This window comes from Natator depressus, chromosome 26, assembly GCF_965152275.1.
Source record: "Natator depressus isolate rNatDep1 chromosome 26, rNatDep2.hap1, whole genome shotgun sequence".
NCBI lineage: Eukaryota > Metazoa > Chordata > Testudines > Cheloniidae > Natator > Natator depressus.
Genome location: NC_134259.1, coordinates 5,449,918 through 5,518,945, shown reverse-complemented (window position 1 = coordinate 5,518,945; position 69,028 = coordinate 5,449,918). Strand labels below are relative to the sequence as shown.

The 69,028-nt window shown below is 55.0% G+C and overlaps 2 protein-coding genes across 5 annotated transcripts in view; both read left to right on the top strand.

Annotated features, from left to right (window-relative positions):
- The window catches only part of REEP4 (receptor accessory protein 4), a 14,923-nt gene extending 1,051 nt beyond the window's left edge, over positions 1-13,872 (top strand). For 2 of the 4 annotated variants that reach the window (XM_074940025.1, XM_074940026.1), the window contains exons 2-8: positions 6,056-6,128; positions 6,807-6,883; positions 7,595-7,715; positions 9,300-9,413; positions 10,397-10,529; positions 11,955-12,139; positions 12,441-13,872. In XM_074940025.1, coding sequence (XP_074796126.1) covers positions 6,056-6,128; positions 6,807-6,883; positions 7,595-7,715; positions 9,300-9,413; positions 10,397-10,529; positions 11,955-12,139; positions 12,441-12,506 — 769 coding nt within the window. In that variant the 3' untranslated portion in view covers positions 12,507-13,872. Of the gene's footprint in view, positions 1-2,096; positions 2,195-3,745; positions 3,839-5,266; positions 5,286-6,055; positions 6,129-6,806; positions 6,884-7,594; positions 7,716-9,299; positions 9,414-10,396; positions 10,530-11,954; positions 12,140-12,440 lie in introns of those variants that run through there. The other 2 variants (XM_074940024.1, XM_074940027.1) reach the window with 2 other exon arrangements.
- An 11,767-nt stretch (positions 13,873-25,639) lies between these two features.
- On the top strand, positions 25,640-68,481 carry HR (HR lysine demethylase and nuclear receptor corepressor). Its single transcript, XM_074940070.1, is given in 21 exon segments — positions 25,640-26,130; positions 27,514-27,690; positions 45,085-46,116; positions 48,991-50,074; positions 52,224-52,419; positions 54,651-54,880; positions 56,544-56,693; positions 57,828-57,923; positions 58,373-58,494; positions 59,032-59,113; positions 59,657-59,817; positions 60,183-60,398; positions 60,784-60,820; positions 60,823-61,005; positions 61,724-61,799; positions 64,538-64,668; positions 65,229-65,348; positions 65,427-65,566; positions 65,817-65,993; positions 66,507-66,635; positions 67,612-68,481. Coding segments are annotated over 20 exon segments (4,491 nt in total). The 5' UTR covers positions 25,640-26,130; positions 27,514-27,624; the 3' UTR covers positions 67,675-68,481.
- Positions 68,482-69,028: the final 547 nt, after the last annotated feature.

Below are 69,028 nucleotides of genomic sequence, written 5' to 3'. Positions count from 1 at the left end.
GGTCTCCTGGTTGTTTTCCTCTAGAACAGCGTTCCTCAACTGTTTTGATACCTGCCTTCCTAAACTGTGTCAGGGAGATCTCAGGGACCGGTGCCAGTCCATGGACCGGTTGTTGGAAAACACTGCTCTAGGAGACCCACCTGGAGTAGACGGTATGTACAGGTGCCTTGGAAGGAAGATGGGCTGAGTTGAACCTGCTGGGACTTGAATCTGTGACCTCTGGCTGACTGAGTGTTTCAGATCTGAGGGTCAGACCTCCATAAGAGAATCCTAGAAATGTAGCACTGAAAGGCATCTCGAGAGGTCATCTAGTCTAGTCCATCCTCCTGTGCTGAGGTTGGACCGAGAAAACCTAAGACAGTCCCTGACAGGTGTGATCCTACCCTGCTTGTCACCTTTGACTTTTATCTGACCCAGTTTGAGATGTTTCACTTACCTTTCCTTTACCTCTAGGGCTGGCTTGAAATAAACTATATTACAGGGAAAGCATTTTGGTTTGAGGGCTACGCACAGAGTATCCCGTATGCTTTAGCCAGCATGTGGGAAAGCCAGACATCGGCTTTCCTGCATTCCTAATAGGCTCAATCTCTCTCTGTCACTCTGCTAATGGACATCTGTGCCTGTTGGGTTCCCGAGACCCCCTTTGAAATGGCTTCTGAGTTGTCAGTTCTTGGGACTCAGACCTGGGTTCTATTCCTGCCTCTGCTATTGAGCTGCTGGGTGACCTTTGGCAAGTCACTTTGCTTGTCTTTACCTCAGTTTCCCCTCCCACCCTGTGTCCATCTATGTAGATGGTACACTGTCACTGTGTGTGTGCAGCCCCTTGCCCAATGGGGCTCCAGTCTCTGCTGGGACCTCTGCAGGCTATGGGCATACAAATAACTGATGCAAAGTGGGACCTGGAAGCACAGACTCTGCTGTTGGAAATCCATTTCAAGGCTGGTGCAAAGGTAGTTCTAGAATTCTTTGTTGAAAAGAATGCTTGTTTAACAGCTGGTGTAACAGTCAAAACACCTGTTCAACACAATGTCTATTCGGGTGGCGGGGGCAGAGCCGAACTTGTCTCAAATTCTAATAGCAAATCTAATTCTTTCATTGCCACTTAATATGTAGCACCCCAAGGAAGGGGTCAGAGGTTGAAACAGGGACAGAGTATTTCCAAACACTGGCCTTTTTATTTGTGGTCTCTGTTCTGACTTACTAAATATTTAGCTCCTGGAGCTACAGCCAGTTAGTGGAGTCTGCCTTCAACTTGGCACCTTTCATCTCTACCCAGCCCCTGGTCTCCCTCCCGTAGCCCAGTCAGACAGCAGCCACCCAAAAGTAATGGCTATTTCAGACAGGCACCCCTCTCTAAAATAAGGGCAAGTATCCTTCCTTGCTGTGGCATTCCACATAGCGCCCATCAGGGGCTCCTGGCATTTGGGCAGATGTGCCAGCTAATCTGGTAGGAATCTCGTTAGTAATGGAGTGTTCTTTAGCAGCCACTCATTATGTAGCATTACCCCGTAATCTTCCTGGCTAGCGAAAGCCCTACGTGCTTGTGTCTGTGTGTGGCAGGATGTCCCAGACAAGTCAGTTAATTTCCCATCTGGTAAGTGATTTTGCGTCAGACTGCACAAGCTGGGTCACGTGCCAGCTTCCCATCAGGGCTTCAAAGGCCAAAGGTTAGGGCTTCAGTGTGCTAGGGATGCACCCACATGCTGGTGTGTCTGAGAATTAAACTGGAGGTGGGCGGGGGGGAGCTGCCAAAACACAAACTGTTGGGCCACTCGCTAGGGTAGGGTTTGGAAAATGCAGCTAGGACCTTGTCTGCACTAGGGATTTTAGCCACCAGTATAGCTCTGCCAGGGCAAACTCCCAGTGGAGACGTGCTGTACTGGGGGGGAACCGGGGCAGCTACATCCGTGACTGTGAACCCCTGCGTAGGAGACAGCAGGGTGGATTTGATTTAAATCAAATTGATTTAAAATCACTAGTAGGGAAGACTCGATTTAATCATGGATTTCTACATAAAAGTGCATTCTTGTTGGTTGTTACCAGCCTGCGTGTTCAGACGTGTTCCTTTCACCATCTTCAACGCAGCTTCCTCCTGAGAAGGAACATGTCTCATGATGTTTCATTCGGACAACCAGGCCTTGCATTTCTTTGTTGCGCTGTTTGCATTTTGCACGCATGCCTGTCTTACCCACAGGTAAAGTAACTTCATTAAAATATTCCCAAACTGGGTCTCTCTTACGGCCTGCTGCCACTATAGGTTTACCCTTCTAGTGAGAGAATGGTATAGTAGATCTCAAATCAATGAAGGCTACACTCACAAAGACCTCAAGACTTCTGGAATTTGCTGCTCAAACAGGTTCACTTTTGTTTCTACTGCCTGTCCCTCACTTCTCATGTTTATCTCCAGAATACTTCTCCTTGTCCAGATCTATTCCTCCCCCAACAATCTTCTCTATTCATTGAACTTTTTGAAACTTTGCACTTTTAGAGAGAGGTAAGGGATTGACTCTGTGTCCACAAATTTGCAGAGGGACAATAGGGTTGAGGTCTGTTATTTCTCACCTCTCTATATTTGTTTATTTAAAAACATTTTTGCTGTTAACAAGCATGTTATCTCTGGAGACACAAATCCACAGTTTGAGAACTGCAAAACTAAGCATCTCTGATGGTATCTTCTAGACTGAACAACGAGTCCCATTGGGTAGATAGAAAGATTAACCTCAATCTATACAGAACTCATTGGATCCCCATAAGATTGGGCCCCTTATCCATGAACTATTGGAACTCATTTACAAAACTTTTCTTAAACATTATATACATATATTGTCTCATATTATAGAATTATAATGCATAATCCCTATTCCATGATGAGATACATTATAGCTCAAAGATATCTTAATTAAAACTATCTTTAGATAGGGTTTTTCCTCAAAACGCATTTTATCAAAAAATCCGATTTAAATAATTTTTTTTTTTTAATTTTTTTTTTAAATCATTGATTTTTTTTATCCACCCTGGGAGACAGTAATAGTGACCCTGGGAAGAACTTGTGCACCCCTGCAGCAAGTGGTGCATTGGCTCTTGGGCATATAGAGGAGGCTGTCTTGTGTTTAGAGTGGCCTGGGCTCCACCAAGACCCGGGGCATGGAGCTGCAGTTTCCTGAGCGGTGGGGGAAGCCGCTTGGCTACTACCACGCTGCGTGGTTTTGCTCTCCTGCTCACAGCCTTGTGACGGTTGCGTGTTAATGTATAACCCGGGCACTGTGGACTGGGACCCTTCAAGGACAGACAACAGAGGGCCCGGTAGCTCTGAGTTTGCCCTTTAAGGTGAGGGAGGCCGTAGTGTTTGCAGAACACTATGTTCAGGGCAGGTGGGGATAGAGGAGAGCGTGTCACCGCCCTGAAGAGCCATTGCTGGTGGGTTTGGGCCCTCCCTGTTAATGACCTGCCTCATTGTGCATCAAAGCTGGGGTTGACTCTGAGTGGGGAGTGCTGGGCCCGGCTGTATATAGTATCGCTTGCCCCCAGGGGGAGGTAGCCTGTGCAGTGACTTCCCAAAGCAGGGCTGGGGGACGGTTTTACTGTGGCCTCCCCATCTCTCTGCCATAGGTGATGTGATGGCAGTCCGATCCAGAGCACAGGCATGTGCGGACTGGCTGGTCTGCAGCTCTGGATAGGCTGCAGGAGTAAATGTGTTTAAGTAGGGCTGTGGCTGACCTGTGTAACATGTTTTTTTTCTTGCCAGCGTGGGCCACCTCCTGGCCTCCACTTCTACCAGGGCTAAAGCCAGGTTCTCAGACGTGGTTGTGTGGGGCCAGCGTAGGAGAGCAAAGCTGCGGTACAGCCTGTATTTATATTTGGTTACCTGGGTGGTGTAGGCAAGGGGCCCTCTCTGGCTAGGAGCTAGAAGAGGCTGGTAGCCGAGCTTTCAGAGCTAAGCATATCCATCCTGGTGGGTTGCCATGGAGAAGCCAGTGCATTCTGGCTGGACTAGCAAAATGGGGTGCGTGCAAAGCAGTTTGGGCTGGGGCTCATATGCCCTTATGCTAGCAGACAGAGCTTTGGACTATGACTCGGGAGACTTGGGCTCTGTTCTCTGCTCTGCCACTGGCCTGCTGGATGACCTTGGGCAAATCACTTCACCTCCCCCGTGCCTCAGTTTCCGCATCTATAAAATTGGGGGGCGGGGTCAATGTTACAAACCTGGTTTGTTTAAAGTACTGGGGGATCTAGAGATGAATGGCTGGTGCCTGCCCAATAAGGCAGTATTGGCAGTATACTGCAGACCAGACTCCCGATAGCCCATTACACCTGGAATCCCAGTCACCCAAACGCATGCCAACAATCCGCGTTTATGGCACTTTAAATCTTCGGAGCTCCATGGCAACCCAGCACGCTTCCAGCCCTTCTGTTGCTCTCTCTGGCTCTCCTGACAGAAGAGTCAGGCTAAGTTCAGCCACCCCACCCTGCAGTTCCAGCGCCATCTGGGTGAAGTTGAGGCCAGATATACCCGTGGAATTCCCCAAGAGGAGCTGTGGTGGGCCGCACAGGTGGGATGGGGGTGCCCATGCAGCTGCCTCTCAGCTGTTGGGCTGACCAGGGGGGCTGCATGTGCCTGGACTCCTGCTGATCATATGGAGGAATCTCTGGCCTTCAGGTTGGCTCGGAAGAGAGTGCAAGGGGTTCGGTTGGTGGCGCCAGGAACGCGATGCAGCGGGGGCTGGGTTCGAGATGACATCTTCTGTGTGTTTTTAAAATAAATTTCATCTGAACGAGACATGCGGGAATAACTGCTCAGACTCTACCGTTGCTCGCTGCTGCCGCATTACAGGAGCCCTCCATCTCCCTGCTCCCCATCTTTCCCTGTGCCCTGCTCCCCCATGTCCCTCTCCACTTCAGCACTTCTGGCAGCATGCAGCCTGGAAGGCTGAGTACCCTCTGCAGGGCCAGGTTCCCTAGGGGCCATGCCCTGCCCCATGGGCTGGCTCTAGCAGTGTGTCCTGTCCCCCATCCCCCCCAGTGTGCTGGAACCTGTTGGGAACCAGTTCCGGTGAGGAAGTGCAGCCTGACGCCATCCTGTGATTTAGCAACAGCCTGTCGGACTGGCTTGGCTTGTGTAACCAGGGGCCGGTGTGGCAGCCCCAGGCACGTTAACTAGCCATGCTCCAGGTGTGTGCTCACAGGTGCCGTCAGTCAGACTGGTAGCAGGGAGGAGAATGCAGTCCAGAGGGACGACCTGATGGATGAGACTGAGACACTTCCTGCTCCAGCTTCCAAACTCTAGGGTATGTCAGGGAAATAGGACCTGAAATCAGACTCCCTGTTAAAGGGTGTTTGGAGGGGGGCAGGACATGACCCAGGGAGAAGGGTGGCAGAGGTAGCACCATGCTACAGAACAACCTGCCAGCAGCTCAGAACAGGGCTTAAATCCTGAACACACTGCAGCCCCGGTCAGGGCAGTTGCCTGACACGCTGGATTTACCTGAGCTCTCCTGTCTGCTTGGTGCTTTGGCACCACTGCCGTGACGTGTCTGTGAAATGGGGTGACCTGGGGAGGGCTGGTGTGCGTGGGCCAGGTGAGCGTGGGCAGGATGTGGAGTATCCTGACCTGTCAGTGCTAATAGCTGTTCCCCGCTGGGAAGTGGGTGTAGCCCTCAGGATCGCCCGCAGGCTCTGTGGTGGTTGTGCTGCTCTGGCTAATTACTGGCTCGGCTGGTATCTGTCACGGGGTTCAGGCACTCTGCCTGCCTGCGATGCTTGGGAGGGTGTCACGGGGAGCTGGCCTGGATACAGGCTCTACCTTCCCTCCCGGTACCACCACCGAGTCCTTCCCCCTTCATCTCTCTCGCTGCCAGTCGGCTGCCGCCCCGTCTCCTCTCATTGCCACTCCAGAGGGAGAGGAGTGAACGTTCCCTGGGCAGAGGCGCTGGGGCAGCATGGTGCTGGAGGCCGTGAAGTCAAAGCTGCGGAGCAGAGCCAGGCAATGCTGCTTCTCGCTGCTGGCCCTGCTGTATGTGTGGTGGCCGGCCTTTCTCACACCCTCTCTCTGTTACAGGCTGGTGTTCGGGATGCTCTATCCAGCCTATGCCTCCTACAAGGCCGTGAAAACCAAGAACATCCGGGAATACGTGAGTATGAAGAGCGGGGAGTCCGCGCTGGGGAGGCCTCTGTGAGTTATTGTGTCCAGGCATAGGGGACCTAGTGGGGAGGTGATGCTAGGGAAGAGACCAGGGAGGCAGGTTACCTGGGGGGCGTTGAGCCCGACGTGGAAGCAGCAGGGCTGATTTCCCTGCCCGCCTGAGGCTGGGCACAGGAGGGCAGTGGTGGGCGTGCAGGGTTGTGTGTGGAGAGGCTGAGTGCCTGGGCTCTGATCCCCGCTCTGTGTGCCTGTCTTCCACCTCTGCTGTGGGGACAGTGACCCGAGCTGATCCTGTGGGGCGGCGAGGATGAACTCGTGTGTGTAAAGCACAGGGCATGTTCTTTCCAAAGGGATTAAATGCCCATGGTCCTAAACTCAAGGGCTGGTATGTGATTCTGCTGTAAAAGCCGTGCCCCCTCCAGCAGCGGAGTGGCCCTCTGACTGCTGCAGGGGTGGGGAAATGTGTCTGGGGGCTTGGACCCGAGGGCTAATAGCAGGCAAAGGGCCCTACCCCCTTTGTGAAGGGCAGGTAGGGCTACCCCAGGGCTTGGGTGGCAGCCTGTCCCTCCCCTCAGCTGGCTCTGAGCCCTGCAGGCTGGCGTGGATATGTGCAAGGGGAAGGCTGTCACGGTCCATGCTGGATAACTTGCTCCCCCTGTCCCTGCAGGTCCGCTGGATGATGTACTGGATTGTGTTTGCACTCTTCATGGCTATGGAGACCCTCACGGATATGTTCGTTTCCTGGTAAGGCACCAGCCTTGAGGGCCCTCTCCTGGTGGGCGCGGGTGGCTTCCCTTCAGGAGGCCCTCTGGACCGCATAGAGCCCACTGCAGGGCCATATCCTGGTCAAGGGACTGATGCTTCAGAGTGATGTCACTTGGAGCATGCGTGAGCCTAGCTATCCACTGTAGGGAGGTGGGCTGGGTTTATGGCTCGTCTCTTACCCACAGCTGCTTGTCTGCCCACCCATATCCTAGTTGCTGTCCTGGGACGTGACCTCACAGGGTCTGCATGAGCTCTCTGATCCACTGCCCCACACCCAGGGGAAGGGAAGGAACGACCTCCTACATGCCATCCCAGTTGTCCGTCCGTCCATTTGGGTCTCCTGCATGTTTGCCACCACCTTGTGGGCTGCTGAGCCCCTATCCTCCTTTAGCAAGGTGGAATTGATTGACCCTCTTCCTTCACGCCCACTCCATGTGATTGGGGGTGGGGGGGACTCGCTGGGCCTGAGTGCAGACTGGGGGTGGGGAGCAGCTATCCTTACAGTTCAGAAGCAGAAAGCTCCCTGAAATTCCCCACTCCCCCTCTTGGTGGACAGGAGCAATGGGGGTTGCAGCTGTGCAGTTGCTCTGCATTGAGCCATCTCGCCATGAGGGTGAAGGGCAGAGGTATGAGGTGTTGGGCTCTGGGGGCCCCGGGGACCCCCTCACTGCTGCATTCTCCATCTGGCAGGTTTCCCTTCTACTATGAGATCAAGATGGCGTTTGTCGTGTGGCTGCTTTCCCCCTACACCAAGGGAGCCAGCCTGCTCTACCGGAAGTTCGTGCACCCCACGCTGTCCCGCAGAGAGAAGGTAACAGGTCTCCACGCTCTCGCCTCACTTCTGGAGCTCAGCAAAGCTGCCGTCCCTCCCTAGGGTAGCTGCATTGTAAGCACTTAAAGTGAGGGGCTGGCTGGCCGTGCTGATCAGAAGGGAGGCAGGCTGCGAAGCCTTTCTGCACCCTGTTCTCTCAACACCCCTCAATCCTGACCCGCGTCCCCCTCACTATTACAATTCAGAGCCCCCGCCAAGTCAGAGAGTTGTTGTTTTTAAAAGCCAGCAGCGGTCATTCTGGCCATCTACTCTGACCTCCTGCATAGTACAGGCCAGTGAACCTCCCACAGGACTTCCTGCATCCAGCACATACCTTGTGGTTGAGCTAGAACTCTTTAAATATAAAGTCATCTGGTCTTTATCTAAAATCTCTGCCGTAGCACTGCCTGTTGTTCCAGTCCTGGGCTTCCCACACATAGCTCTGCCAATACTCCTCCGCCTGACCTGCTGAACCCCCTTTAAATCCATTTAAAGGTCGGTTCCTTGGTGGGGGCCATTGCATTAACCCTGAACTCCCCAGCCCTATCATAGAATATCAGGGTTGGAAGGGACCTCAGGAGGTCATCTAGTCCAACCCCCTGCTCAAAGCAGGACCGATCCCCAATTAAATCATCCCAGCCAGGGCTTTGTCAAGCCTGACCTTAAAAACTTCTAAGGAAGGAGATTCCACCACCTCCCTAGGTAACGCATTCCAGTGCTTCACCACCCTCCTAGTGAAAAAGTTTTTCCTAATATCCAACCTAAATCTCCCCCACTGCAACTTGAGACCATTACTCCTTGTTCTGTCATCTGCTACCACTGAGAACGGTCTAGAGCCGTCCTCTTTGGAACCCCCTTTCAGGTAATTGAAAGCTGTAGTTGAAAGCAGCTATCAAATCCCCCCTCATTCTTCTCTTCCGTAGACTAAACATCCCCAGTTCCTTCAGCCTCTCCTCATAACTCGTGTGTTCCAGTCCCCTAATCATTTTTGTTGCCCTCCGCTGGACTCTGTCCAATTTTTCCACATCCGTCTTGTGGTGTGGGGCCCAAAACTGGACACAGTACTCCAGATGAGGCCTCACCAGTGTCGAAGAGAGGGGAACGATCACGTCCCTTGATCTGCTGGCAATGCCCCTACTTAGCGAGGGGGTGGGTGGGAAAGCAGGAGCAGGGCTGTGTGCAGGATTCCTGCAGGGTTCTCGGTGTAGGGGTCTAGTTGCATGGACTCTGTATCTCTGTCACCTGCTTCGGAGGGAGCCAGCTCCACATGAACGGAAGACATGGCCCCGCTGGGCTCATAGCTCAGTCTGTTGATCAGTAACTCCTCCCAAACAAAGAAATGTCCAGGGTAGGTTGGCGAGGTGAGACCCTGGCTGGAACAGTTGAGCTCTGCAGTTGAGTTTAAGGGGTACAGAGCTCCCAAGGCCAGGCGGGCATTGGCTCAGGCCTCTCCGCTGGCACAGCTGTGTGGGGTTCCTGGTGCCCTTGTGTCTTGGAGCAGGTCGATTCCTCCTCTTCCTTCCCAAGGTGGGACTCGGGGCTGGGCCTGGGCCTGGCAATGCTCACTATCACATGTCTCTGCAGGAAATCGACCTGTACATCACCCAGGCCAAGGAGCGCGGCTACGAAACCATGGTGAACTTCGGCAAGAAGAGCCTCAACATCGCAGCCACAGCTGCCGTCCAAGCTGCGGCCAAGGTACCTGATCTCCCTGGGTGATTTGGGAGGCTTTTGTGGCCGTGGAACATCCCAGTAGAAACCAGCAGAGCTGGCAGATGCCAGTGGGAGAGACTGTGCCAGGGTGTGGACCAGGTGCTCAGGGCTGCTCTGTGGCACCCATGCATCCTGGCAGCTCACAGCCCTAGCATTCTAGATGGATACTCGGGTTACTGTTAGTTCACTGTGGCTTTGAGGTTAGCTTTAATCCCACAGTCTAGCCAGAAACTCACTGCTCCTGTCCCTCTAGAGTAATGCAGCCGCTCTCCTTGGACCTGTGTGCTGCCCCTTCTCTGTACCTCTCACGCAGATGCAGCTCTGCCTGTTTTTCCTGTTTACCCAGGTGCTTATTAAGCTGGATTACACTGTGCTCTCCCATAACCGTCCCCACCCCCAGTGTCAGAGGCAAGTAACATCCTGCTTAGGTGCCTCCTACCAAGCGGAAAAATCAGAAGAAATAATCAGACTTGGCTGCCCAGGAGCCAGGTGTTTCAAAGCAAGCCATGCTGCCAAGGGGCTAGCACCCAGGCCTGGGTTCTGTTCCTGACTTGCTGCAAGTCCCCTCTCTTCTGTGCCCAGGTCCCTATCTACCCAGCGGGCACCCGCCTGGTAGAGCAGTTTGAGATCTCTAGGTGAGACGTGTCACTTAAGTGCCTGTGATTTACATGGTAAATGCCAACCTGACCCCTATTCAGCGGCCCCACACATCAACCCACTGGGGCTATGGACTTTCCCAGCTGTGTTAACCCCCACAGGGCAGTCCTTTGCATGAAGCTTCCCTCGAGGCTCCATTCTCGGTAGGAGTGGCCTGGCCACAGTGTGACTAACCCTTTGCCCCTCTTCACCTGGGTGTTGAGTTGCAGCAGCTGATCTAGGTGCTCTGAGCTGCCACTGCAGCCCGGGGTGTGTGCTTGGCGCAAGGCGTCGCTGACCTGGTCTCTCACCACCTCCCATTTGCTTGGCAGAGCCAGGGAGCCCTGGCCGGGCGTCTGCGCAGCTTCAGCATGCAGGACCTGCGCGCCATCCCTGATGACGCCCCCGTGCACTACGAAGACCCCTTGTACCTGGAGGAGCAGGAGATGAGGAGGCGGCCGATAGGTGAGGGGCGAGAGCCTGGCGGGGAGGGGACTAAGTCCTGGGGATCTAGGGTTTGTAAAAGCTCTAACAGAAGTGCATCTCCGTTCTCTCTGGAACCCACTGGGTGCTGGCTAGCTCCTTCAGATCTGGGGCTGGGCCAGGGAGACTTCCCTGGCCCCTGAGAGATGGGGATGGGGCCAGGACTTTCCTGAGGAACTTGGCCCAAGTCCTGTCCGAGGCTTCACCTCCAAAGGGGCAGAGGGGTCAGGCTGGCGAGGGGAGGGGCAGCGTGTCTGGGCAGGAGGGGAACTGCTCCACACTTGGAGGAGGAGGCAGGATGGGTTTGTGACCAAACTCCCCTCCTGCAGTAACGCTGCTAATGTCGGGGCTCAGGCTGGATCTCCTGAACTGGAGAGAGGGAAGGTGCAACACAGAAAGCCTTGTGGGAGGGGGACCCTGGGTACAGGATTTGGGCTGAGCAGGATTTGAGAGCTGGTCAGAATGGTGTGGCTGGCTGGAAGGGGGCATACCAGCTCCTGTGCAGAATGTGCTTGCTGCATGTATGGGGCATGGGCGTAGCTCTGGTGGGCAGAGGAAGGGCAGATGGCTCCGGGCGAGGCCTGGGACTGAGCCGGGAAAACAGGGTTTTATTCCTGGCATGGCGGTGCTGGATGAGTCACTCCTGGTGTCTGCCAGCCTCAGTTTCCCCACCTGGAGCATGGTTTGCCAGGTTAACTGGTGTCGGTAAAGCACTCGGTGGCGCTCTGCGGGAAGGTGCTAGAGAAGAGCAAAACCTGAAGCCTATAAGGGAGACAGCATTGCCCTGATTGCAAAGCCATTGCCTCATTGCTGGAAGGTAGCGTGGTCTAGTGGATAAAGCACCGCACTGGGACCCCCGGAGACTTGGTTTCTGCTGGCCTGCTGTGTGACCTGGGGCAATTCACTGCACCTCTGTGCCTCCGTTTCCCATCTGTAAAATGGGGATAATGGTAATGTCCTCCTTTTGTAAAGTGCTTTGAGATCTAGGGATGAGACGTGCTAGATAACTCTCAGCTCTTAACAACATCACATTGGCACAGACTGAAGGTTGAGGGAGGAAAGGGGGAATCTCTCTGAAAGGCTCCTCCTGCCCAGTGCTCAGCGTAGCAACCAGAGCTCTCTGCCTGTTGGCTTTCCAAAGCCCCAATTACACATCTGTGCTCATGGCAGGCAGAGGGACTTAGAGCGAGCCAGGTTCAGAAGCAGCCTCTGATAGTTAGCAGCTGTGGCTAGAGAACATTGCGAAGGAGGTGGAGGGTTCAAAGCCTGCCCTCTTGCCAGCGTGGCACTTGGCTTCTAAAGAGATGGGCATGTGCCAAGGGCCGCAGCAGGAATCCACTCCCACTCCTGTGCCATGCACTGATCCAGCACTGGGCTTTCTTCCCCCACCCCACCCCCAAAAAAAAGGTTACAGAACTGCCTCGGCCGGCCGGCAGCCAGGGCGCGAGAGCGACACGGAGGAAGAGGAGTGTTGGTCGGACTCTCAGATCTCTCCCAAGGCTCTGCCCCGCAGCCGGGACTTTGCGCTGTCCAAACCACTCTCCAGGAGCCAGAGCCTGCGTGTCGTGAAGAAGAGACCCCAAGTCAAAGAGGTGAAGATTCAGGCAGGCTGTGTCCTGCCTTGCTGCACCAGCCCTGCTGTCCTGGAGACCCATGGGCTGGGGAGCTGTGCCAGTGTCTGCCCCTAAGTTTCAGTGCTGGGGAGGGCTGTGCCCTCAGGCGGGGGGAAGGTGGGAGCCTCTGTTTCCACCAATAAGGCTTCTGAAGGGCACCATGGCCGCTTGGGGGGCGGCTCCGCACATGGCGCCACCTTGGGAGAGGGGAGCTTAATGGAGCGACGTTGGTGGGGCAGGTGCAGCGAAGGAGGCCTGACTCGCTTCTTCTCCCTTGCAGGGCTCTTCCAGGCTGGTGCGGGGCCGGGCGAGGAAGAAGACAGTGCAGCCGGATCAGGACAGTTAGTTAACCCACAAGAGCTGGGCTTCACTGGGAGTCTTAACCTGATGTGATTTGGCTGTCACACCAGGGGCGGCACCTGTCTCCGTGGGGCCACGTGCCACTTCCTGCTACATACCTGGCAGAGGAGATTGCTGTTTCTAATGGGGCTGGGGGTCCCTGTACACCCCACTGTAAATATCTTGTCCCCCCTCTCCTCCCCGAGAGGTCCCAGTACCTTCCTGTCGACACCCTGCTGCTCTCTCTGCCCCAGGAGCTGCCTCTACACAACGCTCCCCGTTCCCCTGGGAGTAAATAGCCCAGCACCAGGCCTGCTGCATTCTGTGCACGTGGGCTTCTGTCTTGACCCCCCTGCTGTTCTGCTGGGCCCCAGCCTGGCTCCTCCGCGGCTGGGTTAGCAGCACTTTAGACCATGGAGCTACTGCACGTGCCCTGTGACTGTCCCAAGGGGAAAGGCCCCCCCGTCCATGCCTCCACCGATCTGCTGCAGGTCAGCTCCCGTGCCTCCGACCCCTCCTCCTGCCGTCCGCCCTCTGACCCATGCAGTTGTGCCCGCCCTGGAGTGTGTCTTGCATCCTGGCACTGTTCCCATAGGGCGAAGGCTCTTGTTTCACTCAGGTTCCTCTGCTGTCCACCACTGCCCAGTGTGCCTGAGCGCCCTGGGTGGGTGCAATGAACTGCTTTCTCTCCTGCTTGTGGGTGAGGAGCTGTGGTGAGTAGCAGCCTGGACCATGCCCAGGAGGGTCACAGGCGCACTGTGTCCTGGGCGTTACATCCTCCTGCTCTTCAGTCTCTGATGGACAGGTTTGGGGGGATATTTATTTGTAGAGTAACTAGCAGTTGCCTTATGGAATCTGAGTGACCCTCTCCGGTCCCTCTATTCTTGGGGGTCAACCACAGCACGTTTGTGGCTGAAATGGCTGATGCTTTAAGCCAAGCTGTGCGCTTCTGTGAGCGGTCAGCTCTCCAGAGATCTGTTTTGGATCAAATGATCCACCTCTGAATGGAACGTACACAGCAGCCCAGAGCCTCCCTTAGTTACTTGGTGACCTCTTCTAAACATCCCAGCGGTATCGAAAGGCAGAGGTGTGGTGCGGTGAGAACTTCCTCTTCTAAGTTACACAAAACTAAAGACCTCAAGTGCCAAAGATCCATGCGCTTTAGACCCAGAACACAGCACTGGGAGCCAGTCACCTCTCTGCCCCCCTATGGATTTCTGTAGCCACCCCCGTCTCCCCTGACTGCACCTCAAGGATCAGACCCTCCACAGCCTTGCCTCAAATCCTTGTTACTTGAAAACAGACTGATTTCTCAGTAGCCCCACTTCTGTGTCCTTTACCCTCAGCTGACTTTTATGTTAGACTGTCATGTATAGAGCTTTTGTATATTTAAATACATGAACTTGTGAAATGAGCTGGTCTGGGAGTTTCTTTTGAGTCAAAAATTGTCCCCTCTCAAGAACAAAGCACAGCAGTGTGGCCTGCAGGCTCAGGGTCTTGGAGTTGGGGTCTGTTAGCAACCCCAGCCGCCGTGTCTGTACACACCCAGGATAGGGGGACTCCAGAGTGAAGTATTTTTAATGCAGCCGTACTCTTCCCATATGCCTTCTAGTAGAGGGTCTGAAATGCTTTAAAGGCACCTGCTTTCTCCCAACTCCATAAGGTGGGTATTCCCCTTGTATAGATTTTTTTTTTTTTGGTGACTCAGTTTCCCCATGATAAAGCCATACAAGGAGTGGGCATTCCACTCCCCCTTTCTAATCACAAGTGAGCACCCTGCATGGGATTGAAATGCTGCTGGCTGTTTAGACAGGGTGCTATGCTGGGGAATGAAATGTTAGTCTAAAAAGTCATCCAAGCAAATCCACTGTCATGGGCAAAGGCAGGGTGGGTGGAAAACTGTACGTGGGGCAGCAAATGCTCCTGTTCCAGCTGAGATGAATCTCAGAACAGTGCCTTGTCCCTGGGGTAGAACCGTCTGTATCCCAGGGCCAGCAACTGTTGTAGTTATCTTTAAAGAGTTGTTGAGGCCAATGCTGGGAATTACGCTGGTGATCCTTACTGCAGCTGGGATGAGATGACTATAAAACTCCTAGGTGGATGGGATAGCTACAAGACAGCACAGCTTCTAGATAGGAAAATGTACTACGGGTAGTCTTTATAACATGTCCACAAAGGAGTGGGTGAAGGAGTACCAGATGAAATTGCTTCTTTGGACTTCCAAAGGGCCTTAGGCAAAGTCCTTCAAAAGAGCTGGCTAAGGAACCGAAGTAGTCCTGGAGTTGAGAGGCAAAGTACTGTCCTACACGAGAAATTGGCTAATGATAGAAAAGAGAGTAGGCAGAAATGCTTAACTGTTAGTATAATAGAAGGCAACGGGGGGGGGGGCACAGCGTTCCCCTCTAGCACTGGTGTCTAAAGCATGTGTAAGATCTTTTGGATGAGAACTCTCTCTTTGTTCTGTTTGTACAGTGCCTAGCGCATAGGGCCCTGGTTTGTGACTGGGGCTCTTAGGTGCTACTATAAAACAAGTACTAATGGTGATCTGGAAAAGAGGATGAACCAGGAGGAGGCAAAATGTGAAAATGACACAATTATTTAGGCGAATCAAGAGTGGGGAACTTCAGAGCCCCTCCCCCCAAGTTAGGTGAATGGGCAGCCTGCTGCTGGATTAAATTGTACACATTGGAGGGAATAACTTCGTTAGGTTCTAAATGAACTCTGCCTGCGTGCTTGCTTCCTGTGTTACTGTGAACCGCTCAATGAAGACTCTAGTGCAGAATGCAGCAATGGCTGGAAGGCAACCAAAACGCTAGGCTGCATGAGGAATAGCCTAGAAAATAATACCTCCTATCATGAGAGATTTTCAGTAACGGTACACCCTCATCTGGAGTAGTCCTGTCTGCCTCCAAAAGAACACTGCAGGAATTGGGGGCCGGGGGGGGGGGGAAGTGCACACAAAATAAACTTCCAACACCCTAGAAAAATGGAGAAAGAATGGAAAGACCAGGACTGTTTCCTTTAGAGAGCGTACGAATGAGAGGGACTGGGTGGCTAGAGGTATGTAAGATAATGAATGAAATGGGGAAGGTAGACCAGCTGTTCCTCTTTATTCTTTCATAACACAAGATGAAGGGGAAATTTAATAAAACTGAAAGGTAACACATTTAAAACTGATAAAAGACTTTTTTTTTTTTTTTGCACAATTAGCATGTGGAACTCACAGCCCCATGCTATGTTGCTCCAGGCCATCTTAGCAGTCAAAAGATAGGACACTTATGTAATCAATGAGAACGCCCTCAGCTATGGTAGACAGGTTACAGAAATAGGAAGAACAAAAACTTTCCTGCTTCAGGGCACAAGCTGATCACTGACTTTCTTCCTGACCGGAGTCACTTTCTGGGCAGTTGATTTTATAATTGTCCCACCGAGGGTTTCTTGCACCTTCTCTTGAAGGCTGCAAGCGGGACCGGGCTGAATGGAGCACAGGGTTGATCAGAGCTGGAGAATCTCCTTCCTGTGCCACACGGGAGCCTGAGGTTGTGAGCTTTCTTGTTCCTAAATCTGTGGCAGACCATGGATAGGGGCAAGGGAGGGAGCAGCCCCGGGCTGAGGGCCTAGTCTCGGTGGCTGCTGGGGCCTGCACAGGGAGGAGAGGAAAGGGCGTTCAGCTGTCGTGTGTGACTTTCGGTTTGAGTACAGCAAATCAGATGCTCTAGGTGCAGCCTCAGAACCACTGCTCTGCACTGAGGCGGGTGAGGGATGGCGGGCTGTTCACCTTTGCCCCTGCCAGGAGCCATGCCAGGGGGATGGAGGAGCATCGCTGGGGAGATACAGCTGGGCTCCTCAGCGCTGATGGCATTTGGTGATGCTGAGTCTGAGCCTGGCTTCCAGGCACAGGAGGGTTTCAGATCCTGGCATGTTTCAAGGTAGCGACTGGGCTGTGCCGTGTGATGCCAGTCCTGGCTGGGCAGAAGTTGCTTTGCCCAGGAGTGGCAGGAGGTGGTTGAAAAGCAGGGCAGTGCAGCTGGAGCACAAGGTAGGCGCCGGCTCTGCCTTGTCCTTACTCATCTCTTGGACATAAACACACGTTTAACTTTTCCAAATCCCTGCAAAGACCCCTTGGAGAGTTGCACCCCAGAGGAATCTGATCAGGAGGTCAAGGAGGAAGAGCACCCCTTGCTGCAGTAGGCGTGAGATCCCACGGTGTGGCAGTAGCAGTCTCCTCGCAGTGCCGCCAGCTGGCCTGTCTCTCTGCAAAGAGCTCCTGCTTTGCATGTTTGAAGGCCAGCTGGGGGAAAGGGGAGGAAGGGAAGGTTTGGAGGAGGAGCAGGGAGCCTTGCAGCCTAGCTGCCTTGGGCCGTGACCTCATTCCAAGCTGGCTGTAGATGCAGAGGTCAGGGTTATGGTGGCCAGCTTCCCCCCTGCAGCTCTTGGCTGTGTGGACCTGGGGCGATGCCTGGCTTGGGGAGGCTGGGCATGCCTAGCAATGGCTAAGGGTGCCCGGTGCCTCTGGCTGGGGCTTGGCATGGTGGGTGCTGCTGGAAAGGCTGCCAGGGAGGGTTTGGTAAGTACAAGGGTTTGTTGGGCCCTGTACAGAGGTCTGGGAGGGGGCCATCTCCTTACCCCACCAGCAAGTCCTGGAGCTCCCCAGGACCTCTCTGCCCATCCTGGACCAATGGGCGTGACCGGGGCCGTAGGAAATGCAATCAGCGTGTGAGTGCTTCCGGGTCACCGACAAGGTGGAGCTGAGGCCGGGTGTGGTAGGGATTGTGGGACACTGCATGTGGGGCTGGATGGGACCCCAGGGATTCTGGGTAACACAGAAAGCGGTGCTGAGGTTGGGTGGGGCTCCTGGGGACTTCTGGGTAACAGCAGGGCTGGGCGCTGGGCCCCCGAGCGCCCAGGGTTTGCTATCCTCTGTAAGTAAATTAGTGCAGATGTGGGGTCTGTGGTGCTGCCCCTCAGCCCCTAGTGCATGTGGGTAACTTACTGGGGGCCTTGCCTCCTGGGGGGCCAGGTTTGCTGGGCCCTCTGGTTCTGAGACGCCTAATCGTCTATGCTGGACTCGGCCCTGTCACCGCACGCTTCATGTCTCTCCATGAGGCCTGGATGCTGGGTACATGTGCTCAGCCTAGTCTAAGCCTCCAGCTTCCCCCTCGCGTTAACCCCTGGATCTGCAGCTGAACACGGAGCCAGGGGTGTTCCGGGAAGGGCTGTGGGCCCAGTCTCCCCTCCTGCCCTGGGCTGGCGGTGCTGCCTTGGCCCTGTAGCAAGCAGAGAGCGAGAGGGCCATCTCTCCTTCCTTCTGTGCCCCAAGCCAAGGCAGGGTTGTTCCCTGCACGCTGGGGCTTTGTCCAGTGTCTCCGAAGCCTCCACCCGCAGGTTTCTCACCGTTCTCTGGGCAAAGTGCTTCCTCAGGCTGCAGAGCTCACTGCTGGGGCATCCTATTCAGCCTGCCCTCTGCTCAGTTTCATCCCCTTGCTCCTTGGACCCTCTCTCCTCCTTCCTTGGCCTTTGCCCCCTTCTGGGCCCTCCAGTCTGTTCCATCCACCCATCCCCTTCTACGCCAAGCCCTGCAGACAAGGGGCCAGGCTCTCCGTGGTCCTCCACCACAGGTAGCTGCTTACATCAATGCTCGTGGGTGTAGTGCTGGGGAGGGGCAGGGTACTAGACAGCCAGGTCCCTGCCCTGAGGAGCCAACAGTCTGATGAGAGGAGGGCTAGGCCGCAAACTGACCGTGCAGTCACTCTGTTTGCTTTGTGAGTCACAGCAGCCAGCGGGGAGCCCGGTGGGCATCTGCAGGAGGGAGCTGAAGGGGGAGAGGGTTGGAGCTGGCCCCACTGTCCCCCGGAGGAGGGTGCGGCCATGGAGATGTGGGCGGGAAGAGGAGGCCTCCCATGGCTGGTACTTTTCCCCATCGCTGGCCGAGGGTTGGTGCTGGCAGAGTGCGGAGGGAGTGGAGCTGTGCAGACCCCCAAAGGGCAGGTTCAGGTGGGTGGAGGCAGGGAGCCAGCTGGGTGGGAATGGGTGTCAGAGAGATGATTCTGGTTCTCTCCCCGTCAGCCACTCTCCCCCCAAATCTCCCCGTGCCCTGGTGAGCCCTCTGTGCTGCTTCCTCCCCTAAGCGGCGCCCTGAAGAGCCCTCTCTGGCTCAGCCTCAGCAGCGTCCTCGCTTGCACGAACTGCATGTCCTAACCTTCCAGGCGGAGAGCCCAATCCTGGCTCGCGAGGAGCTTTGGACAACCTTATTTTTAAACCGTGGCTCCTCACTGCCTCTCCAGCTGGGATGTCTGTGGTCGCTCTGCCCCGGGGCCGGAGGTGAGCAGGGCTTGCGTGCGTGCTAAGCAGTGGAACCCGGCAGGAAGGGGGTGACCCCACCGGCTGTATGGAGGGAAGGCACAGCCGGGCCGCCGTTATGTGGGGCAGGGCTTTGGGTGCTCTGCAGGGGGCCACGCAGCAGACAGTGGGCATTGGAGCAGATTAGATGGAGGTGGCTGGATTAGCTGTGTAAAACCGTCTTGGAGACTATTACTTAAAGCAGCGGAGGAGGAAGGCTGGGGGGCAGGGAGGAAACGGGCCAGAGGTTGCCTGTAATCCTGCTCAATCTGCTTAGGCAGAGCGGTTCCTCCAAGGATACGGCTCGGGGAGGAGGATGCTGAAACAGGACTCTGTGATTTCCATGGTCATTTCATCATCCCAGTGTGCTTGCAAGCCTCTGGCTCCTAAAGGGTTAAGGTCGCCCTGGTGTTTCTGGCTGCTGGAAGACTCAGCTCCCTTTGCTTGTGTAACTCTGCTGCTGGCGAGGGCTTGATCCTGAGAGGTGCTGGGCACCTATCGCTGAGCACCTACAGCTCCGTGTGCCACTGCTATTAGGACTCAGCCCCCTCCCTGACTTTGGGCCTGATTCCGAGCACATCTTGCTCCCATCTCTGCAGGAGAAACCGCAGTGTAACCACAGACTCCCTGGGCTGGGGGAAAGCCACAGCCGCTGGCTGGTTTGGGCCTTGGGCTGCAGTGAACAGAGCAATGGGACCACGGGGTGTTTCTGAGGCTGTTTACATAGTAAGTCTCAGGAAGAAAAGTGGCATCCTTATCCCCATTTTACAGATGGGGAAACAGAGGCAGGGAGAGGTTAGGACCCCAAGGTCACAGAGCAACTTAATGGCAGAACTGAGAATAGAACCCAGGAGTCCTAACTCCCACTCCCTGCTGCTCTAAGTGCTTGAGAACATCTGGCTCCCATCTTAAGAGGAGAAACCTCCTGGCAGAGTCCTGCCTAGGATGCGGACCCCAAGGAGGGGCATGGAGAAGGTTCCTTTCCCAGGAAGGGCTGGCCAAAGTCTGCCCATTGCTCCTCACATCCCCTACCGGAGGAGCTGCTTGCGGGGCATCTCACCAGCAGGTGCTGCTGAGGACAGAGGCAGTGGGACCCCTCCCCCGCCCCTCGTCCAGTGCCAGACATTGATACCAGCTGTGTCAGCTCCCTGGCCTGTGCCAGTTCGCAGTCAGCAAAGCCATAATCTCCCCTTTGGCATGAGGCCAGCGGAGCAATTATCAGGCTGACCTGAGCTCGCCCAGCCGTGGAGAAGTTTCTTTCCAGTCACCAAACCTGCTGCCAGGGTCCTATCTGTCCTCGGGTAACTGAGCGGGGCCTGCACTCCACATCATCGCAGAGGCAATAGCAGAAGGGAGATGTGACCACCCCCCTCCCCTCCTGCCAGGTTTCCCCTCCTTTTAAAGTTTCTAGGAGAATTTTGACAGAGGCTGGTTAGACCCAAGCATTGTGGGGGCAGGTAATGTGCAAAGTTCCCCTCTGTGTGCTGCCAACACCCCTCTGTCCCAACCCATAGCCCTCTCCCCGCAGCTCTCTGACCTCTCAGTCGTGACCTGCAGTCATGCTCTGGTCTGTCTGAGCGGACGCTGGCGCTTACCCCAAGCCATGCAGTGGTAGTGCCCAAACAGCCATTTTTGATTAGACTGAAAACCACCAAACTCATTTCACTTATTAGTCACAGATTCCAAGGCCAGACATGAGCTAGCTTCTCCTGCATAGCCCCGGTCATTAGTCAGATCCAAACTCAGGGGCTCTGCTGTATCCACTCTCCCTTTGCTATCTCACCAAGAGCCAGCCCCTCTGTTCCCTTTGTAAAACCCCCCTGCCCAGGTGAGGCCACGAACAGCTGAGCACTTGATGTTCCCTTTGCGGGGGTTACAGGAGGCCACTAATCTTTGAGCCCAGGGCTGCTCACGTCTCTCTAATCAGCTTCCCCAGCGCTCGGTCTCTGAGTGAATGTACTAGAGCAGGGGTTTTCAACCTCTTTTGATTTGCAGACCACTAAAAAATTTCAAAGGGAGCTGCAGACCCCTTTGCAAATCTTGGACATAGTCTGCAGGGGTCCATGAAAACCACTGTATTGCAGACAGAAGTGAGGGCCAGGTTGCTGACCTGCGTCGACATCTTCCTGCTACTCCCCATCTCTGACCAGCCAGGCTTCCCTGCCAGCATCTGCATGCAGCACGGGGAGCCATTCTCCATGGACTATCCCATGGCAAAGCCAGGAATAGAACCCAGGAGTCCTAGCTAGAGGGGATGTGTGGACCCTCTGCATTAGCTTGGGTTCCATGCACAGACAGTGCCTGGCCTTCGGCACGAAAAGGTTTTAGGCCAGATTTCTCAATCGTTCCCCCATCTCCTGTGACCTTTCCAGAAGAGGTATTTGGCCGGGTTTTCCTTGTCCTGTTAACGCTTCATGGACGGAAATACAGGGACAATGTCCGTGCAGTGCTCTGCAGGGAGTATATTCCAGAGGCAGGAGACTCCAGCCAGGATTCCTCTGAGCCCTGTGGCCATGCCAGATGAAAAGTGATCGCTAATAAAGCCAGTGTCAGACAGGGAGGGGGCTCTCTCAGGCTGGGGCGGGGGGGGGGGGGAGCCGGTAATGGGGTCTGTACCAGTGTCAGACAGGGAGGAGCCCACTTGGGCTGGGGTGGTAGTTGAATCTGTGCTGGGGTCTCCCCTAGTCCCTTTGTTAAAGCGTGCGGGGTCTCTGGGGCCGGGGTACTTTTACTGATGAACCGCCGAACAGGACTGTTGTTAGTGGCCTCTGCTGATTCTGTTTGAATTGCAAGGGCTGTCTGGGCTCTCTGAATTCTCTACCAAGCAGGGTCATACTCTTAATGGTTGGGCTTTTTAAACAATATAAAATCTAACTGACCTTTTTTTGAGGGAAGCGGGTTCTTTCATCCCCTCCTGCCTCCCCACTTGCCTGCCATGACCTGAGAGGGAGTAGCTCCGTTTTTCAGAAGAACTCGTGACTCTGAGTTTATGGTGGGCACGGGGCTCTGTTGAAAATCTGGCCTCAGTGGTGGGTGCGGAGCACTTGGCAGCCTGGATGAAAAGAGAAAGCCCCGCTGCTCAAGTGCACTGGTTATTAGGGGTATTCCAGGAGCAGCCAGAGGCCTCCAATGATAATGGGGCCCCGCTACGCTAGATGCTGTACACACTTGGAGAGAGAGTCCCCACCTCAAAGAGCTCATGGTCTGAATAGACAAAGCCAAAGGGTGAGAGAAAGGAGGGGTTATTCTCCCCATGTTACAGGTGGAAAATTGAGGCACAGACAGATGATTTGACTTGCCCAAGATCACCCAGGGAACCTGTGGCAGAGTCAAGCATAGAACCCAGATCTCCTGATTCCCAGTCTAGTGGATCATCTAGAAGATCATGCCTCTTCCTTGCTCATTGGATGGATGTCCCTTTATCCACCACCAGTGCTTTGGAAATCCTCTTCAAGCATGTTTTCCCCACAACAAGGGGTCTTGGGGACGATGTAAAGCAGCCCTTGGGCTGCCTATTCTTCGTTCCTGCTCCTCACACAGCTTGGTCAGATAGGTCCCACAACCCTCCTCATGATGCTTCCTAAGAGGGTGGAGACAGGGCAGCTTCTGGTATACCAGGAGGACGTGGCTAAGCATGAGCTGGTGTCCGGAGCGCCTCATGTGGGATCTCCCCCACACATAGACACACAGACAATCTCAGCCAGCCTCCGTGGGTTGGATGTGGGGGAGGGGGAGGGTTCAGTGTCCCACAGGCCAATGACTGCTGCATCATGCTGATCAAATAGGCCAAATTCTTCTGGGAGGGAGGGATGCACCGTTCCCTGGGGAGCAGGAACATGGTGCTCGCCTGGGGGCAGCCCCATATTGCCCCGGCTGGTTACTGACAGTCCTTGGCTGTTATGCCAGTTAAGCGCGTGTGCAGGTGGTGGGAGGGCGAAGTTGGGAAGGACAAGAGCCAGAGGAACGGAACGCTCTGTACTCTTGGCCCTGCCAAAGGTAAAAGGGTTTAGCTGGGTGTCGATTTGGTGGGCGAGGTTCTGTGGCCCGCCAGGTGCAGGTCAGCGATGGTCCTGTCTGCCCTTACAGTCTACAATGGCTGAGTAGGGAGGGGACGAGTTGCGTAGGTCCCTCACCTGCCCTGCTAGGCACTGGGAGAGCTACTCAAAGGATGGAAGAAGGGGGGGTTGTGCCAGGAACAGGGCCTTTAAGAAGAGCCACTAGCTAGCACCTGAGTTCTCACCTGGCAGAGAATGGCCATCCTGGGTCCTGCCTTCCCCCCATCTCAGCAAGGTCACTCGTTATGAAGACCATGGCATCTCCCAGCAGGTGGGACCAAGGTCATGCTAACGCCTGCCTCCCTGGATACAGGGGCCTTACCAGCCACCAGCAGACAAAGACCCTGCTTCCCAAGGGGGTCTCTGAACTGGCGATAGATTCTCTTAACAAACTGGGCCAAACTAGCCCTAAACAGAGCCAGCTATTGCTCAGATCGGACTGCACGTGAACCCGCTTTCCCCAGGGATGAACATTCACCTGCAGCTCGTCGGGCAGCCACGTTTCAGGTCAGACAATCTCAATGCATCTGGGCTGGCACCTGCCCCTGCTTGACGCTAGAGGTCAATAACTGGGGGGGGGGGGGGGGGATAAGATGGGTTGTTTATTCCTTAACAGGCTGCTAAGACCAAATCTCTGCTGGACTCTTAGTCCTTGGGGAGGTCCTGGCCGTGCACCCAAAGGAAGTTACCAACCAGGACTGTCTGATGCCTCCCCCAGCCGGCATGCCACACAGCATTTGGCAAACACCTCCCTTAATACTGTTGCTGCTGGTCCCTCTGGGCTGCGTCAGTCTGTGTAATCAACGAGCTGCTGGGGCTTACTCCAGACAGCAGGTGACCATTCACACCTGTATCTTTGTGCTTTTTACCATGCACAGAGGGAGAGGTGGGCCCTGCCCCCGACAGTTCCCTGTGTACTGTTCTGCCCGCCCGCCCCTGGCACAGCAGAGGTGCTCTGCCAAGGTATACCTGGTGTGCTCTAAATGCAGCTACTGGGAATGGCTGGCAACATTCAAGGAGTTAACCTGACAGCCCTGCTACTTGCACTGCCAGCCTGTGGATAGGAATGGAGGGAACAGGCCTTGAAACCCCAAGGGAGAGATGGGTCAGTGCCATAGCAAGGCTTCTGCAATGGGCTCCCCAGCTCCCTGTAGGGGTCCAGATGGTCCCTTCCTTGCAAAGAGTGAAGCGAGCTCCCTTCCTGTCCAAGCTGTCTGTTTCGGTCAGCCAAGGTGGCACCCCACTTGCCCTGGCTGTCTGATACCGGCACCTTCTGTCTGCATTAACCCTTCCAACGCTGTACGCAAGCCCCTTTCCTCACCCCTGGCAGCTGCATCCCCTCCAGAGAAGCCCATCAGTGAGCCAGACAATAGGAAAGGTCTTTACCTGAATGCTAAATGGGGGCCCAACCTGGAATCATTTAGCGGGGTGGGGTGATGGGGGGCTATTAGGTCTATTAAAAGATAACTTGTGCCTGACCCAGGCCCGGTGTGGATAGAACAGAACCCACACCTGACCCAGGAGGTGTGGCAAACCCACAAGCAAGGCTTGTGCACTTGCCGAGCAGGGTGAAGGTGGGGGGGACAGGGTGCAGGGGGGAGAGAATGACTTGAGGGAGTTGTAACAGTTTGGCCTGCCCCTTAAGGGCCAGCGGGTCTGGGGCCAACTAGCCCTGTTCCATTCTCAGACTCAGCTGGGAAAGGGGCAAGTGATTGCAAACCAGCAGCCAGGTGTGCTCAGGGGAGGGCGATGGCTTTTGAAGTAGGGGAGTTAAAGGGGTGGGTGGGTTGGTTGTTGTTTTTTTTCCAGCATTGAGGCAAGGGAAGATTTTGGGGGGCTGTAGCCTCATGTGGGCAGAGGAACTGCTTTGTGTGGCTGTTTTGTTTGAGTTAATAGGAGGCACCAGGCAGCAAGTGTACTGGGGGTTGCCTCTTCCCCTCCCCATGTAGGAGTGAAACCTCAAACAAGGGCAATGATCCGTTTGCTTCCTGCCTCGGGTGCTGGGAATGTTCTGCCGCTGAATGGCTGTGCTCTATCAGTTGGGTGTCTGGGTTAGGGACAGGACTGGGATCCAGTGCTAGGAGCAGGGAAATGGGAAATGGATGGAGGGTGGGGGGCTCCTTAGAGCTCTTGTTCCCCAGGGAACTGCAAACAGCTGTATACTTGGAAATCCCCAACAGTCCATCTCCCCCCACCACCAACTTTTACCCATTCTCCTCTTTCTGATCCCTGACTGTTCCCCTTCTCCTCCACTCTGCCTCCTAGGACCCTCCATAAGTGACCCCCCACCCCCAGTCCATCTCCTCCCTCTCTCTTTCTGGATGCCCAGAGCAGGATTTGAGAGAGAGAGAGCAGCTGAGAACTCACTCGGGTTGGGAAGGGGAATTATGGAGGCTGGTTTCCTGCTGACTGCACGGCTCTCCCCGGTCCTTCTGGGGCTGGCAGCTCCGGCACCTTGCCCCTCCCTCTCCCCACGCAGCCTAGGAGCACACTGGTCCTCAGCAGCCACCCCAGATCTCTGTGCCCTGCTGGGGGCATTTGCAGGAAGGTCTATGTCTCCTGTGATGCCCAAAAGGGCAGAGCAGGGTGAGGGATGAAAGCCAAACTCCTTTCTGTGATTCTTCTCTCACCAGCCCAGATGGATGGGGCACTGCTTGGCCCCAGCCCATATACCGAGGGAGCCCCTTCCCCCTCTGTGACTGGCCCTGATCCAGCCTGAGGGAGCCCCACCACCACCTGAGACAGGGACAGACTCCACAAGCCTGAGCCGGAGGGAGCCCTGTCCCCATCTGACACTGGCACTGAAGCCTGGCTTGGATTCCCTCACTCTGTGTGTGTCCAACCATGCCTCGCTGTCTCTCCCTTTCCCTCCCTCACCTCTGTCTGCCTCTCCCTCCTCCTTTCTCCACAGGCCCCCCTTCCCCTTGCCTGAGTCAGCTGCTGCCATTCAGGGGCCATGTGAGCCCGCACACACATGGCTTGCAGCACTGCACAGAGCTGTATTTTTAGCAGACGGTATCAAAAGCATAATTATGTCTGTTGTTTAAATGCAGCCTCTTTGTTGGCAGCTCGCAGAGCCTTCAGCTGGCTCCCAGGCTATGCTACCAACAAGGAGGGCAAGGAGACACAATGAGAAACTCAATCCCCAGCTGCTCTGAGACTGCCCGAGCCCCAAGGGGTCCAGGTGGCAGAGGATAGAAGTCCCCTCTCCAGGATCTGGGAATACCTTCCATTCAGGTAGGTGCAAGAACTTAGCTCCTTTCACTGCTCCCTCTGCTCTGGCTTGACCAACTGGGGGTGTAGGGGGTGGGGAAGAAGGGTAAGAGAGCCACAACTCCCACTCCCCCAAAAGCTTACTTTTGGCCCACTAACAAGTCCAAGCTCCCAGGCCAGGTGCATGCCAGCTGCTGGTTTCTCAGAAGGACATGGCCCAGAGCCCACCAGTTGCTTACCTAGGGTGTGAGGAATGATTAGGCTGAGGGGGTAGAGAGGAGGCTGGCTGGGGTTCATCAGAGACGAGGTGTGAGAGGTAGGGTAGTTTGGGGGGGGGATTTTAGACCTGGGAAAAGGATGTGGTTTGAAAGGTGGAGTGACAGAGGTGGCAAGGGGATGTTGGAGGATGTGGGGGTTGTTAAAGGAGTCTGTATCCCACATTTGTAAGGGGAACCTACATTCCTTTTCTATTTCCTAGCCCCTTTTCTCCCCTCTCTGGGGACCCACATCCCCAAACACCACCATTTTTTAACCAAAAACATGTCCTCAAGAAGGTGCCAGCCACGGCAGCATCAGGACTTACAAGTACTAAAAGCAATAGCCTTCAGGGGTTGTAATGGGATTCCCCTTAGGTTCGTGAGCTGCAGAGTTACAGGAGATGGATGGGGTTAGCCAGCTCTCTGTGTTCTGAAGGGTACATGGATCCTGCTGAGTCCCAGACAGACTGGGATTGGAGCAAACTGAAGGGTTTAGTTTAAAAAAAAAAAAAGTCTGTCTTTATAAAAAGCTCACCTGGTATAGAAGTGGGGCGGGATCTGTGTCTGCTGGCAGCATTAATTCATAATAATATTGAATCCTTTGAATTTCTACAGCGCTCTCTCCACTGCATATGTCTAAACACTTTGCAAATGTTAAGACGCCAAAATCGCCTCACAGTAGGTCAACATGACTTTCCTCGTGTGACAAAAAGGAGAAACTGAGGCACTGACAGGGGAAGTAACTTGTCCTAGTGCCTGAGTGGTAGATCTGGAAATAGAACCCAGGCCATGTGATCTAACCACTCCAGTAGCAGGGCTGGGAATAGAAACCAGGTGTCTGACCACCAGTACCGCCGCTCTAACCTCTGAAGTCGTGGTTCTCAACCTTTGCCATACAGGACCTCACTTCCATTTAGCAATAGGGCAGGGGTAATCATGGTGGTCACAACCCGCTGACACCTGGTTTACCATCCCTCCCCCTCCAGAGTCATGACCCTCCTGGCTGAGGATCTGTGCAGTAGAACACACTTCTCCTATGGCCAGGAATGGAACTCAGGAGTCCAGACTCTCAGGCCCCTGCTCTAGCCACTACTTACCAGCACACCTGGGTGCAGGCTGCTCATTTGCTCTTCTCCCTAATGCTCTCTAGGTGACAACATCTAGACTGGGTGTCACAGAGACAAGTGAGGAGGGGTGACTGGCTGAGGGCAGGTGGGACCCATGGCTCCCCGGCAGCACCCATCTCCCTCGACACGCTCCTATGGCAGAGAGGCTCGGAGTGAGCGCAGGAAGCCGCAGTGAAATCACTGGCTGTTCCCCTTTGGACGTGAGTTTCGGCACTGTTTGTCATTCTGATCGGGGCTAGACATGGGGCCTGGGAGTGTTTTCTGTTTCTGACAGGGGTTTTTCTATCGCCTATGGGGGGCCTCCAGGTCTGGTCTGGTCAGGCTGCTTCAGCCTCTGGGTGGAGAAGACGCTGGAAGAAATCCAGAACTTGTGTTAATTGGCTGCTAGAGGAAAAAGAGCCCCTGGAACACTAGAGATGAACCCCAACCAACAGCTAGCCCTGAGCACCCCCATGCTCTGGGGGAACTTCTTGAATCCAAGGATGGAGCTGAGCTGTGTCCTGCTGCTATGGGAAATAAATGCAGAGGGAGTTGGGTACCTTGGAGTTCTGCTTGGCTTATTGGCGTTTAACCCTCTCCCCCCCTGGAGAACTAGGTACAGCAGAGACTAGGGCACCTGGGTATGAAACAGCAGCAGGAGGGGTTCCATGCAGTTAGCACAGGGTTATAATGAATCCCTGGGGAGAAATGATTTCTGACCCCTTTGCCTGTGTCTGTCTAATCACCCTACACACTCTCTTTTGCCATAGGTACTCCTCCCTCTGTCAGTTTATCTTTCTATTTTACCTATAGGTTTTTCTGTGGCGCTCCTTACTGTACATAGTATCTAAGTCTAACTGCTGAGTTTCCTGGGTCACCCTTGCAAAACATGTGTCCGAGACAGTTCATTCGCTTATTGTCAGTGTGCCCAACTCAAAACTGTACACAGCAAAACCAAGCTGATTAAACAATTACATGAAATAGGTCAAAGAAACCAGACACCTGCAGAAAATCATTACAGAAATCAACCAAACAGGCAGTAGCTGGGAAATGCTTCTGCTTGTAGATACCCCCTGATGCTTTCAAACAGTCCAGGTGCGTCAGATCAGGGGTCCTGGGATCCTTCCCCCTAGGTTTCTATTAACCCTTTGCAGTGGGTTACAGGGGTCTGTGGATGGATCCGCAGGCCTCCATGGTGGGGTATTTCAGCCCAGGGGTGTCTGACCCCAGCTCCTTCTGCTTTCTCTCCTTTTGAGTTCTTGTTTGAGATTCCACCCCTCCAGAGGGACAGCGCTGAGTTCTTATCTGTCCCTTTAGCCCCACTGGCTCAGGCCAGCAAGGCTGCCTCCTGTGCTCTGAATTTCTCTCTGTATTGCTGGAAGCTGGCCTCATGCTCTGTACAAGGCATCAAGTGGAAAGACCAGTGGCATGTTGGCATGAGACTGTGCTGTTGCCATTCGCCTGTATTGGAACCTGGATATAAAACAGCTGATAATTGGTTTCAGCTGATGCCAAAGGGTGGGGAGGGGGGAGTGACAAGCTAGAGTCTGAACACATGCAGCAGGCAGGCAATTAGTACGAGCTCAGAACTCGCCTGTGCTAGAAACGGTTCTGATCTACCTCCCAGCCATCCCTCTGCTACAAACAGGCGCTAATTGGTCCCCTTGCTGACTGTCTGAGCAAAGTGGCCAAGGAACGAATAAGCCATGGTGTGGGGTCTCTCCCCTGCACCCCAATGGGAGTCCCTTAGGGCAGGGTTTGGCACATGAGAGAAGCTTGCCTTGCTGGATGTCAAGCCCCAGGGGTGTCCCATCCTAGGGGACGTGAATTGAGACCCAGCAACTCATTACACAGAGGGGCTGCCAAAATCACATTTTGCCCTGGGCTGGATTTGAACCTGTAACCTGGTGCTCACAGCCCGGTGGGAACCGACTTTTTCCATTTTTTTTTTCATTCTGAAATGGAACGAAAATTTCAAAATGTCCTGCAAAACCAAAATCCGCCCTCCCCCTTTTGTTTTGGGTGAATCAAAATGTTTCATTCCAATGCTGACTTTTAAAAAATTTGCTGTTATATTTGGCTATTGAACTTCCTTCAAAAATAGAAACAAAAAACCGTACGACCCCGGTCAACTTCCATGGGAATGCTCTGTTGCATTTTCCTCTGTACGAAATGTTGTTGAAATTGATGCCCTTCTCGGTGCAATGTTTCACTTTCCACAAATCCGCATTTCCCGGTGGGAAAACGTCCCGATGGGAAACTCCAGACCAGCCCTACTCGCTGTGATCAATCCCATTAGAGATGAAAGGGTGCCCTGCTGCCTGGTTCTGGGAACCTCTTCTGCATTCACACCCGGTTAGAACCCACCCTTTTGTTGGGTGACTGGCCCCAGTGCCCTTCAGAGCGCAGATCAGGGTTTATGGGGCGAATCCCCAAAGCAGAGAGCTTCACTCCCACACTAGTGGGAGCTGAGATTAAGGGCAAGGCAGACGGCAGCCATTGGATAGCTGCCATTGATTTCCCAGTGGGCTGGCAACCTCCAGTGAGGGAAACAGAACAGAGCTTGTGGTCGGTAAAGCTATATCTGTGGCCTGGACTGGCTTTCTAAGCCCTCAGACTCCAGGGGGAGCTTTTAATTGCATCAAGGTATTTGAACCCAGTTAATGCCACTTATCTCCATAACCAGGAGTCCCCACTGGGCAGGGGATGTACACGTGCACAGGGGGAGCACAAAATTCAAGGGCTGCTGGAGAAGCAGGATAGGGCCTTTCTGTGCCACCCCCTTCCCCGCCTCGCTGTCCTGGGGCTCGGTTGAAGGGCACCCCAGAATCTCACCTGCATGGGACCTTTCAGAGCATCCTGGGTGCATCATGATGCTGATGAGATGCTGCAAGTCATATTCCCCCCTCCCCCGTTCTTGGAGCCCCCTTTCCTCTCTGGCAGGACTCACGGCTGATGCTCTCCTCCACAGGGTTGGGGTTATGTTGCTCAGTTTCACGCCACCGTGACTTACTTTAAGAAACCCCTGAAGAATAGGATGTGCCCGGGGACTCTCCCAGAGACACCTGATAGGGTGACTCAGACTATGGGGGAGTGGGGTCTGCCTGGTGGTAGGGAACCAGGGAAAGGAGGGGGATAGGGGATCCAGGCTGAGGGCCATAGGGAGGTCAGCTGTGTGTCTTGGGAGAGCCCTGGCTGCCCTAGGATATGTCCTGCAGTAGGCACTTGCCCGGCCCTATAGGACGCCCCCAAACGCAGCTTGGGGTTGCAGTCCCTGTGGCTGCACATGAAGGGGGCCTGTGCTTTGGAATATCACCCAGATACCATGGTGACGTGCGCACTGCAGAGGGGCGGATGGGGTAATAAAGCTCGGGGTGGGGGTGGGGAGTCTCCTTGCCATTTTACATGGTTAGGAAAGAGAGAGGCAGGAAGAGATTTAATCATGAGATAATCTGCTGCTGAGGGGTTGTTCCTTAGACCCAGCCCCAAGGAGCTGGTTTGGGTTGCGATGCAGGGGGACGCGCGCAGGCCCGTCTTCTTTGCAGAGCCAAGTCTGGAACGCGAGGGGTGCGAGTCTGCCCCGTCCCCGAGTGTTTGGGACACCAGCCAATGCTCAGCGCCTGCTTTTGGGAACCCGGGGTGTAACAAGAAACTGACGGTGGAGGGACGCTGTCCCTGAGGCAGCAGAGGGTGTTAAAGGCAGAGTCTGCTGGCACCTGTGCCTCCTGCAGTGAGGCTGTCTGCTCATCCTGTAGGCCTCTCTACCTTTTGTCTTATTTGAAGGGGTCCTCTGCTTTTCCCCAGGCTCATCCCTTTAAGAGATGCAAGGTCTCTGATTGGGCTCATCCCTTTAAGAGGCGCCATGCCTTTAATCAGGCTCATCCCTTTAAGAGGCTACTGAACACCTGATTCTAGCAGGGTTCTTGTGACTTAGTAGTACTATGAAAAAAAAATTACACTCACTACACCCCCAAAACGCCCCTCTCTTCTCAGACCCATGCACCCTATGTCCCTCAGTTCTTGTGCTGATCAGTCTCTTGAAACTTGCGGTGCTCTTGGCCAGGCTTGGCTTATAGGGAAAGGGTGCGGGGGGTGGGGGGGTGTTTTAAAAAAAAAAAAGCCATCTCCCTATAGAGAGGTAGTATGGTCATGAGGTATGAACAGGGGACCGGGAGCCCCTTCTTGGCTCTTGGAGGGGAGCGTGAACTATTGGTTAGAGCCGGGGTTGTGGCGGGGAGGGCACTGGGCTCAGGACTGCTGGTTTCTATTCTGAGCTGTGAGAGGCAGTGCGACTTTTGGTTAGCATAGTGGCCCTGGGTATCAGGACGCCTGGGTTATCTTCTCAGTTCTGCAAGGGAGTGAAGGCTCTTGCTTAGGGTAGGAGAGCTGGGGGGGTCAGGACCCCTGGGTTCTATTCCTACTTCTGCCACAGATTCACTGTGTGGCTTTGGCGTGTCCCTTCATCTCCCCGTGCCAATTTCCCCATCGGTAAAAGGGGGATCCTTGCTGGGAAGACTAATGCGATAAGGCTTGCAACGCGCTGCTTCAATGCTAGATATCAGCCTTCCCCGTTTGCCCCCGAGCCAACCTCCTCCCACCGCCCCACATTCCCCCCCGCCCCCCAGCCCTGGCAGTGGGAGTTCGCGTGTGTGACTCCCATTCAGCAGCTGTCCGGGACGAGCAAGCCGTACCGTCAGCCAGAACTGAAGGGGAGTGAAGCTGCCAGAGCAGTTGGGCTGTGTCCCTAATTCCCAGAAAGCTACTCGTGTGGGAGTGGATGTCCTCCCATGCCCTCCGCTCTGCTGCAGCTTTCAGACTCCTGAAGGTTTGACGTTTTCAAGCACCGGGCGCAGATTAGCAATAGCTTTCTTGTCCGTCTCAGCTGGTGCTCAGAGGGAGAAGGGGAAGGAAGGTCTCTTTTCCTCTTCCCCCTACCCTTCCTCTCCCCACTCCACTTCATCTTCATAGCCTCAGGTAGGTCCATGCTGGGCTGATTTTCGATTTTTGTGTGTGTGTGTGTGTGTGTGTTTGGCTTTCCGGCAGGGATCCACTTACAGGGCTTGGGTGCTCAGAGATATTAAGGAAAAGGAAGGGAAAGGGGTGGGGGAATCGTATAGAGGGAGAAAATAAAAAAGCTGTTAGCGAGAGTGTCCCAGACAAGGGGCTGCTGTGCTAAGCGATCTGGACATGCTCGGGGGGGAAATCTTGTTGCCGTTTTGCATGGTGAGGAAAGAGAGAGGCAGGGAGAGACTGAATCAGCTGCTGAGATATTGTTCGTTAGGTCTGGCCCCAAGGAGCTGGCCTGGGTTGCGCTGTAGGGGGACACGCGTGCGCCTCTCCTCTGCAGAGCCAAGTTTGGGATGCGAGGAGAGTGAATCCATCTCGGAGGAGGAAGAGGGAAAAGGGGTGATGCTGCTCCACCAATGCTTTTGGGAGGGGGGATGTGGTGGGTCGGTTCAGGTCGAGCCAGGCTCAGTGGCCACTTCATCCTTCCCAGCCATCTCTAATGAGCACGTTGTAATAAGGAACAAGCCTTTTGCATTAGAAACTTCAGGGCCTCTCCTGCCATAGATGGGTGCTGGGGTTAGGGCTGGATCTTCCCTTTCCCTCCCTGACACCTCGTCCCTCCTCCCTCCCTACTGTCCGCTCCCCAAACTGCAGCCTGTCAGTTGCAGAGCTCCCTCTGAGCCCGAGTGGGTTAGCTGCCCTGGAGTCCCTCATCCATGCCAGGAGGGCGTTTCCTGCTGGGCAATGCCAGCCTGTGTTTCCAGCTCATCCCACACCATTGTTGTGCAGCGTGCGAGCCTCGACTCTGCACAGGGCACCCAGGCTTTGGTGCCGAGGGAGTTAAGGAGAGGAGATCACCGAGGTTTCTAATTCGGGAGCTACCGTTTGGTATTAAAGCTCTTCGGCTCACCTTTTTTTAAAAAAACATGGCACCAAACCAGGCGGAACCCACACCTGGGGAGCTGCCGTCTCTCTGTTCTGACCCGGTCCCAGAGCAGCTAAACTAGCCGTCACTGGGGAGCGGCCAGTCGGGTTCCCTCTGACCTGCTCACTGCGCTCGCTCGCCACTCTCTTTTGTATTGGCCCAACTCAGCCCTGGAGTAAGAAGCACAGCACCCCCGTGACTGCTGCAGGGGCTGGGCCTGCTTACCCCAGGGAGGGATTTGACCCAGCTCTGCCTCTTAGAAGCTGTCCAACCGATAAGGGCAAAAGCTTCCCACTGGCTCCCTGATATTCAGTAACCGCCAGTGGCCTGGCAGAACTCAGGCCTAGGGCAAGGCTATTCACAACAAAGCCCCACCCAGGCAGGGCCCAGCTCTCTAGTTCCTGGTCAGATCCAGAGTCACTCTGAATCGGCTCTTCCAGCTTGGGGGTGGAGGAGTCTCTGGGCCAGTGGAAGGTCCCATTCAGGCCCAATGCAGGTTTGCTGGATACCACTGTGTGCAGGAGGTGGGAGGGACAGAGCCGAGGCTGGACGATCTGTTGTTCAGAAGGAGTTGCCACTGATTGGCTCAGAGTAGCCGGCTGGCTTTTCTCTGCTTACCCCAGGCTCTTGGCCCCATTATGCCGAGACAGACCCCAGTGCCCAGCAAGTGAGTGGGGAATCTAGGACTCAGGGGGGCCCCTTCCACCCCAGCCATGTGGCCTTGGGGAGCAAACTGCAGAGAGGAGCCAGCCAAAGGCTCCAGCTGCTAGGAATAGAGCAGAAACAGCCCAAGCTGGGACCTCTGGACATTCAGAGAACTTGCTGCAGTTTCAGCTGGACTCCTTCTGCTTTGTGTGCATACGGGCTGTTTGCACCAACCCTGTCCATTTCAGCCTCCCTCCACATCTGCTCCCCTTCTCCCCTCCCCTCTCCCGCCTTCCCTTCCCATTTAACTGATCTCCTCCTAACTCCCTCCCACAGGCCCCCAAAATCATGGCCATTTGCTGCCATCACATTGTTCACTCTGCATGTGTGTTCTTCTCCTTCCCCCACCCGGTGCCTGTCCTGTCCATTGGTTTGTAAACTCTTCGGGGCAGGGACTGTCTGCCTGTCTGTGTTTGCGCAGTGCCTGGCACAGTGGGGCCCCATTCTTGGCTGGTTTTTAGGCACTATCATAATCAACTCAATTTATTAACTAGGCTCCTGGTGCTCTTCTGGCTTCACCAGGGTAATCATTTTACGGCTATCGAGATCTAATTTCCCCTCCGCTCCAGGTTTTGTCACAGCTGCAGACCCAGCAGAGTCCTGGGAATTGGCCCTGGCTGTTCTGAGCCCTGTACCAACCTGGCCCTCACCCCACCTTTCTGGGAGAACAAAACTTCCTGGAGTTATGTGACTGCCAACAGGCTGCAGCTGTCCTGGGGAGAGCTGAGGGAGAGAGAGCCTCTTCTCTCCCTCTCCCCCCCCCCCACCATCTTGCATGCCAAAGAAGGAAGCACTGATGCCTCAAGCCAATGCCTGATCCTCTCCCTGGTCTCCGGCCCTCCCTTTTGCTGTGGCTCCATCTCTGCAGAAGAATTACTCTCGGAGCGGCTCAACAAGGGCCACACCATGGGGTTGAAAGGGCAGCCCTGCCTGCAGATAGTTGGTGAGCTGTGGCTCGTCTTCACCAAATGCACGCCCAAGTGCCTGAGAGTCTCCCCTGCACCGTTGAGTGGTCAGAGACCAGGAGCAATGTTCTCTCCAGCACCTCCGAGTGCGTGGGTTGTTGGGGGGCTGTTGATGATCTGGTGAGTGCAGGCTTGGGGGAGAGAGTGAGGTGGCAGGAAAGTTGGTGGGGAAGGAATCAAATATTATCTGGCTCCAACGCTTTGCTCAGTCATGAAAGGTCTTGGCAGAGGGGCCATGACCGCCAGAGTCTTGTCTTTGTTTTCTTGGCATGGGGTTGGTGATTTGCTTTTTTTTGTTTTTTTAATCCTTCCTCTTCTGTTGGGATTGAGTCACTGTATTTGTTTAACCCTTCTCCAGGGAGGTTCTGGGGCAGCTTAGCATGCTGGGAGGTAGGGCAGCCAGGCTGCTGTGGGCCCAAGTCCAAATGCAGGCGCTGGCTGTCTCTGGCTTTTTATTGGACTTGTTGAGTTCCCGACTTCAAGCAGTCTCCGACATACCCCCCGGGCATGCACGCTACCCAGCCAGCAAACACCCACCCACGCGTGCATGCCAGGGCATGCCCATGCTGGCACCCGCACTGACACCGACACAGACACGCACACACAAACAGGTGCCTACGTGCATAGATGGATGCACAAGGACGTATAGCCTGACATGGACACAGAAGGTGACCCACAGACGAAGACTTGCACGGTTTGGTACATACGCTTCCATCATATGGGTACACAGCACTCTGCCATAGGCCCGCATGCAAATGTTGGGGACATGCACGTGCTCTCTCATATTATTTATTTACGTACTCAGTGCTCGTGAGGCGCTACGATGCTTTGTGGCCACGAAAGAAGACGGGTCTCTGTCCCCGAGAATTTAGTCTCAATGGATAGCTTGCAGCCAAGGGAGAGGGGAGATCCAGTCTGACGTATGTATAAAGATCCCAGTCGTTGCCCTGGTATCTGACGGACGTGCACACACATGCATGGACCCGTGAAGAGCTGCGAAGGTTATTTCCTACCATGATGTCTTTTTTTCTCTCTCCCCTGTCTCCTCTTTCCCAAGGATATACTGAAGTGTTGAGGCTGTAGCTAGGGGATGTGTGTTCTCCTCTGTAGGGGGCATGGTTTATGCACGCATTGCTAGAGGGCCTGTACCCCCCCGTTGGGCATGCTGGTAGGAGATGCGCGTGTGTCTGTGTCCCCCTGTTGGGTATGTCGCTATGGGGTGTATGTTCATTTGGGGCATCGCTAGTGGACCCCTATGTCCTTTGGGTGCGTTGCTAGGGAACGTGTGTCCGTTCTGAGGAGGTTGCTAAGGGGGTGGCTCTGGCACTGGTGGTTGCTATGGGAACTGGAGTTAGTTCCCCTCTTGCTCTCTCCCACTTTCATATAGACCAGGTTTAGATGCTCCGTGGTCCCGTGCTAGGTCCAGAACCCACCTTTCCCCACTCCTTCCCCACAGAGCCTTGTCAGTGCTCTGGCACCTAGCCCAGCCCAGCTAGATACAGGAAGGGTTAGTAATCATGCTGCTCCTCACACACAAGGCCAGACCACACAGCAGCTGCTGAGCTTTAAGGAGGCTGCCTGTGGCCACAGCCATGTCCTCCCCTCACCCTCCCACCCCCACCCCCAGAGTGCCACCCACCAAAGACCTCCCCTGCACCTCAAGATGAGCACCCACTGCTGCAATTACCTCCAGAGGTGACTGCGCATAGAGGAGGTAGAGGGGAGCTGAGTGGGGCAAGTGGATGGGTGGCACATGTAACTGCTTGGCTGTCATGTTTATATAACGTGGCGGGGGGTAAGAAAACCCCCACACTCTACGTAAGCCTAACAGTAACTCTCCCCACAAGTCCTGCTTCATTTCCCTGCAAATACACTGAGCACCGGGCACTTTCATGTGTGTGGATCGGACAACTGCGGCCTTGTTGGCTCTGCCTGGATATTCAAGTCCCCACGGTATTTTCCTTAAGCGCTGGGCTTTGAGCTGGTGTCCCAGATTCCCAGCTGTTAGAGAAGATGCTGTGGCTGCTGCCCTCCAGCCCAGAAGTTGCTGCATTTCCCTGGCGTCCTCTGTATAGAGTAGCAAAGGGCGATGGCAGGGTCTCTCAAACTGAGGGTCGGGACCGCTCAGGGGGTCTTGAGGATATTACATGGGGGGTCGCAAGCTGTCAGCCTCCACCCCAAACCCCGCTTTGCCTCTGGCATTTATAATGGTGTTAAATATATAAAAAAGTGTTTTTAATTTATAAGGGGGGTCGCACTCAGAGGCTTGCTATGTGAAAGGGGTCACCAGTATAAAAGTATGAGAATCACTGGGCTATGGCTTCCTGTGGGGAGAAAGGGCCTGGAGGGAACACAAGATATTTATCGTTACTACTTATTAGCATTAGCCACAAATATGAGCATGTGTTCATGGTGCCTGTGTGAATATTTGTCAAAGTTCAGGTGTATGTCAGTGCTCATGCATATAAACTGTGTGTCTGCGAGAGAGTCAGAAAATATGTGTTTATGAAATATGGGGCTTGTATATGTTATGTGCATGTCTCTCTGCCTCCGTCCATCTCTTTCTGTGTGAGTGGACGTGTGCATTTGTATATATGTATGCCTGGGTGAGTGTGCATGCATGTTTGTATATATACACATGTCTCTGAGTGTGCAGGTTTATTTCTCCCCCAACCCCAGCCCCCAGTGTTCCTCAGACGTTCTTGTCAACTGCTGGAAATGGCCCACCTTGATTATCTCTCTCTCTCCCTCTCCCCCCCTCCCCCGCTCTCCTGCTGGTATTAGCTCACCTTAAGTGATCACTCTCCTTACAGTGTGTATGGTAACACCCATTGTTTCATGTTCTCTGTGTATATAAATCTCCCCACTGTATTTTCCACTGAATGCATCCGATGAAGTGAGCTGTAGCTCACGAAAGCTTATGCTCAAATAAATTTTTTAGTCTCTAAGGTGCCACAAGTCCTCCTTTTCTTTTTTCAGGTATGCATATGTTATTATTTATTGTTTGTGTCATGGTAGCACCTACAGGACTGTGCTAGGCATTGTACAAAGACATCATGAAAAGACCGGATCTTGCTGTGTATTTATATAGGTATGTCCGTTTGAGTGTGCGTGGATGCACGGTGCATATAGGGGTGTACTTTTTGTGTGTGTGAACGAACCCTTTGGGCAAAAAGGTCCAAGAAAACATTTCATGCGTTAGCCTGGCTACAATGTTTCCTCTTCTTTACTCCCACGCGTCCGTCAGTCCTCACCGCACTTTCCTTGGCGCTGGGGGAGATAATGCTTCCTAAGACACTCTTCATAACTGCCTCATGCTCTTGATTAAAAATCCCGAGCTGCCAGAATCTCCTTTAAAATCGCAAGCTTTCTTTCCATCCCAATTGTTTGGTGAGATGCTAAGTTTTTGCAAACTCCAGCTCATTTCTTGTAAGAAAGAGGCACTCTACCCAACTAGAAGGCATGTGTGCGTGCGTGTGTGTGTGTGTGTGCGAGCACGCATGTGCGTGTGTCCTTTGAAGGAAAGGAACTGCATGGAGGAGATGGGAGCAAGGGGTAGGATCTTGGTTTGGTGAGATACAGGTAAAGATCAGGCAAAACCAAGGGGAGGTGTGGGGGTTTGCAAAACCCTACTGGTTGGGTTTTGAGGTTGCAAAATGAAATGTAGCATGGGGGTTCATTTCCAGGTCCTGTTTAACTTCACCCTAGTTCTTCAGGACAGTGGGTTAAATCATCCCAGATTTTGCCCAGCTTTCTGGAGATGGGGGGGGGGCGGGATTTTGGAATTGGGGTGCATACCACAGCGTGTGTGGGCACACCCCATTTGCTGGCGTTTCCATTGGGGAAAATTCATTATGGGAGAATGAGCTCCTCTTGAATCCCACACCATATCCCCTTCCCCGCGCCCCAAACCCAAACCCAGGTCTGCAGTTTGTAAATTTCCTTTATCTTTATAATAGGACAGCTCCAAATTCTGGATTCCCCCTCACCCTAAACTGTGCAGGGAGGAATGAGGGGGAAGGGGTGCTGCTGAGATCCAGCGCTGGAGGTTTCTAAGAACAGGTTGTTACACATTTGTCAGGGATGGGGTAGGTTTACTTGGTCCTGCCTCCACAAAGGGGGGCTGGGCGAGATCATCTCTGGAGTCCCTTCCAGCCCCATGATTGTATGAACCTTGTGGTTTGGGCCTGTCTCTTGGTCATGCAAAGTAACCAAAGATCTTGAAAGGGACAATGGATTGCAAACCATTTGGGGAATCCGGGAGCAAATCAGCATGAATGTGCTTGGGAATTTGAACCTGGGGCAGCTCCAAAAAGTCGCTGTGGGAAAAGAGCGAGAGAAATGGACAGATTCTGGGGCATTTGAATTCAGCTGGCAGAGAAATAGCTGGGGGCGGGGTAATGAACTCATGTTCTAACCCATCCCCACCGACAGATTTCTAGGGAAGGGAGTTTTAGAAATATATCCCGTTGTGATTAGACAATCCAGTCTCCTGTCTGTTTCCTATGTACTGAGGGAGAGGGGGGCATGAACATTGAAAGGGAAGAATTTTTGTGCTGATGAAAGTGAGGGTCTTACAAGTGCTGTGAAAGTTTCCCCATCCCATGGTTCCCATTTTTATTTGCCCATCCCATTCTGCCGGTGATCTTCAATCCTACCCTTCAACACCCCCTGTCATTCTAGTCCTGGCCTCCCCACCCCATTCTGCCAGTGCCCCCCACATTCTAGCCCGCAGTGACCCCTGCATTCCAGTCCTTCCCTCTTCCATTCGGGGCCCTGTCGCTCCTTGGCCATACGCTGCCCTTTCCCCCAGTTCTGGGGCTGCCGAGCTCGGCATTTCTGATTGCTAGGCTCTTTGGTTCCGCTTTGCCCATGGCAGGGTGTGGCATCCGGAAGGTTGAGATCTGGCCCAACCTAACTCTCTCATCAGGAGCCTACACCTTGACACTGAGCTGGGAGGCTGGTGCTGGGAACAAAAAGAGCTTTCTTGGAGCAGAGGAGAGTGAGTAACTGGGCATACCTGCCCCAGGTTGGCAAAGAGGCCAGACAAGCACGACGCAGATGCTACCTTGGCAGGAGCCCACAGAGGCAGGGAGGAGCTCGGGGTAATTTGCTCATGCGTCCCCTCATTATTTCGGATGAGTAATTGGAGGAGTTCTCTTCTGGTACGGAGCCCTCGGAGGCTGCAGTCTCCCTTCTCTGCGGGTGACTGGAGTCTGGGGAGCAGAGCTCCCCAAATTCCTCTTCTCCTGTCTCTGCCAGAAGATATCTGAGGCTGGATGGCCCTCAGGCGTGAGGGAGTCCCCTCTCTCTTTCTCCTCTCCCTTCCCATAGCTTTCCATGTAACAGTTCTTTCCCCATAGCTCACCACCCCAGAGCACACTTGGAGAGAGACTTAATCAAAGGACTTTTGGAAGGAACACTACTGAGACTCACAAACCAATGGATCAAGAAATCCAGCTCCAGAATTCAGAGAAGAACATCCAAGGAGCCCTTCGGGTTGCTTTCTGCCTGCTTCAAATCCCAGAGCCAGATCCCTTTAGTCAATGGATCTAGAGTCTCTCAATCTGTCTTGCCTCTTGAAGACACTGTCCTTGGCTTAGGTCCATATTGTGGAGCCACTGAGTTCCAAGCCCTGCTCCCTGATCCTTCAAAACTGCAGCCTATTGTTACAGAGTGCCGCATTCCACCAGCTGGGATATGATGGAAGTGGAAACTGAATAAGGGTCATGCATGGAGCTCCCTAAATGAATCAGCCCAGCACCATCACAGGTGATTACTCGAGGTGTTAATAGCAATAGCTTGTGACTTAAATGGAGGTGGGACTGTGTGGGCTGGGGGATTCAGGGTGGGCTAAAGAGCCTTTGGCTTTTAGGCTGATGGTTCTGATCCAGCCCAGAGGAAAGCTGTTACCATCTGCAGCCTCTTTGGTGGTCTATCTGCTCTCCCAGCAGTCTGTCTCAGGTCTCTGGGCATTTCAATGTAATAAACTGGTTGAATTTCCCAGGGGAGAAGTGCCCCCAATACAAAGCCACCCCTGCAGCTGGCAACATTGGGCAGTTTGAGCAGGGCGAGAGTCAAAGCTGGACTGGGCCATGGTGACCAAACTCCGCTTTTGCCCCTAGAGGTGTGGGGGAAGGTTGCTCGGCACCTGCCCGGTGTAGACCTGTCCTGCCAATAAACAGCGGGGTCAGCCTCCAGGATTACAGCCAATGTAAACAAAGTGCACTGGGCAAGCAATGGGAAAGGAGAGACACCCTCAGCCCCATGGTAATGGAACCGGGTGCTGAGGGAGAGCCCAGCAAGCAGGATAGGAAGGACAGCTGGGCGGTGAAATGGATTTCGATGCTCATGGCGTTTTGAACCAAGAGCCAGGCGGGGACAATGCTGGGTGGGGCAAGCAAGAGAAGGCCAGGGGTCTACTCACAGGCTCCAGGCAGCTCTGCATGCCCCCACAACAGCTGTGTCCTACTCTGGCTTCTGCTGAGACCCTGGGGTTGCTGCAGTATGCTCCTGTCTAGGCAGCCACAGGGCTTCTGCTAACCCATTCTCCCCCAAACCCATTCCACCCATGGCACAGGGGATCCAACCCAGCTTTGTCCTGCCTCGTTCCCCCAGAAGAGCCCCCACAGGCTCATGTGAGTTTCCCCTCCCCCCCCCACCATCGCCACCTCCTTTTAAGTCCATTGGATAAGGGGGCTCTGTGGAGGGCAAGAATAGGAGGCAATGCTAAGGGCTGCCCTTGCGGAATGGGGCTGGCTGACGCTTATGCCAGTGCGACTGCCTCCCAGGCTCTGGCACCATGCAGAGACGGTTGGGCACAGACTGCAGGTCTGTGCCAAGCCGGCTGGGCGCCAGCTGCGTAAGCTGGTCAGAGACGTACAGTACATTCCTCCCCTGGCAGAGGTGGGGCCCCCCCGTGTGACAACAGCAACTGGGACAGAACTTTGATCTCCTTGTGATCCCAGGGCATGGCAGGAATCTCAGCAGGGCAGAATGGCCCAGACTGAATGTTAGCAAAGAGAAAGGCACGGACGGACCTCTGGGTATTGCCGTGCAGCCTCTCTCACTTGGTTCCCCAGCTTGGGAAATTGCCAGTCTTCTGCCCATCTGCCCCTGTGAGCGGTTAGACAACAGCTGCCATGCACCCTAGAGGTGGCTGCATTTCACTAGCTGTTGCAGACATAGGGTTACATTCGCCCCTCTGTTTCGCTGGCTTCTATCACCTGGTTTCTGAAGCTTCACCCGTAGCTGCACTGGGCCGGGGGAGTGAGGCAGCTTTGGGGGGCGTGGGGTCATGGCACGTCCAGGTGCTGCAGCCCCTCCTCTGCCAGAGGGTGCCGCTGGCAACCGGTGCAGTCCCAGAACAGGTCGCTCTGGAGAGGGAAGGAGTGTGCGGCAGGGCCCCGCAACGAAGTACATCTCCTGGGGAGTTTCTAGCGGCAGGGCCCCTCTGGCTCTCACAGCACACTCTGAATCTGCTCTTCCCTAGTATAACCACCCACCTCTGGGAAACACCAGCAGCCTTCGCCCGGGGGTGAATACGTGGGTGGGGCACGCGGACTCGCTGGCACAGGGAGTTGGAATCTGCCTCTCTCCCTGCCAGTGGGGGTGGATCCAGCCGCTGCGGAGCTGCTCGGTGCCAGGAGGGTCCTTTGGGACTAGAGATGCTACAGAAGTGAGCCAGTGGTATCAATGCTGCGTCTGTGCGCAGAGAGCTGGCCTGGGATAATGGGGGCCAGGAGGAATCGTGTGTAGAACTTCCTGCTTCCGCAAAATGCTTTCTCCAGCTCCTTTCCTCCGCCCACTCCCGTGGCTCCTGGCATCTGACTGCCGCCTCATGCTCTCAGGACTCGGGTTATTCATGCATGTCGTGCTCTCTGGCAGTTCATGCTGTGGGGCTGAGCTCTGGGAGCCCAGCAGGGGGGTCTTTTGGGCTCGGTTGGTCCTTCTTTCTCTGCCCATGCCCCAGCCGCGATCTTGCATGGAGCATCACCACTTAATAGGTGCAACAACGGGCTGAAAGCGTTGTAAGAGGCATAGCATCAGCTGGTCAGCAAGAGCAGGGGGTTGGGAGCCAGGACTCCTGGGTTCTGTTCACACCTTTGAGAGAGTGTGTTGTCTAGTGGTTAGAGCAGGGGGGCTACGAGTCAGGATTTTTGGGTTCTGTTCCCAGCTCTACCAAATCACATCACCCTGTGCCTCAGTTTTCCCATTCCCCAGGTAATGATACTGACCTTAGAGGGGTGCAGTACACGAATGTTTGTAAAGCCTTTTTAGATGCTATTGAAGTGCAGAGGTTTGTTGGCATATTGTCTTCTCTAGGAGGCATGTAGGGAGGATTAATTAGATAATGGCTACTGCGTGCTCTATAAATGCTAGATTAGTATTGCAACGCGGTATCAGCGGATCACGCTGCGATGATTACATGGCTCTCTGCAACTCGACACAATACCTCCTCTTCCCCCCACTCGCCCTGTTGCTAGGGCCGGTGGAAGGGCTAAAGAGGGTCGTGGGGAGACATCTGTGTCCTCTCTAACCTTCCTTGTCCTCCCACTTGCCTCCCTAGCTGCTGGGCTGAAACCCAGAGGTGGCATCATGGTCTTGTGGTTAGAACTTGAAACTGTGAGTCAGGAGAAATGGGCTTTATTCCCAGCTCAGGGAGGGAGCTGGGTCTAGTAGTGGGAGCAGGGTGCTTTGAGTCAGGACTGCTGGCGTCTCTTTCCAACTCGGGCAAGGGGGTGTGGTGTCATTGTTGGAGCAGGGCAGCGAGGGCTGGGATTCCTGGGTTCAGTTCCCAGCTCAGGGAGGAGAGAGTGAGCTGATTGGAGCCGGGGCCTGTGACTCAGGAGTCCTGGGTTCTGCTCCCAACTTTGCTACTGATTTGTGGTGTGCAAGCTACTGCCGCTCTCTGCCTCAGTTTCCCGATCTCTGAATGTTGCTCTAGTTTAGCTGCATGTGTAAGTAAAGTGCACTGAGATCTGGAGTGGGGAGCAAGCACATGCTATTTGTTCCTGCCCGTGTGGCCCATGGTTCCCCGTCCTGCTTCCTATGGGGAACCCATCAGTGATGGGGATGATGCTCCGTTCACACGGACCCCAGCAGAGATACTCACAGGCCCGCTTGCTGTCCTACAGGCTCAGGCCACATCCCGCTGTTCTCAAAGGGCGGAGGTAAAGAACTTGCTGTCTGGAATGGGTGAGGTGGTGCATGGTCCCTGAGGTCATGAGCTCCATAGGGGACTGCACGGCTTGCTTCTCAGGGTGTGGGCAGTGCATGGGACGCCATGTGCTCTGTGCAGAGGACACTCCCTGATGCCATATGGCTGCTGCGCGGACTGTGTTTGTGCTGCAGAGGGTGGTGTGTACACATGCCCTGGGGTGGTAGGGTGGGGCCATGTGCGTGTGTGTGTGTCTCCATGGAGAGCTGCCCAGCGTGTTATACAATCTGCTGTCAAGGGAGCTTCAGTTTCAGCATGGGGAGGTTACAAAACATTTCACCCTGGCGTAGCACAGCGATTCAAATGCATTCCCTATGCAGGTCAGGGAAGAGGACAGACGGACCCTCCTCCCCATCCCCCCATGGAGATGAGGGGTCCCTGGGAGGGGGCAGGTCAGACTGGAAATTGGGAGGTTGAGCAGAGGAGCCACTAGAAATCAGACATGGGCCAGAGCTGCACGGTTTGGTTCTGGATCTGACCTTCACCAAGCTTTGAGGGTGTTGGATCCAGGAGTTGGGATCAGACCCATCCCTGCTAGAAAGCTGCGGGGAGGGGGGGTTATAGCCACAGAACCATTGTCAAAGGGGTGGAAGGAGGAAGAAATGAGCATGAAGCCTGTGGTGCAGATCCTGAGTCGATCTAGAATATAAGCCAGCCCCCATCCCAAACCAACACATCCTCTTCTAGGTCATTAGTAGCTGTGGAAACCTTCAGTGTCTACTGTATGCCGAGTCCCAAGCCCAGCCCAGCACCACTCCCTGCCGTCCTCATGCTGAGTTTTGTTTGCCAACAGGATACAGTGCACCTGGGAGGACAGTCAGCACCACATGACGGGGAACAAACCATGGAGAGTGACGCCAAGAACGGGGAGGCTGCGCCAAGATGGAGGAGACCTCAGGGAGGAGCCCAAGAAACCCAGGTGCTAGAGAGCATGGTCGGGGCTGCACGCAGGAACAGAAGTGTGGCGCTGGGGATCCCTTCTAAGAGCTGTCGGGACGGGGTGGACCTGAGCTGCGTGCCTGGGCCCGACTCAGCGCTGCGCCCCGGGGAGAAGACCTCTTTGTGGAAGCACGCCGAGAGGGCGAAGGAGTTCTCTCCGTGTCTGAGATGGGGCCGAGAGACCCTCGGGGGGCTGGAGACAGCACTGGACTCTCCGTACCATCCTGCCGTTGAAGCAGATTTCTCCAAGCGCATGGAGGCCAGGCACCAGCCCCCCAGAAGGATGCAATTGAAGGAGACACCCGAGTTCCAGCTTCACTCCAAACCCGAGAATGGGGAAGTAAATATCAGCTGGGCGGAGCAGAATAAAGACAGGCCTGGCCCTATGTGGACAGAGGCAGTGCTGGCCAGCCAGCTGGCCTTATACAGCCATGCTTACCACAACTACCCCCTGCCGTTATCTGGGCTGGAAAACCAAAGCCCGGCTGCCACTAACAAACCTTACCGACTGTCTGAGCAAGACTCTCTCCACTCCGCCAGTCCCTCTAGGGAAACCGCGGGCGACCCCACTTCCTTCCACCACCTGAGCACTCACTGCCCCTTCCTTCTTGAGGCCAAGCTGGCAGAGAGGAACCCCTTCTTGGCTTCCTCCATCGTACCAGCCAGCACTCCAGCTGAGTCTGCCTATGGCAATAGCTTGGCCAGCCTAGCCCTGGCTCACCAGCTCCAGGACTGCCCCTCTGCCTTGGGAGAGGCCCAGTACACTGACCCCGATTGGCATCGGGCACCTTACCCGCGCTCATGGAGCCAGCCGGTGTACCTGGGACCCCATCCAAGAACAAAGACCCCGTCAGCTTTTGAAACCTGCTCCAGCTCAGGAAACAAGGTAAGTGCTTGGAGTCTATACAGCTATTGCTCTTCGTGTTACAGTGGCACCGGGAGGGCGGCCCCAGCTGAGAGGAGTGTGCTAGATGCTATACAAACACACACTAGTGGCCAGCAGCACCACTGAGAACAATGCTGTTGAGCACTGAGCCCTCCTTTGAACATCTGGCAACAAGAGACAGTCCCTTCCCCAGAGACCTTCCAGTCTAACTAGACAAGACAGGCAGGGAAAGTATGGTTATTCCCATTTCACAGATGGGGAAACTGAGGTGCAGAGCAATTATGACTCACCCAAGGTCACTCAGAGAGTCTGTGGCAGAGTCAGGCCCTTTAAATCCCAGTCCAGTTCCTTAACCTCGATTCTATCCTACTAAGCACCCTTAGTTTCACAATCTATTGCATGCTCTTTGGGAGGGGTATTGGAGACATCTCATGTCCTGGGGCTGGAGGTTAGCAGTGGACAAGGTCCCAGCGAGGTTGTCCGGGCTCAGGAGTGAATTGCAGACCGGCTCCCTCACCTGCCGTTGGACTGATCTCTTGCTAGAAATAAGCCCAACCATTCATGCAAAAGCACATGCAGAAAGGGGTGTGCGGAGCCAGGTGACATGGCAGAGGAAGAGGCAGACCTGTGAGTGGGCGTTAGACCTCAGTGGCAACTGAACCCTGGATGCTTTTGTATTCAGAGGATGAATCAGGAAGGTCCTTGCTGGCACCATTAGGTAGGAGACAACCAGGGATACATGTCTGGGATCAAGTGGACAACATAACCCATTAACTAGGACCCAGAACCAGGGTTCTCCATCGGGAATAATCTCCTCTGTGCTAGCCCAACCACCTCTGGACTCTCTCCCTGGGGAGCTGCATAGGGAACAGCCAGGGTCTTAATTCAACCAGCCACTCTAGCACCCAGGATCAGCCAAGCAGCATGTTGCACTGAGCAAGAAACAAGACTAGAGAGGGTTAAACACCTGTGAGGTCTCCCCAAGAGTAGCAGCCAGCCCGTCACTTTTAAATATGAAAGCAGCAGTTGGTTTGCAGGGTATCCTGGGGAATATCTGCCTGGTGTCACTGGATCTCCCCCAAGTTGTGCTTGCCCTAGGTGACGAGGCCAGGCCTTGAACCAGCAGTTGGTAGGGGTGCTTGTTAGAGGGAGTGATTCAGGTTCATGGGCTGCTGGGCCTTGCTAAATTTCCAGCAGTGTCTTGTGTCGGGAAATGCTGTTGCTGGAGGCTGCAGACAAGTGATGCCCCCCCCCCCCCCCCCCAGTGCTAGTGCTTCTGGCTTTTCCGGCAGGTGCTCTCGGCCCCCCTCTCCAGTATGGGGGGTTGGGTCCTTAGCTGGGTGCAGGTGCTTGAAAAGGCTGGAAGCCACTCTCCCAGAACACTTGTCTCGATGCTGCCGCTGACCCCTCAGCACTGCACACGAAGCCTTGTCTGTGGGACCCAGGTTTGTGGACTTGGTGTTTGCATGGGCGCCCACGCTGCATTGTAAACCTTGACTTCCATTGCTGGACCCAGGTCTCACAGCCGCGCTAACGCATCCATACTGCACTACGCAGACCTTCTGACTTGGGTCTGCGGCTTGAGCTGCAGCCACTCTGCAAAATGACAGGCCTTGGACCCCAGTCCCAGGAGGAGTCTGACCTGCTCCCCAGCAGGGTCCTAGAACCCTGGTCCTGAGTCCTTGCTGCCCTAAGTCAGACTCATCTATGTGTGGATGGAAGTGGGGCTTGAATCAGAGCCTGGGCTTAGTGTGCAGTGGAGACAGACCCTCCGACGCCGGAGTGCTAGAGATGTCCCAGACAAGATGCAAGCGTTTTGAGGAAGTGAGTGAGCCTGGTCTCCAGTGCCCCCTGTCTGACAGCGGGGAGCCCAAGGGGCGATCGCTTAGAAGGGATGTTGTCGGTAGGTCAGGAGTGAGAGACGGGACAGTTTGTAGCAGTAGCAGGCCACATCCCTTCAGACTGAGGGTGAATTCATGGCGCTTTTCTGAGTCGTGCTAACGGGGGTAGAGGCTGGGTGCTTGAGGGTCCCCTGCAGTGCTGCTATGGCCATTGCGAGAGGCTGTCTGGCACTGAGACAGGACACGGACGCCATCCGAGAATGGCAGCTCCTGGGTTTGGACTCCCCTCTGCTGCCTTGGGTGAGTCCCGGGTTAATGCCTCCATCTGTAAAACTGGGATAATGATGTCATTGACCTGCCTTGCCGGGGGGCTGCGAAGATTAGTCATTTAAGGATGGCGAAGCACTGGGGAAATTATAAGCTCTGCTTATGGGCCAGGTAAAGCTTGAAGCCTTGGCTCATTCTTTTCTCAGTCAGTGAGGGTTTAACCTGAGCAGGGTTTTGTATTATTTATTGGTATTCCAGTAGCGCCTGGAGGCCCCAGCCAAAACCGGGGACCAGTTGTGCTGGGTGCTGTACAGACACGTGGTAAGAGACGGTGCCTGCCCTAGAGAATTTATAATCCAAACAGGCCAGACACACACGGGGGGGAGAAAGGAAGGAGTATTATCCCCATTTAACCAGTGGGGAAACTGAGGCACAGAGAGACAAGGGGCCAGCTTTCCTAAAGAGCTCAGACCCAGCCGCTCCCATTTAAGAACCTAAAATAAGTTATGGGAGCAAAGTGCATCTGCAAAGCCTGACTCGTGAGACTTGCCCCGGGTCACACGGAGTCCGGGACACAGCCGCATATCCTGATTCCCAGCCCAGTGCTCTAAGCATAAGTCCCTGTGTCCTCTGCAGTTAGTATGGCAGGTGTGCCCGCTGGGCCTGCCCTTGTTCCCCCAAACATACTTGCTCCTCTCACTCTTCTCCCCCTAAAATCTCCCCCGCCCCACTGACTCCACTCAGCACTTTGCTTTTTCCCCTCTAGGAGTTTTACCAGAAGAAGGATCCTGGCTTTCCCCACACAGGAGAGGACCTGGCCCCTGTGCCCAACCAGGCGCAGCCTCTGCTGCTCGGCCAGTACGAGGTGGGGAAGGTGAAGCGAGATGGAGAGAGCGAGCTGGAGTTGACCTACGTGGAGCCCACGCGGAAGGGAGCTGAGCAGAGGGGGTGCATGGCACTGGCCCCTCCCAGTGACCAAACCCTTCCAAACAACCATGGCCAAATGGGTCAGCCGCTATTCTACCTAAAGCACAAGGTGGCAGAGAGTTTGTGGTCCAGCCAGCCCCTGGTTCTGGATTATCCTCTCAGCAAAGCACCGGCCAGGCCCTCCGAGTCCAAAGATGAAAGCCTCGTGTACCAAAGCCTGAAGCCTGGCTCCCCTGCGGTGCTGCAGGAATCCTCTGGATCTCTGCGCGCGGACAGATCCCAGCCCCCTGCCCTTTCCAACATAGAGCTCCCATCTGGGATAGAGGTGCTTCCAGCTCATGCTCTCCCCTGCAAATGCTCCCCTTGGGACTGCCCCCCGAGGTGCTGCAAGAGGTGCCAGGGGGCGGGCTGTGACGCTGCCAACTCCTTTGGCACCAGAAATGAGAAGCCCGGGCCGTGCCGAGAAGGAGATGGAGCCTTGGGAGGCCATGGCATTCAACGGGGCAAGGTTTCCTCCCTGCTGCCCTGCCCTCCTAGCAATCACCACACGAAGCTGAAGAAGACCTGGCTGACCAGGCACTCGGCACAGTTCAGATGCCCTGCTAGCTGCCTCGGGGACAAAGGGGCTCCTGACCAGATCAAAGAGGGTTTGCCTCTGAGGTTCAAAGCTTTAAAGAGGGAAGGCCAGGAGAGTGCCGAAGAAGCAGATGGACCTGGCAAACGGACAGCTAAGCGGCCCTACAGCCATGTCTCTGGGGAGGATCTCTGGAGCCCCTGCGGCAGGAGGGGTAGCTATTCGGCAAAGCGGAGCTCAAAGGCAGTGGCGAACGAGGCGCTAGATCCCACGAGGAAGGATTGTGAGGCCCCGGAGCAGAGGGCCGTGCTCCCAGCCATGGGAAGGAAAGCAGATGCAGGAGAGAGAGGTAAGAAACGTGGAACCTGTGTAGCCGAGCAGAGAAACAGGGGGCCAGAGTTGTGGTGGCATGGGGCTAATTCTTGCTCTGCAGCTGCCCCATCATTGCATAAGACACCCCTGCAGAGTGGCAGCTTGAACAGCCTTTGCTAGCTGACCTGATCTGCGGGGCAGAGCATGACTCCAGCACCGAGCATTGGCACAGGCTAGTCACGTTCAGGGGTAACTTTCATTGGGCTGGAGACATTCAGATTCGACAGTGACAGTGTAGGCGGATGGATGAAGGATATAATTCGTTCTTCGGTCACTGAGAAACGCGCATGAATGCAGACGCGCAAACACGCACACGCTCACACACACACAGGTACACAAGAATGCAACGCCACACCCCAGCAAGATACACATGCATGAAAAATATGTGTTCGTGCATGTAAATACACTCGCACGTGCGCTCAGGCACAGAAAGACAGACAAGAGCGAAGCCCATGATTTGGAATAGCTTTGACTTTGCTCTTCAGTTATGGAGGGAGCCAGGAGAGAAGGAGATGGGACTTGGTCCCTAAATCCTTGTTCATTGTGCCTGGTGGTGGGGGCTAAAATGTCTCCCCAGGTCTCCTCCCTTCCACAGCAGCTCAAATGCTTTAGAAAACAGCTGGGCTGGGAGAGAGCAGGACCGGGGAACTTTTCTCTAGTGTTTCCTGCTGCCAGAGTCCCATGGCTCCCTCCTTGGCCCTCTCCTCTCCTCCCTCTCTCCATGGGGGATGGCATTCCAAACGCCTTCAGTTGCGGTCCCTGTCCCGTAGAGCATACAAGGCAAATTAACATGGTGCAATAAGAGCATGCCATTAAAACGCTAGGCTGTGAGGGAGGGTGACGGGGACAATAATCACAAGTTCTTCGGGGTGGGGGGGCTGTGTTTTCCTGGGCGTTCGTGCAGCACCCAGCACATGGGGGCGCCGATCATGACTGGCAATGCAGATATAAAATAAGAGTAATTGTGTGGTTACCCAGTAATGGACAGACACAGCCTAATGGTTCTCGGAGGGACTTGAATATGGCCAGGGGACTGCTGGTGGGGGGGTTGTGGGCAGCATTCCAAGTGCAGCTCCTGGCATGTCGCCAACTTCAAGCATTCAGCAATCATGAATAGAGTCCCCCAAAATCATGAGATGATTTACAATTATTTTGGGGTGCTTTCTGGTTCCGGAGCCTTTAGGGTCATGTTCTCAAGCTTTTCTCCCCCACCACAAGGGCTAGAAAGTTACTGTGTATTTTTGTTTTAAATGCAAGCTGAGATTTTCCTGTAATCACTTGACTTCTGGAGCTGGGGGCGGGGGGAACCAAATATTGCAAGACTCGCAGTCAAATGAGAACCCTTCTTAAGAGGCAGCATAAAAGAAGGGGTGAAGATGCCTTCGCAAGGAGGACAGAGAAGGGGCATCAAGGTTGGCTCATTGGTGAAGGCAGAGAGAGCAGGGAAGCGAATGTGAAAGGAGACCAAGTCAGAGATGGCAGCAGATATGAATGAAGCAGGGCCAGGAAAGAGGACCAGTTTGAATCTGACGCTCAGTGTATGGGAGCCAGTGAGATGCCTCAAGGATATGGAAGAGGACAGAGCTGCAGAAGCCAGGGGGAGGGAGCTAGCGAGCGTCAGAGGCCACAGGATCTTGTTTGGTCCCCTGGATTCATCCATCACCTTGAGTGACCTACCTCTCCACCCCACCTGCCACCCTCTGTGCAGCCACTCCTCTGTCTGTGTCTCTCTGACACCTCCAGGGGATCTCAGCCCCCTGGGCCAAGCTCATCTCTTGTGAGGCCAATGGAGTTTCCCCAAGGATGGATTTGGCCTGTTCAGTTTGCCTTGTTGTCTTTCCTGATTTACCCACTCTCCTCAGTGGCAGGGAAGGAGGGGACCTTAGGTGGAGAGGGTATGGTAGGAGATAGGGCGGAATTAGGCTCGGGTGTTGCGGGGAATCACTCAGATGTGATCAGACGTTTTGCCACCTTCTCGGGTTCCATAAGTTCACGTGGCGACACTGCACTAGTCTGCTAGGCTGTCTTTCTGGTGGATCCCCCCAGCCGAGGTGTGCGAGGACCTTCGCGAGGAATCTTGGCCGGTGTCTTCGTAGCTGGTGCTCAACCCCATGTTGTTTCCCCAGGGCTCCTGAGTTGCAACGGAGAGGACGCCGGAGAGCAGAAGGAGAAGCGATACTTACAGAGCGTTCCATGTATGGCCCTCCCTAACTGCATTGAGAGGTGTTGTGCTTGTGCCTCCAAGGATGGCATGGGCGCCGTGCCCCCGGAGGAGGACGAAGAACCCGTGGAGACCTTCTGTAGGCTCCTGCATTTCCGGAGGTGAGCACACCTGCAGCTGTCCTCTTCAGTTCTTCTGTGGCACTGAGAAGTGGCACCCTTGGGGCTTGCAAGATAACGAGTCTGGGGGGAGCCTGTGCTGTGATTTGGGGAAGCATGGGCTGCTATTGGCAATGGCCCTCCCACACGGGGCGTTTGCTCATTCCTGCAGCCCCCAGGAAGCAGAGGGTAGAAGTGAGTATTAAATTAAAAAAGGACACACTGGGTTGGGATATCAGGAAGAGCTTCCGAACAGTGAGATCAGCTGGGCAGTGGAGTCTGCTCCCCAGGGACAGGGTGGGAGTCACATTGCTTGGACATTTAAAACGAGAATGTGGAAGGCCCCGGGAGATCTGATGTAGGGAACCATCCTGCCTTTGGATTGCAAAGTCTTTGGGACAGGGACATCTTTTTGTTCTGTGTTTGCACAGCAGCTCGCACCATGAGGTCCCAGGCCAGGCCTGGGCCTCTAAATACCATGGTAACACAAATAATATGCCCATCCCACCCCATCCCAACTCCTCTATACTTCCATTCCATGCCGCTGTGTTCCTGTCCATCACCTCCTGTCCCTACAGGCTGGCCTAGCTCTGCTTTTGAGAAACTGACATAAAATGCAATGACAAGTAATAAAAAATTGTGCTGGACACACTGCATGTGCAGACAGCTAGAGCTGGCTGCAATCACAGACACCATCAAACCACCGCAGAAGGCAGGGAAAGGGGGGCAGTACCCCCTTGTATCTCACAGACGGCAACAACCTTCCCTTCTGTATAGCTTTATGCACCTGCCACCACAGGAGATCTCACAACCTAATGGGGCTGAGCTTAATCAGTATTTGGATGGGAGCCCTCCGGCCAAAACCAGGAGGGGTGTGGGCGATACAGTAGGGGCTGCTGTTCTGTCTGAAGAGAGCTATCAGAGGGTCCTTTGCCAGTGGGTGTATTAAAGATCTGATGGTGCTGTTTGTTAGAGTCAGTGTGTTCACCCCAATGCTGTAACCAGATGCCAGTTCTGTTGGGGGACTGTTTGGGGGAAGCGGGGACTCTGAAAAAGCCGGGGGGGTCATGGTGGATAACAGCTGAATGTGAGCTCTCAGTACGACCCTGTGGTCAAAAGCACTGATGCAGTCCTTGGACGTATCACCGGGAAAATGTAAGGGGAGGTGTAAGGAGGTTATTTTCTCTCTCTCTCTGATATTCTCGTGACTGCTGCTGGAATACTGTGTCCTTTTCTGGTGCCCACCAGTTAAGAAGAATGCTGATAAATTGGAGGGGCTTCAGAAAAGAGCCACGGGAACAATTAGCAGGAGTGCCTAACCTACGACCCATGGGCCGTACATGGCCCACCAGAACATTGCATAAGGCCCGTGGCCTACTTCAACACAATATACTAACGGCCGAATAATTAGCGTTTTGTCATCATGTTTACAACAGTTTAGTTTACATAAGTGTGTCAATAGACAATACTGGACATAGGTTGTTTCTATCTAAATACCTACAAAACAAGCTAAACTTAAAATATAAATCAATACAGGTGACTTCAAATCTTATCAAAATGTGTAGAATCTGTTTGGCCCACACAAGGTTGTGCTTAGGTTTCTGTGGCACCCCTGAATGAAAGGATTGGAAAACGTGTTCTTGTGATAGACGCCAGGAGCCCCATCAGTTTAGTTTAGCAAAGAGATGGTTAAGGGATGACTTGATCATAGTTTATAAGTACTTGCCTGGGGAACAAATATTTGATAAGAGAGGGCCCTTCAGACACACAGATAACGGTATAACTGGAGCCTATGCCTGGGAATTGAAGTGAGACAAATTTAGACGAGAGATAAGGCTCACATTTTTAATAGCGAGGGTAATTAACCATTGGAACAAGTTACCGAGAGCTGTGGTGGATTCTCCATCACTGGCAATTTTAGAATCAAGACTGCTGGATGTTTTCCTAATAGATCTGCTCTGGTTCAATGAGGAGTTAATTCAGGGAAGTTCTCGGGCCTGTGTTCTGCAGCTCAGACTAGATGATCACAGTGGTCCCTTCTGGCTTTCTAATCTGGGTTGAGATTATGGGCTCTGGAGTTTTATCCCTTCAGGAAACCTGGCCCTGGAACGCTAAAGCCCTGCTCCCTGCCTGCTGGCCACAGGTAGCCGGCTTGGCAGCCCCTGGACTCTCTCTCACTTGGTAGTTTTCTCCTTGCTGTGACCATCGCTGAGTCCTCTCTGTGCTGCTTTTAGGCTCACGTTCTCTGACAGTGGAGAGCTGAGCGTGGATGGATTTTCCACGCTGGACGAAGCCGAGGGCGAGAGTTTATGCCTGAGGATCTCCAGCAGGGAGAGAAGGGCCCAGGACATCAGCATCAGCCTCAGCCTCGCCAAGTATCTCCTCTCCGTCCTGGGGGACCAGTTCTGTGAGGCCATCAGGAGAGACAGAGAGGCCTGGCTGTGGGCTCAAGGGGAAAACGAAAGTAAGTCGGAAACAACGGTGCTGGGGACCACTTTGGGGCACGGAGATGCTCACCTACTGCAGCGTGTGACACGCTGGGTTTGAATTCCACAGAAGCTAGGCGTTCCCCTGCCCGGTGCCTGGGGTCACCGCTTACCCCCTGGGCAAAGAGGGCGTGAAATGTGAGCCGGGAATAGTGATTCTTGTTGCATTTTGCACCCGCTGGGATTGATCCTTCTGTAACTGGCCCCAGTGAGAGTCAGGAGAGGCTCTGTGTGAATGGTGAACTCACACTGGTGCAAAGCTGGGGGCCAGAGAAGGGAGAGGTAGGTCGCAGGTGCCTGTGCGTCTGCACTGCAGCTGGGAGGTGTGATTACAGCATGTGTAGGCGTGCCTCGGCCGGCTTTAATCTAGCTCGTTTGAAAATGAGCAGAGACACCGCAGCAGCATGGGTGGTGGCACCCTGAGTATGCACCCGGGGTCCTGGGCTCACCGCACTAGCCTGCAGAGCCACCTGTGCAGCCAAAACTTCACTGCTATCGTTCCTCAAGCCAGCGTGGTGCGAGCTAGATCAAAGCCAGCTCTGGTGTAGCACGCAGGCTGCGACTGCACCTCCTGATAGCCGGGAAGACAGGCCCCGTGACTCCGTAAGTTGTAATGCAAGTGCCCAGTGGGGCCCCGTGAGTCCGATGGAGCGGGACGTTTCTCGGCTCAGTCCATTTCCCAAAGGGTTGTGCTGACAAGGGGGTTTCTCTGTCCTGGGTCTTGGGCCACAGTCGCTCACCGCCCGCGTGGCTCAGGTTCCTTGGTTGGAAAGCTGGGTTTGTGCCTGCCGAAGTGAGCCACGGTGAAGTGCTGTGCTGCCCCATCCCCTCTGCTGACTGTCTCCAGCGCATCTGATCCAGTTCTGATCGCAGTGGCTCCAGTGCAAGTTGGGAGTCACTGGGGGTGTCTCTGCATTTACACCACTGTCAGCGAGAGCAGAATCTGGCCCATAGGCTTGAGGTTGTTTTCCCCTTCATTGGCTTGGCGGCAGTGTTGCAGGCCTCACCTGAGCTATCCACGTGCACCCACTCTGCAGGAGGTGGAAAGGAACCTTGGGGCCCGGGACTGAGCGACCACGGAGACTCCACTCCACTCTGGTGTAAAGCCGAGATGCTGCCTCTGTGCCGCGGATCCGTGGAGAGCAGTGTGTGATCATGCCATGTGGAAAGCAGATTCCCTGCTCACCCCAGGGGAGGGTGCGGTACCATGCCAGGGCAGCCTGGGGAAAGCCAGGAATGCTGTAGGGCAGTTTCGGGGAGCTGTGTGGGAAGAGGGGGAGCGTAGCTCAGGCTTGGGGTTAGACTGAATTCCCTGGCCAGCTCTAGTGCAGCTGTCTCCAGGTTACGCTCTTCCATGCGGGCAGAAGCTTTGTGATGAAGGGGAGGGGAAGCGGTGACATGGTTGGAGCCGGAAAGCCGGGGAGGGAGGAGACCCCCCCATAATTTGTTCCCAGCAGCACGGTGGTGGTGAATGAGAACAGCTTTCCAATCCAAACAGAAGGGCCTTTGGCAGGAAACAGAGGGACCCCAGACTTTACACCTCAAATATTTGGAGTACATAGTGCCTGAGTCCCATGCGAGATAAGGGCCTTTGTCCTGGAGCAGAGGGGCCAGCGGCTGAATGCATTTGTTTGCTTGCAGGAGTGACCGCCTGGCGGCGAGGGAAAGACGCCCAGCAGGCCTGCGATGCCTGCCGGCACGGCCTCTTCAACACTCACTGGAGCTGCTCCAGCTGTGGGTTCCAGCTGTGCTCGGAGTGCTACCGGACCAAGAGAGAGAGAGCCAGCCCAGGTAGTGCCCAAGGTTCACAAAGCACTTCAGGAGAGCGTTGGGGGGCAGGCCTGGGGCAGTTATAACCGTCCGGGAGGTCAGCTGAGAGCACATACAGCATTGTACGATAGCTTACAATGGAACCAGAGACGCCCTCAATCCAAACAGTCCTGGTTGCTGGGGTGGGGGTTTTGTATCTGGCCTTTAACCTGAATTTTGCAAACGGCCCCTCCGTTGAGCCAAAGCTCCAGATCTGAACATGCAGCCCCCCAGCGTGGGGTGTGCAGAATCCAGAGCCAAACTTGCAGCTTAAGCCTGTTTGCTCCATGACACTAGCATGGTTCTGGGTGTTGCTGCAGGCTCCAAACTCAGAGCGGGTCGAGCCAGAGTTTGGCTGAAAATCGTGGAGCTGTTGCAGGAAGCTGGATCCGGTGTGGGACTGGTGGAAGGTGAAATGTGGCACTTTGACTGACTGACTGACAAATTGAAATGCTGGGTTCTTTTGGAGCCCAGACTCAAAGCAACCCTTAGGATGCGGGGAACAGCCTTCCCCATTTGGATTTAATTCAGAGAATAGGTTCCCACGAGCGCCAGCCAAGTGACACCTATTTGCATTTAGACGTGTGCAGCAGAGCAGAGTCCTTCCTCTGTGAGCCCTGGATTGAAGAGCTGAGGGCTTCATCTTGCAGGTTGCTGACTGCACTGAGGTCCACAGGCCCTGTGTATGCTGCATGGCGACCTGTTTGCACGGGTGTAGCTAAGTCAGTGCATGGCTGCACCGGTGTCAGATGGGTAGCACGAGAGAGCACGCCTCATTTTGCACTGGTGCAGTGTGTCTGTGCTAGGGGTTTGCACGAGTGTAATTACACCAATACCCCTGCCCAGACAAGTCCTTTGGCTAAGGGAGGGGTGGGGGGGAATGGACGGAATTCTTGGTGCTGCTGTTTCGACTCTATTGACGTTGGTAGAGGGCTCAAGCGGTACAATTTGCAACTGGATTTCAGCCTCTCCCTGCATCCAGTGTCTGAGTTTGGAGCCATCTCAAAATTCCCAGTTTGAAGAGTTTTTGGGGTGGGGGGAGGTAGCAGCTCTGGTCCCTGTGAGTTTGTCAGCTCTCAGCAGTAACTGGTGCCCGCATTCTCTCTCTCTCTCTAGCCCGGGCAGAAGAGTCTGTGCAGTCAGCCAAGTGTGTCCAAGGGCAGGGCCATGACGTTCTGTCCCTGATTCCTGCGCAGTTCATCCCCACCCATGGTGAGCTACCCCCTGGCGCTTCCCCAGGCAGTTGGGCGAACAGCAGGAGAAGCTGGTGTACAGATCATGGGAAATGGGCTCGGCAGGGCTCCCCGCTCCTGTGCTTTATGCTTAGGGGGGAACGATCCCTACTTGGCACCTGGAATCGAAAAGGAAGCATCTAATTCAGTGCTCCTTTAGCTGTTCCCTGCAGCGCTTCCCTCGGGGCATGTCTCAACAGCCAGCATTCCCGCCCCGCTCCCTGCAGCGCCTCCTGCTGGGAGAGGCTGGGGCTGCAGTCACAACGATCTCGTCCGCAGTCAGGGCTCCTGCTCCCTCCCTGCTGAGCTCCTGCGGTGCTTTGAGTGAGGAACTGGCTGGGACAGAGCTGTGCAAAACACTATTGCTAAGCAATGCTGTCGCCTCTCAGACCTGCCGCCTGCTCTAACCCACCTCCATCCTTCTCCTAGTCCTGGCTGAGCTCTGGAAGCTGATGCACGAAGTGCAGGTGAAGTTTGACATCGAGTCGCACTGCCCCTGCAGACTGAGCATCCTGAGCAAGAGCCTCACCGACAACACGAGGGGCGGGCAGGTATGATTCAGGGGCAGGGGCGGGATGGGTGTAGGGGGAAAGCAGCCAGAGTGGGGTCTATTGGGACAGGATGGGAGGGGGCAGGGAGAACACGGGGGGTGGGGGAGGCTGGATGTAAAAGGAACTGTGTGTCTGAGTAGGAGACACCCCGCTTGGCATTCAGAGGGGTGATGGGGAGCAAGCAATGGTAGCAACAGAGGTGTATCCATAGTAACTCCAAGCCCCCGGCATGCACAGAGAAGCACCGTGCGGGAGCAGTAGTGCTGGGGTTGCTATGGGTGGGGGCCTGAATCTCACTCCCAACCATGTACCCCACTGGCAGGGGCTGCTCTTGTCTGTAATAGATGGGGTATCCCATGATAGCAGGCCCCAGCCTGCTGGGCTCCATGGGGCCTGGGGCGTCAGTGCCTTTAGTCTCAGTTTGATGTCTGGAGGAATAGTTATGGAGCCCTCCTGGGAGGGAGTCTAGAGGGAGCAAGGTTGGGAGATGGTCCTACCTGGTGCGCCCTCATGGACCCCTCACTTTGGATGTTTCAGAAGGAGGAGATGGGGAACCTGACACCTTTGCTACGACCTGCCTGCAACGGAGAGACAGATGGGTCGAGGGAAGTCAAGGAAGGTAGGTCTGGCCGATTCTGTCTCTGCTGCGTGCACAGAAGGATTGGACGCGCTCTGTGCATGCCACTGATGCAGCAGGGAGCAAACCAGCCCTCCTCCTCTGCAGCCTCTGGGAGGCAGAGGGGATGGGTGAGGAGGGCCGGGTGCATGTGCTGTACCACCTCTGTGGGAATAGAAGACACCACGGGAGAGGTGCGAGTCCCCAGTGTACGTGGGAAAGCAGTGTAACCTGGGTCAGGGCTGGGAAAGACCCAGGGCTTGGGTAGTTGTGCGTGGGGGGTGAGGGGGGGCAGGGGAGGAGCTGCAGGACAGGACGGAGGTGCAATGTGGAGCCCAGGGACTGTAGGGCAGACTACAGAGCTGAGAGAGAGACGCTTGCATGGCTCCTAATGGTACCTGCTCTGTGCCTGGGGGAGCAGGGTCTCCTGCGGGCACCTGTGGACTTGCTGTTCTGCCCTTGTGGGACACCCAGCTCAGAGTCCCCTGGGGGAAGGGTATCGGTGACGTCTCTCCAACCCTTCCCCTTTCGCCCCCCCATCTCTAGAAAGCCCAGACTCCGTCCACCCACTGAGCGAGCCGGGCCCTAAGGGTACGGTGCAGACATCCACCCTCTGCGAGCTGTTGACCTCTACGGCCGTCAGGCTGTGCCTGGGGCAGAACGGCATCCGCATGGCGTTCGCGCCCGTCTCCCCGGCCTTGCCCAGCGTGAGTACAGGCCGCTGCTGGGGCCCTGCGGGTTCTTTTGCTGGTTCTACCGCTGGGGGCCTCCCCTCAGACACAGACCTCCCACTTCCAAGACCTGGATCTGAGCTCCGCAACTTAGGCCCCCCAATACAGATTCCGATCCGATCCCAGATCCGACCTACGTGCCCCAGGCCCGTCTCCAGGGTGAATGATCCCGGGTCCCCGAGGCTGGATCTCATAGGGAGATTGGCTCCGACGGGGCTGTGCTTACTCCGTGGGAGGGATTATCAGTCACGTCCCCGGGGAGAGGGGCCTGGGAAAGGGGTAGGGTGGTAAGGATGCTGTGGAGACACTGGGGTTTCAGTCTTGGTCCTTTGCCCTCACAGGACAACCGGATCACCAACATCCTGGACAGCATCATCGCCCAGGTGGTGGAGAGGAAGATCCAGGAGAAGCACTCAGAGTGTGAGCTGAGGAGCCCCAGCCCCCCTGAGCCACAGGTCTCCCACTGCATCCTGGCCCCGGGGGGACTCCTGTGGCTTCACGATCCAAACCACTCCTGCAACTACAAGCTCTTCCAGGAGCACTGGAGGCAGGGCCAGGTAGGGACAGTCACACCAGCACCTATAGCCTCGAGGGATCTCTCTGGGCTGTCTCCTCAGTCCCACCCCATCCCTGTCACCTGTGTGCTTTGTTGCATCAGTGCCACACCAGAGTCCCACGGTCCTTAGTGATGTGCTGGCCCGGGGGCTGTCCAGGCTGTTCCCTCAGCTCAGTACCACACAGAGAGGAGGGCTTTTCCCAGGGCTGCTGCGTGGGGAAGGGGCTTGTTCTACCGCCCCACTGGGGTTGCTGTTTGAGGGTCCCCTGTTGAAGGGCTGGGAGCAGCCTTGTCTGCCCCTCTGCACTCCCCCCAAGGGTTATAGCATTCCATTCTGGCCCCCCATGCCCTTCTCCCAGGGATGACGTCTCCTGCACACTCTCTAGGCACGCTCCAGCCCGGTAACCTCCGCCTCCCCTGTGCTGCCCCTCCGCAGCCTGTCTTGGTTTCAGGGCTGCAGAAGACGCTGAAGAGAAACCTGTGGGAGCCCGAGTCGTTCTGCCACGAGCAGCGGGGGCAGGAGGTGCAGGCGGTGAACCTGCGAAGCCAGCCGGGCTGGACAAGGATCAGCAGCAAGGACTTCTGGGACGGCTTTGCATCCAGTGCCAGTAAGCAGCTGAGAGCTTGCCGGAGGGTTAGCATGGAGGCGGGGCTGGCTCCATTGGGCCCCTGCAGGTGGAGCGGGGACTGTTGTACCGCGGCTTGTTAGAAAGGAGGGTGCTGGGTCTCAGTGCAGTGCCTAGTAGACAGATGCCCACGTCACAAACCCAGCACTAGCTGGGCCCCTCCCTCCTCTACCCCCTAGAAAGGGTCCCTCCAGGGCTGGGCTGAGGCCTGTTGGCAGGACAGTGTGGAGAGGAAGCATCTGTCCTGTGTGTACAGAAGCTACCAGTCTCCAGGGCGTGGGGGGAGAGATCTGGCTCCTTTCTGCTGCAATAAAGTCAGTCTGAGTTTAAAAAGGCACAAGGGAACCAGGGTTATTTATCATCCCTTCCCCATAGTGCGGACAGGACAGACCCAGCCAAAAAATAAGGCTTGGGATAGCATGGGCAACTGCAGGGACCTACCATGCACTTCTCTAACAGTGAGCGTGGGCACCAGCCTCTGTGCTCTGGCTGCATGTGGAGGGGAAATTCACTTGACACTTGCACCGTCCTGCTGCCGAGGAAGGTCTGATGCTTTGAGTTACAGCGGGAGTAAAGCTGGGGGAGCAAGGCAGGCTTGGGGTGCGCAGGGGCTCTGCCAGGAGAGACACCCTGCTCCCCGCAGCCTGCATAAGCGGGAGACCCAGTTGTCTGTAAGATTCTGCTCTTCCCTTCCCTACAGAATGCCTGGAGACAGAGAACAGCGAAGGGAACCTGCTCAAGCTGGAGAGCAGCTTTGGGGACGTGCCAAGGTGCAGGTATGTGGATACTGGGGGCAGAGAGAAAGCTACCCACTTGCCTGCCCCCGGCTCTCCCCCTCCGTGCCGGCTCACCCGCCCATGGCTCCCCCCCCTCCGCGCGGCTCACCGACACCCTTATCCTGTCTCCCCACTCACCTGCACCCATCCTTGCCTCTACATCCACTCCCTCACATCATCTCCTCCCCACTTTGTAGGGTTAGGACCCTTCCAGGTTCACCTCAGTGTCAGAGCTGGGACTGGACCCCAGGCCGGTGTGCAGGCCACTAGCCATTAGCATGGAGGTACATGCCCCCACTGCACACGGTTGGTCACCGTGGAAGTGCATCTCTCAGTGAACATGCCATGATCGGCAGCCACTACATGGGTAGCACCTTCTACTCCCCAGGTGAGCGCCCAGGCCTGGCTTTTCCAGATCCCCTGGGCTACCTCCTTGCATGGGCAGCCCCAGAGCCAGCTGGGGAAAGAGACTTAGCTTAGGGTGGCTTTAGCTCCCAGGGCTGAACCCGCCCCTTGTGTGAGTGCAGGGCTGAGCCAAGCTGTTGCGGCCCCCTCTGCCTGCCACTTTCCCAGTAGCTTGTAAGCCTGCCGCTGCCGTGGGATGGGGAGCGGAAAAAACAGGCCTTGTTTTTCACATCCATGTGTTTTAATTTGGAAGGAGGTGGCGAGGAGCTGGCAAGCGGCTGGGGCAGCGGCAGCCCCTGCCAGGACCTAGCTTTTCCACTGGGGCACAGGGAGTATTCTCGGTCTGCTGGCTCTGTGGCTGTAAGCGATAGTCTCCTCGCAGCCTCCATGCCGTGGCCTCGCCTCCTTCCCTACCATTACAAGAGTGCACTCTGGGGTCCCGAAGGAGGGAAACCACAGCACAATACACAGGGGCTCTTTGGACTTAGCTTTTATGCAGCAGGGCAGCCCCCACTGCAGATCCCTAAAACAGGGTCCTGTAGGGCAGCACCCCATGTGGGAGGGAGACTCCAGCTCAGCCTGTTCTCAGAGTCCTGCACCTTATTGCCCTGCACCGTGTCTCATCCGTCACACCGGCACACAGCTCTGCCCTGCTGACTTCTGGGGTGGGGTTCACACTCATTTTAGACTGAGGATCAAGCTCCCAATTCTAGGAAGGCAAGAGGATTTGGGGAGGGAAATCCCAAGTGCTGCCCTGACCCCACTTCCGGGCTGAGACTAGGCCCCCAGAGATCAGTCTCGGGCCGAGTCCGTCTCTGCCTTTTCACCCTTCAGGGACTGCCCGATAGCATCTCGTTACAACGTCTGAGCGTATCACTGGTTTGTATTAGGGACAGGCCAAAACAAAAGCCATTTCTGTGAACAAACCCTGATCATTCACCGTACATATCTCCTTCCATCCAAGGACCTCAAAGCCACAGAGACACATTGACTAGTCTTTGTAACCATCCTCTGAGGCTGCCTTCCCCCCATGTTACAGACAGAGAAACTGAGGCATAGAATGCTCACAGAGAGAGTTGATGGCAGAGTGGGGAATAAAATTTCCAGCCCCCCTGCTCTGACCACTAGCCCCCACTCACCTTCCCAAGCTGGGAATGGAGCACAGGAGCCCTGACTTCCAGACCAGTCCCTCCCCAGGTGTATGCGGCCGTTTGAACTATGGCATAAATGCCTTGATTTCACAGCTTCATAAGCTCCATAGTACGGTTGGGGGCATTCCCAAGTTCTGCCCATGCCAGTGCCAGGGTTGTTTCCGTGAGCAACTGACGCACTGCAAAGGGATAAAGCTGAAAGGAGCGCCTAATAAATGAAAGGGCAAAGTCAGCGTGTAGGTGCCATCTGTAACCTCCTTGCTGATTTGGGTAGGCCACGTGGCTGGGCAAAGATCCCCAGGCAGGCTCTGCCACCTTTGAGTAACCAGGGGTATTTCAGATTTTTGTCAATAACCTCCCTAGCACCCCGCAAGCCCAGTGCTTCTGTCTGTTACACTGCTGTAATACAGGTGCGTCCCATTCCAGTTAGTGGAGTTTCAGTGGGTTAACGGGGAGAGGAAAATCTGGCCTGTTATTGTGGGCCGTAATGTTTCCCAGTGCTCTTTAAAACCCAGACCCAGTCAGTGTGTCCACACTTCAAAGACGGGTGTTCTTAACTTGGGTTGGCCAACGTGGGTTCAAATAGCAGGGAAGACATTGCAAATCGGGTTAGCAGCTCACGTTCAACCCCAGGCTCCCACAGGCTTTAACCTGAGCTGAGTTGCTGTGTTTTCCCTTCTCTATTTTAACTCAAGCCAGGTCACCGCAGTAAGGCTGTGGGGCAGGAACCTGCAGGAACAGTGTCCCTGCACTTTTGGCCTTGTACGCACTGTGCGGGCAAGGTCATGCCGCATGGAGGACGCCGTTTTATGCAGAAACATGCTGTGGGGTCATACTGGCAGAGCAGGGTCACACCAGCAGGGGCAGAGTACCTGCACTTAAAAAAGTCAGGAGCACACCCCTGGCTAACCTGAGTTAAGAGCTTTTTCGCAGTGTAGACCTACTCAGTATGGCGGGGTGTGATTTCCTGCAGGCTGGCTGCAAGCCAGGGGAAGGAGTCACCTTTTCGGCACCCGTCATTCCTTCCCATTGTCTGTTCCTCAGAACATGCTCCTGTATGACAGAGACTGAATTCCCAGGGCTGGCCCATCGGCTGGGAGAATCGCAGCAAAACAAGCTGCGGGGGGAGAGAGTGACATGCTCTAGTTTTGGGAGTTACGAGTCTTCTCCTCTCTCCCACAGGGCTGAAAACCTCTATGCCAGTTTGCCGCTGCTGGAGTACTGCGGGCATGATGGAAAGCTGAACTTAGCCTCCTACCTGCCGGGTAGCCAAGGCAGGCAGTGGCTGAGTCCCCAGATCTGTGCTGCCTATGGTTCGTCCTGCTCTCCACTTGCATTTGAATTAGCTCTTGTACTGCCTGTATGTCTCAAAGTGCTTCGCAAAGCAGGGCGAGCCTCATTATCTGCCACTGACAGGTGGGGAAACTGAGGCAGAGACTTAGCCAAGGCCACATGGACTCCGTGGAAGATAGAACCCAGGAGTCCTGACTGTCCCTCCGGTGCCTTATCCTCACTGCCCCACTTTGGTGCCTCTGTATTTACAAGAGGCTGATCTGTTTCTCTGCTGGTCTCCAACAGAGTCAATAGATCTGCTTGGGTTCCTTAGTGGGGAGTTACCATGTTATCAGTCCCATTTATTACACATGTTACGGTAGTGTCTAGAGACCCCGAGTGAGATCAGGGCCCCATTGTCTAGGCGCTGTATGCACACAGGCTTGTTGTCTCTTCATTAAAGCTCTGGAAACCACAGTATCCTCTTTTGGGAAACAGCAGAGGCTGGGAAGCAGCCTCTTCCTGGCTCAGATGAGGGAGCTGCTGGGCCAGTGCATGAACCGAGCTGAATTCTCACGGGACATTTGCTCCCGATTCCCAGGTGTGGCCCCCGAGGACAGGACCGTTGGGACCAAAAACCTGACAGTGGAGGCGACCGATTCCATCAGCGTCTTGGTGTACGCTGGGGCATACCCGCTGGACGGGCACAGTGTCCAGAAAGGTAGGGCTCCAGGAACTGATTGGGCTCCAGGTTGCTGGCAAACCACCACCCCCAAATACCCGTCCCTTTGTGCCACAGAGATTCTCCGGAGGGCAGAAGAGGATGGAGTCGATGACGTCCTTAAGGAGCGGCTCTGGGACATGAGGAACTGGGCAGGAGCCCTGTGGCACATCTTCCGAGCGGAGGATGCTGACTGCATCAAGGGGTTCTTACAGAAGGTGAGTGATTCTTGCAGGGGCCTGTGCCCAGAGTCCATTCCAGATGGGCCCAGAAATCTACTTCCAGTACTTCTCCTCCTAGGACTGCACCCAGGGTCTAGTCTGCATGTGTCCCACTCAGCCCTAGGCTTCTCTGCTGAGACTTCCCACAAAGGAACCCCAGGGCAGGGCAGCAGATTTTTGCAATGCAAGCTGTTGACTGAGACCTGCCAAACTCATCTCATGTCCGCTCCACCCTTTCCCCTGGCAGGTGTGCAAAGCCCACGGGGAGGACAGGGCGACCCAGCTGGATCTGAACGGCCACAGGAGCTGCTACCTGGATGCGTCTCTGCGGAGGAGGCTGCGGGAGGAATGTGGCGTGAGCGGCTGGACCCTGCTCCAATTCATGGGAGATGCAGTGCTGGTGCCAACAGGGGCTCCATACCAGGTCAGGAGCCCAGCTCTGATTCACTTTAGCCTTCTCCCCATAACAGTTGCCCCTGGGTAGGGGTAGGGTGCCCCTATTAACTGCTACCCCCTTTTACCCTAACCAGAGCTGAGAGTCTCCTTCTTAATAATAATGTCTAGCTCTTACCTAGCACGTCTCATCAGGAGCACTCCAAGCACTTTACAAAGAGGGCCTATGTCATTATCCCCACTTTACAGATGGGGACACTGAGGCACGGAGAGGGGAAGTGATTGCCCAAGGTCACCTAGCAACAGTGCTGGGACTCGAACCCTGGTCTCCTAAATCCCAGTGCCCTACCCACTAGGTCATGCTAGCTCCTAGGGGGCTTTTTATCCGTGCATTGGTCAGCAGGCGCAGGCAGCGTATCCCCATGTCCGGATGCCCAGTCCCAAGGTGATACTCTCTCCTCTGGCAGGATGGTGTCTTCCCACCCTTCTGATGCTGCCCCGGCACCCCTGGGCTCCCTCACGCGCTCTCCTTCCCCCACGGCAGGTGCAGAGCCTCAGCAGTACTATCAGCGTCACGCAGAGATTCCTCTCGCCGGAGAACGCCGCCCGCTCGGCACGGCTCGTGGCCCAGGCCACAGACCCTGCCGGCACGGCACAGAGACTTCATGCACAGGTCAGGAGCTAGCCTCCCTCCCCACAACCACCGTCCCACCTGTGGGGGCTCTTGCTGTAGTAATGGGTGCCTGGCTCAGCTGGATGGGGTCAGGAAAAGTTCTGTGGACTGCCATCTGATCAGCTAAGCAGAATCCTGCCAGATCAGCACATGAATGGCAGATCTCCCCAAAAGTCTGGCTGTTGGGGATTCACTCCTGAATCCAGGGGTGCTGGGGGGCCCCCAGAGTGCTGAAAGCAGAGAGGGTCTTACCATCTGTGGCCATTAGAACCTGAGTAATTTTTGCAAGAGACAGAGTATTAATCACTTTAGATAAGCTATTACCAGCAGGAGAGTGGGGTGGGAGGAGGTATTTTTTCATGCTTTATGTGTATAAAAAGATCTTCTACACTTTCCACAGTATGCATCCGATGAAGTGAGCTGTAGCTCACGAAAGCTTATGCTCAAATAAATTGGTTAGTCTCTAAGGTGCCACAAGTACTCCTTTTCTTTTTGCGAATACAGACTAACACGGCTATTACTCTGAAACCAGTATTAATCCTGGCATCCTGCATGCCCAGATTTCAATGTGGGTAACTACGCTCTGCCTCCTTAAAATCCCCCTGCAGTTTCAAGTGAATACAGGATTGTACTTTGCTTCCTGCCCTAAACTGTTGTGCAGCGCTGATGTCCACCAGCGGTTGTGTTCTACCCTGGAGCTGGCTGCATTTTGGTTTGAGGCGAAGTGGCTTCTCTGTATAAAGGGCCTGATCTCGCCTTCCTTAGGCTGGCTCAGCTCTGCTGTTATTCCATTGTTTTCAGTGGAGTTCCTCCTGCTTTACACGGATGTGAGGGAGAGGAGAATCAGGCCCATTGATGCAAAGAGCCTTGGAGTCCTTTCAGCTGAGCTGCTCTATAGGGGTGCAAGGAGTTACACTGATGCCTTCATGACCTTGTAAGCCAGTGTCTGAACCTGCTTCTTTCCCTTCCCTTGCAGATGGACAGCCTGGTTTATGGTGCTGTGAGGGATGCAGTGGGGACCCTGCAGGGCTACAATTAAGGCACTGGCAGGCATGCAGCATGGAGACGGAGGACTGGCTTCAGACCGGGGCCTCTAGGAGTCCAGGAGGAAGAATTGAAACGAAGGGGGCAGCAGCACAGGATTCCTGGGGAGCCCCACATCCGCCTATCTGGATGGGGAGTGGCTCTTTGGCACTGACTGTGACAGGCCAGGGTTGTCAGGCTGAAGTGACCAGAGCGCAGGGCCTGTGACGAGGAAGATGGCTGCTGGACAAAATGGGGCCAAAGCACGCTCAGGCCCAGCCACTCCCCTGCTCGAGGAAGGGCAGAAGCTGTGACGCGGACAGGTAGGAGGGGATGAACCACCTGAGAGACCATCCGCCCAAGTGATGCGACCCCCAGCATGTTCCATGCAGCCCCTGCCAGGAGCCAGCCAAGCGCCAGTGAGTCCCATGGGATTCAAGCTTCCAGCGACACACGGGACTCCTTGGGTTTCTCTTGCAACCATTCTGCACTGAGCACTTGTCCTATATGCTGCTGCCGGCTGTGCCAGCTCCGCCTACCCCGCAGAGCCCGCGCCGTGCCCACACGACGTCACACCCAGTGCTCGTTCCCGTGGCGTCCTCCCGCCGCTCGCCCTGGCGACGTCACACTTGGTGCTTACTTCGGCGGTGTCACGCCACGGTGCTCGCTCCCGGGGGTGGCGCGGTCTGCGGGAGGGACCTTGGCCAGGTCTCCGTCCCAGCAGGTCCTCTCAGGGTGGAGGCGAGGGCCGATGGGCCTAGGGGTGGGTGAGCCATGGAAATAAACGGCTGAGACGAGTCTTTGAGGAGACACGGCCGACATCGCATGCAGAATCGATGTCCATTTAATTGTCATGCACTCCCCTTCACTGGTGTCACGGGGCTTGGGGCGGGGCTTGGGGGCAGGGGGAGCTAACCAAGGGCACTGGAGCCTCCCACCTCAAGACCCATCAGCCAACAATGCCATTGCACTGGTTTGAGACCCAGATCTCCACCCGGCCTTCCCCGCTTTCCCCACCTCCGTGTCCATCTCTCCTCTGTGGCCACTGCTGGCTCCCTGTGGACTGAGAATCCGGATCATTGAGGGGCCCGACCCAGTGAGTCTCCCTGAACCCTACAGGAGTGTGTGGACAGGTTAGGGGGTGGCACTAGTGTGTGTGGGAGGGGGGCATTTCTGAGGCGTTTGTCTAGTGACAATATTGGCCAGATCCCCACTCTCCCAGCCATGCCCCCTTGTTCTCTCTCCCCAGTCCCTGGGAGCAGGCTGGTATGACCTGTCTCCCTAACTGGGGAATGGAGTGGGAGGGCAGGTCCCACCACCCAGCTGGGGTGAGGAAGGCAGACAGTCTGCTGCTCTCCAAATCCCCTTTC